Source organism: Myotis nattereri, assembly GCF_964212035.1.
Source record: "Myotis nattereri genome assembly, chromosome: 1".
NCBI lineage: Eukaryota > Metazoa > Chordata > Mammalia > Chiroptera > Vespertilionidae > Myotis > Myotis nattereri.
In genome coordinates, this window is record NC_138075.1 from 149,495,979 (window position 1) to 149,567,827 (window position 71,849).

General features: G+C 39.5%; 2 protein-coding genes across 2 annotated transcripts; both read right to left on the reverse strand.

Annotated features, from left to right (window-relative positions):
• Positions 1 to 38,304: 38,304 nt before the first annotated feature.
• On the reverse strand, positions 38,305 to 40,321 carry LOC308531293 (nuclear respiratory factor 1-like; the record flags this gene model as incomplete). Its single annotated transcript, XM_081108248.1, is given in 4 exon segments — positions 38,305 to 38,356; positions 38,358 to 38,428; positions 38,431 to 39,789; positions 40,310 to 40,321. Coding segments are annotated over 4 exon segments (1,494 nt in total).
• A 27,803-nt stretch (positions 40,322 to 68,124) lies between these two features.
• Positions 68,125 to 69,612, reverse strand: LOC308531391 (F-box only protein 31-like; the record flags this gene model as incomplete). The annotated part of the gene is made up of 1 exon (XM_081108334.1): positions 68,125 to 69,612. One exon carries the CDS (start codon positions 69,610 to 69,612, stop codon positions 68,125 to 68,127), a length of 1,488 nt encoding a protein of 495 aa, XP_080964460.1.
• Positions 69,613 to 71,849: the final 2,237 nt, after the last annotated feature.

Consider the following 71,849-nt stretch of genomic DNA (forward strand, 5'->3'; position numbering starts at 1 on the left):
TGATAAAATTTTTACTTCAAGGGTGAATGACAGTATAATCTATTTTGAGTAATCCTTATTATTATACCAAATAGCCAATAATATTTTGAACAAGAATAAAAAATAAATGGCCTAAACCGGTTTGGCTCAGTGGATAGAGCATCGGCCTGCGGACTGAAAGGTCCCAGGTTCGATTCCGGTCAAGGGCATGTACCTGGGTTGCGGGCACATCCCCGGTGGGGGATGTGCAGGAGGCGGCTGATCGATGTTTCTCTCTCATCGATGTTTCTGACTCTCTCTCTCTCTCCCTTCCTCTCTGTAAAAAATCAATAAAATATATTTAAAAAAATAAATGTTTAAAAAAGTAAATAGCACATCTGAGTTGCAAGGACTCTAGGATTTAGAACACGAACATGATAAGCATACCTGAGATTTCCTATACCATTTCCTTTGGGATAAAAAAAACTTAATTTCTTCAAATCTATGTATATATACTGGCTTTCCAAGAGTTTCTTCTTCTCATCTGTCTTGTGATTTTATATAATAACTATTATTTATTGAGTGCCAACTATGTGTGCTCACCTAAATTTTTTATTTACTTCAACATCCTATGAGATTGCTATTATAATGCCCATACTATAGATGAAGAATATGGGGCTCAGCCCTAACCGGTTTGGCTCAGTGGATAGAGCATCGGCCTGCAGACTGAAAGGTCCCAGGTTCGATTCTGGTCAAGGGCATGTACCTTGGTTGTGGGCACATCCCCAGTAGGGGGTGTGCAGGAGGCAGCTGGTTGATGTTTCTCTCTCATCGATGTTTCTAACTCTCTATCCCTCTCCCTTCCTCTCTGTAAAAAATCAATAAAATATATTTTTGAAAAAAGAAAAAAGAATATGGGGCTCAGAAAAGTTAAATTATATCAAAACACATAGACAGTAAGAACAGAAAAGGGATCCAAATTTTGCTTCTGTTCAACAGGGATTCAAAGGCAGATCTATCTGACTCTAAAATTAGGCTCTAACACTACACAATACAGTTTTCATATATCCAACCCTTCTCTTAACTGTTCCACCTTAAACTAGGATGACTATACATAACTTTTTGTGGCTTCATTATTAATAGTAAGCCCCCCTTCATTCACAAAAGTGTCCCACTTGAATAATAATATGCATGGTCACCTGACCTTTAACTTAGTACTTGTACAACTAAATGCCTCTTTTCTGCGACCTCTCAAAATATGTCCCTATTGTGATACCCCCTTATTAATGTGAATGACACCCTTCCCCTCATTCACCTGCAAATGCCAGAAAACACATAATTCTTAACTTCTCCTTTTTCTTCATTCCCCATATCCAGTAAGTCCCCATGTCTCTTCCTCTCTTCTGCTTATGATCTTTCAAATCCAGCTTTTCCCCAGCTGCATTTCCACTCTCTTAGTTCTGACCCTCGTTATTTATTTCCTGGACCATCATAAAAGTTCTCAACTAATGTATGAACCTACAGTGTAACTTATCTCTAATCCACTCTTTACATTGCAATTAATATGAGCTTTCAAAAGGACCTATCTTATCATGTAGTCATGCCAATTTGAAATCTTTAAATCAGTGGTTCTCAACCTGTGGGTCGCGACCCCTTTGGGGGTCGAATGACCCTTTCACAGGGGTCGCCTAAGACCATCGGAAAACACATATATAATTACATATTGTTTTTGTGATTAATCATTATGCTTTAAGTATGTTCAATTTGTAACAATGAAAATATATCCTGCATATCAGATATCTGTATTACGATTCACAACAATAGCAAAATTGCAGTTATGAAGTAGCAAAGAAAATAATTTTATGGTTGGGGGTCACCACAACATGAGGAACTGTATTAAAGGGTCGGGGCATTAGGAAGGTTGAGAACCACTGCTTTAAATGGTTCCTTAGAATCTTCAGGATAAACTTCAAAGCCTTCTCAAGACTCTTAGGCCCTTTGTTAATTGTCCCTTGCTTACTTCTCTGTCCTAATCTCTCACTACTTTCTCCCTCACAGACCACCTCCCACCCCACTGAATGTTCTATAGTTCCCCAAATGTGCTAGTTGTCTCCGGTTGTCCAGAATGCCCTGAAATAAATTGCTTTCCTACTTCTTGGGCAATCCTTATTTCTCCACCTCCTCCTAATTTACACATTCTTCAGGGTGCATTTCTACCACCCCCTCCTCTGATTATCTCTTGATTGAACTCTTGCTTGGCACAGCAGCTGGGCTATTCTAAATATCCCAAAGCACTCCAGGAATATTGTCATTATTGAGGTTGGCCTTGAGGGGCCCAATTCTGACCATTCCCGGTCTCCTAAAATGTCCTATCCATGGGTGAGGGATGGTGGATTGGAGGTCTGCCTCTCCTCCCTCCAATCTCCTCATGTCTTTTCCTCATTGCCTCTAATTCTCTATAATTGAAATTAAACACTTAAAAAAAACCTTCTGATCATTTCTCAAATCCTACTCAGTTTGGGTTTGATCTTTTCCCTCGGAGCTCTTTACTAGCCGCGTAGAACAAGACAGTGTAAAGTTCTGATTACTTGTCTCTTTCATCAACTAGGCTATATAGTATCTTTGAGGTAGAACTTTCATTGTTTAACCCCAACACTCATAACTGAATCTGACATATGGTAAGTGTACAATAGAATTTTTAAAAGTTATCTTTATTGTTGAAAGTACTATAGATGTTCCCCAAATCTCCCCCCATTGACCCTGTCCACTCCACTTCCACTCCCTCCCCAGAACTTCCCGCACGACTGTCTGTCCATGGGCTATGCATATAACAGATTTTTAATGCTAATAATAGGATATTTTTATTAAATAGGATTAAATGAAAGATAACAGTGCTGAAGAAAGAAAATATGCAAGGCTTAATGTGCTTATGATATTTATAATACACAACTGAAAATCTCTGAGGACTAGAAATACCCTCTATAATGAAACTATAGGTTTTGTTTCTTCTTTAAGCTAATAAAAGCAGCCTTGATTTATAATAATAGATAAATAAAGCAGCCTTTAATTATAATTCTATATTCAAATTATAGAATCATAAAATTGAAGAACAGGCAGAAAACATGAACAGCTACAGTCTAGTGATTTTCAATCCATTGTTTATGTTAGATCAAAACTGTACTCAAATCTCTAGCACATAAACAGTTTGCTCTAGAGATATTCCCTGGATTAGGGGCATGGTAACTGTCAGGGTGTGGAGGCCCTTGATATTCTTCTTCATGCTCCTCTCCTTGGACATCTGGAGATTCAAGGGCTCTGAACAGCATATTATATGAACTCTAACCTACTCCAAAATCTTATCTGACAAACATGGAAACTGAAGCCATGGAAAATGACATAGGACAAGCCAAGTCACCTGGCTTGTAGGTCACAATCTAAACATTGTTTCATACTGGTTCTCACAGGAAAGCAGCTTAACTCGGGGAGCACTAGAAAAAATCATATTACCTAGATAAAGATATTCAAAGAAATAATAGTATCAATAGGAAATGTGAACACCAAACCAGTGTTACAACAAATTAGAGAGAGAGAAAAAAATTGCTTGTGGTACAAAACACGTTGCCTATGGCACTGATGTATTTGATCAGACACTGTACATTATAGGCTGCCAGGTGCACTAAATCTTTTCTTATGTCAAGTATTCAGCATAGCTTTTGATAAGATTTTCCCCCATAAGAGAGTCAATGAAAAATATTAGTGCTAATTTGTTAGAATTCAATGAATACATCTCCTCTTTGAAACAACGGCATTTTGGAGGCAAAATTATAGCACCAGGCTACAACAGGAGGCATCCTCATTAAAACTGGCCATAAATTATATTGGTTTTTGTTATGTGTCAAATTGTATATGCCAAAATTTGAATTTTGTGCCCTAATTGAAGTCCTAATCCCTAGTGCCTGAGAAAATGACCTTGTACTGGCACAGTCAGTGCAGATATAATTAGTTAAGATGAGATATACTGCAGTAGAGTTGACCTAAACTAATACGATTAGTTTCTTTTTTAAAAGGGGAAATTTTGAAATACATAGGGAGAATGCTATGTGAAAATTGGAGTTATCCTTCCATAAGCATAAGCATAAGACAAGAAACATTTTTTCAAAAGCCCTATCTCTTCTCTTTTAAGTTCCTTCTGTTCTATGTTATAAGTAGATCAGGGTCACTGCCTTCATACCAAGAGAAAATGGCCAGCACTGTGGCCTAGGTGATCATCCGCCCAATTCTTCAATACCATTTCTTTCCCATCAGATGCTAGGAGAGATTCCAGCAAAAGATACTACTCAGGAGCATTCAGAAGGTGCATATCTCTACTGACCCCTGCATCTTAGTCATCTTGCCTCCAGAGCTGTGAGACAATAAATTTGTGTGGTTTAAGCTACTCAGTTCATGGCACTTTGTTAAAGCAGCTTTTGCAAACTAGTGCATTTCTTGATCTTCAATTGCTCGCAAGAAGAATGTTTATCAATCATCTAGTTGAGTGAGTCACATGTCAAAAAAATAGACCTCTTTACATAAATGTTCCAGTTGCTAGACTTTGATCCAGGAAAAGTAAAATAGCATTGCAAACAATTAGGTAATGTCTGAACTGAACACAGAATTATAAAAATATAGGTAATTTAATGCACTACCAAAAAAACACAATTACATCTATAGCCCAGTTATTCTATTCTGTTCACCTGTGATAAATAAAAGCTTCATGTAAATAGACACAAAATTTTATGAGTGTCACATATTTCTTTTGTTCCATTTTATTTCATCATTGTCTAATTGCCACATTTAAAATCTTTATTTCCACCAAGAGGAGTAAACTATAATATTTTGAAGAAACATAGAAATGTCCCAACATAAGAATTCCTTTATCTCTACTCCCTAGTTTATACAATCGTTTGGCCCCTCCTCTACCATACAATTTTATGTAAGAAATTTGTCCCCCACAATAAGCTTTGCAAAAAATTAGTGACACTGATATGTTAACTATTTTTAAAGGTTTATGTTAGTATAAGCAATGATTTCACAGGTAAACACTTGTCTAATTTCCACAAACTTAGCTGTCTATTAAAAGACTACTGCCAAACTCAATGTCAAAACATAATCAGACTCACATTTTATGATTTAACATATCATAAAATCATACATCTGGATTTTTTTAATGTGATATTAGTTCTCTGAAAACTGTTAAATATATATTTACCAGTATACGCCATAGAAAAGATTTATATTTTCATCAATGAAATTAACTCCTAGAAATAGCATTTGAGTATTAAGTTTTTGTTCTATAGCTACGTGTGCCAGAAAAGAAGACTACTACCCTTCCAAATATCATGTAGAAGTTGGCTCTTCATATGTTTTCAAAAGACATATCCCTTCTCTTTTAAGTTCTTACTTCTGCTCTATGTTATAAGTAGGTCAGGGTCACTACCTTCATACCAAGAGAAAATGGCCAGCACTGTGGTCTAGGTGACCATCTGTCCAATTCTTCAGTACCTAGGTTTGTCATTGCTATCCCATCAGACTATGCTTTTGCAATGCAGGGATTCCCATTTTCTCAACTATTATATATTCATCTCACAATGGGAACTGGATGAGTGTAGGCAAATCATCTGATGTGATTTATTTCAAATATCCATGTCAATTATTTACTATGAGAGGCCTGGTGCACGAAATTCATGCATGGGTAAAGTTCCTAGGCCTGGCCAACTATTAGGGCCAATCAGGGCCTTCCGACCCCTGGTGGTCAGCACATATCATAGCAAGTGATTGAACTCCTGGTCTCCTGGTCAAACTCCCAAGGGGACACTGCTTATTAGCCTTTTATATATATAGATGTGCCACCATTGTGGTAGGCATGGACTAATAGAAATAGAAAATTTATTTAAAAACTTATAATCTATAGACAAATAAACAGATGTTGACATAATGTGCCAAGAACAGAGGAAGCAATCTGCCAGAGTGCTAGGAAGCCATAGAGAAGGGTTCTATGAAACCACTCGGCCTGCCCATGAGTTGTTCTCAGATTTCCTGAAAAGATGGACCTGAGCTCATTTCAATCATTAGGAAAGATGGGTAAGACTTTGGTCAGCAAGGGGTGGGAAGGTTCTCCCAGGCAATGCAGCCAAATGAAGTGAAATACAGAAGCATGGCCATGATTTGGTTTCTCTGAAGAGGACACTAGTGCAGGAGGTTTATTAAGATCAATACCTGAGGGAAAGTGCAGGAGGAAGCAGGATCAGGCAGAGGAGGAACCTGAATTGCGATGCAGGCAATCCAAGTCTCCTCCAGCACCTCGCAGAGCTCTGGAACCAGACTTTATATCCCTGTCTGGCTCTGTCACAAGACACAAAATACCCAGAAGGATGCCAGGCAGCACTCTGAAGCTGAGGCAATGAGAGAATAGGCAGCTGGGCAGCAAGTCCCTCTTGGAAGGGTGTCCGGGCAGAGCAGCTCCATGTTCACCACAAATGTAAATCTAGTTGATTTCCAATGTTATTAGCCTATACATTTTCATATGGAGAATGCAAGGAGATTTTCAAGAGCATGTTTTCACAGTGATATGCTAATCCCCCTGGAGAGAACCAATTGTGCACATTTCCCACTTACTCTGCATTCGGTGACGTCACTCTGACATCCCGAAATCATTGCTGGTGAAAGTATTTGCACCACAGAAATTACAAATCAAGGTTCTATTTTTTTGAGTGTCAGTGTCCCAGCACAAAACTTCACCATTTTCCTTCCTGTTCATAAACCCAGGTTTGAACTATGACGAATAAAAGCCCCGAGTAAAATAGCACTCTATAACCTACTCAAAATAAGAAGGTTATAGACCAGTAAGCACCATCTCTTTATGCTGAGAGAAGTAGGCTTCCCTTTTCCATTTCCTACTTCTTCCACTAATCTCTCTTTGTCCTTGGTAAATTGCAGTAATCTCAAAGAATTATTTCTTCATTACAAGTAATCTCTTTTCACGTGTATTCAAAAATATGTCCTGAAGGCATACTATGTGCCAAGAACTAATGACAAACTTAATAGACAGAGTTAGTTCTGCTCTTAAAATTTATAGTTGAGATACAACTATTAATTAAGTCATGAAATAAATGTATAATCATACGTGGTGATTAATACTATGAAGAAAAGCTAGGAAGTGAAAGATAAATAATATATTTAAAGGTTTAACCTCTATATCACTTAGGTAGTATAAAATGAAATACCAGTGTTATTAGACACTGAATTAAAGTAATGCTATACAGTTCCATAGAAAGTCAATTATAATCATTTATAAGAAATTCTATCTTAGTTATTATTATTAAAACCCCAGCTGAATATTGATTTTTCTCGCAAAATGTCCACATATTCACCTTTGCAATCAAAAGACTTGCTTTTTTCATTACTACATCAGTACATTTGTCTGCTGTATCATTACAAAGATATAGACAGAGAAAAATTTTAATAGTATCAAAAATCAAAATTTTTCTTCTTAAGCCACTGTTATTGACATTGTAAAGAATATCTCAAAGGAGAATTTTGAAATTACATTAAAGTAGATTATCAGCTGCAGAATTCCATTTTTCTAAATAACTGACTCAAAGATTATTAGTAGAATTCTCTGGTTAGGACAAAATATTTGGCAAAAACAAAAAAACAAAATCGTACCATCTCTCCTTCAAAGTCATATTCCTGGGCTGATTATATGAGAGAAATAATCTGAATTCTATTTACTAATATTATTTTGGGGCAGGAAATAGCATTTTTTCTTTGAAAAGGTTGAGACTTATGTCTGATTTATATCTATAAATATATGAATAAGAAATTTAACATCTACTCATGGTATCACATAAGATGTTTAACAACTATTCATGGCATCGCATTTCCTATTGTATTCCTGCCCATGCTGAATATGCAGTTTAAAGCCCATATCCAATGCTCAGCCTGTCCTGTTTCAGAGGATTGGGACAGTAACAATTTCTATTTATGAGATCACAATTGTGCTTAGAATTCTGATCAGATTTTTAAAAAACCAAGGACAATCTGCCTCTACTTCCTATGGTTCAGATTTAGACTGGACAAGATTTTGCCATTTTTAATATCAAGTATCTTCACCCCAAAGTCATTATAAAATACATCTCTAGAAACAGATTTAAAAAAATGTTAGGTGTTTCCATTGCATATTGCACCAAAAGGTTAAAACACCTCAACACATTATACATATATTCATACGGCCAAAGAGATTCCATTCTCATTTTTCATCATCAAGGCATTTATAATACTTCTATCTTCTTTTGCTTTTGTGACCCCTAACCAGAAAGGCCAAAGTATATAAAGGTCAAGATAGATGTCAAATCAAGCAATTACTAATCAGGGGACTTGACTGTGACCCTCAGATTAGAAATGGTGACCTGTCACAGCAACAAGGGAAAACCTTCCCGCAACTCCGTCTCCTTTCCTATGAAATACAATCTAGATGTGCAGCAGGGACTGAAAGAAATTTATATCCTTCATTTCTGTTTTAATCTTTTTTACCCTTCATATTGGGTTGTCCTCCCATTTTCTCCTTGGCTCTGAATTGTAGACATTTCGGAGGGAAAATTAGTGGGACTTGGGTGGGGAGGGACAACATGCCTATCATGAAAAAAGAGAATAAGCCAATACAACACAAAATGTTGTAAAATCACTTTTATTCATATAACTTTATTTGGAACCATATGAAAATTAGACAATTTGTATAATAGTAGTGATCTCAATCAACAATGCTGATATTTTTTTCTGCAATGGGCCATTTGTAGAAATACATTTTCTAAATGTTCTCTAAGAGGTGACTAAAATTTGCAAATTCATTTATATGCTTGGGCCTTGATTCATACAATCTCTAGAATCTCATTTTTTCCTCCTTCTTCCCAGAAAACTACCGGTCTTCACTCCAGATGATATGTTGAAAAATATAGTTTTTGTTACCATGTTAACACTACAACCCACATTCACTGCTAAATTACTCTACTCTTTATACTTTCCATCCATCTAAATACCTATATTATCTTTCAATTGCCAAAAAAAAAGAGCAAGATTTACTTATGAATTTTGAGTTGATGCAAAAAAAGAAAAAAGAAAAAAGAAGGGAACATGTTTGTATCAATAGTTCAATAATGGCATCTACCTAAAAAGTGCCTTGCTTGTCCTTTTCCTGCTTGACTTGCCACAATTCACAAGGGAGTATTACCAATTAAGTAAAAAATCTCAGCCATGTTTCCTAGTAAATTACTAAATTCAGTTGAATCAATGGATTTGGGCTGTTAAATATAATTACTTCCAGTACAATTCCTTAAGTCAAAGAGCCTCATTTGAACATCTGACTTTGAAATAACCTAATGGAAAAATCAGAGGGCAAAAGACTAATTAGAAAACAAGCCAAAACAGAAAATGACATAATCATCAACCTGTTATTGGAACACAGGTCTGGAACTCCATTGAGAAAGAATAAATCCAGAAAAAATAAAACTTTTGAAAATGAAAGCCTTACTTTTTAAAGATTCTTACATTGGTAAACTTTAAATGTTGATTCTAATGAAAGAATATAAATATATTACTTTAGGTAATTTTCCCTTCAAATTCCACTCAATTCTAAGTCTTTATGGAAAATAGCAATAATTTGAAGACTTTCTTAGCTGTCAAGTTAAGTAAACTAAAACAAAAGAAGTTCCTGTATCAAGATGACAGCCAAAGTGCTAATTCTATGTAAACTACAACTATTAAGTTTAGTTACTTTCTGCTTTCTGCTTGCTGCTTTCACTTCTTTGTCCAAGGATTCTAATCAGAGATGCTATTGGAAAGCTTGGCATATTACTTTTGTTATTGTAAGTGGTTCTTCTAGTCACCAAAGAAGCTGAAATAGTATAGTGCTTTCAGTGCTCAGTTCAGAAAGGTTTATGGTCCCCATGGGTTTCTTTACAGGTTATATTAACTTTGGAATATTTTTTCTTCCCAAAGCATGAACGCATCAGAGTGACAACAGAGACAGGGACAGGATGAACTCCTAGAAATTCCAAATTCTTTCTTTGAAAGAAGTTATCTTCATCTCTACTGCATGCAGCTTTATTTACAAAATTCCCAGAGCTGAGGCTAAACCAGAGCACCCAGCTAACAACCACTTTGAGTTACTACATCTTATTTCTTCATTGTGTCTGCGGTTAACATAACTGAATGAATAAGGCTGAGGATGCAACCTGTGATGGCTTGATGTGTTTTCTGTTTTCCCAAGAGGTGTGTCCAGATTTTTAAAAACTTGTGTACTGAAAAATAATAGTCTAGGAGTGAGAACCTGGCATTTACCTAGGGGTGGATTCCCTCTAAGTTTTACCCCAGTGGCTGCAAGATATGAATCACAGAAAACGGGCAACTCCCTATGGCCAGCATTCCTTCCACCCACCTTTAGTAATGCCAATTAGCCTGGGTGGGACCAACATGGATGTAATCTTACATTCTGCACCATTTTCATAATATTTTTTTCTTTGGAAAGGGATCTGTGGGCTTCAGGCAAACTAAAAATAAATTAAACAGTTTATGATAAGGAAAAGTTAGACTTTAAAGTTAGAAAAAAATTAAACTTTACTAATTAGTGTTCATTCTTAATGTCATCTTTATTCCTGTTGATAACTTTAAAATAACTCAAGAAAGCATACTAATCTTCTCTGGAATTATCTCTAAGCACTAAGAATGCCCAAAGTTTGTCAATATTTCTTTTAAACCCCATGTTTTCTAGAAGTATAGTTCTCAAGGACCTAGACCAAAAAATGATGAATGCAAAACAAATTTAGAAGACTGAATTTTGTCATAATGAGTCATCCTAGTATTGTCTTAAAGAAACATATTTGTTAAATAGCACCTGTAATAACTAATGTTTATATAGACTTATTTCCCCCAAAGCTATAAGCATTACCCAAAATCAATGCCTAACCTTTACCAAAATATTCTAACAATTGGTAATATTATTCAACCATAAGAAAGAAGAAACTTCTGCCATTTTCAACAACATAGATGAAACTTGAGGGTATTATGCTAAGTGAAATAAGGTGGACAAAGAAAGACAAATACTGCAATGGTATCACTTACATGTGGAATCTAAAAAGAAAAGTCAAACTCATAGAAAAGTGGTTGCCAGGAGGAGGGGATGAGAGAAATAAGGAGAGATGGGTACAGGGTACAAACTTTCAGCTATAATATGAGTAAGGCCTGAGGATATAATGTGCAATATGGTGACTATAGTTGATAACATTATATTGTATAATAGAAATTTCCTAAGAATGGATCTTAAGTGTTCTCCCAAAAAAAGAGAGAGAGAGATGTGATGTGGTGGATATGTGAATTAACTAGATGGGGAAAACAATTTCATAATGCTTATATGCATCAAATCATCACAATGTATACTTTAAATGTCTTCGAGTTTTATCTGTCAATTATACCTCAAGAAAACTGAAAAAAAAAATCCTAACAATCAATCAATATGCAGTGAAAACTATACATGTAACATTCAGGAAAATTTCTGAAGTAAGTTTATTTGATACTCTAACAACCTTCTAAATTAGAAAGTTAGTCGTTTTCCCATTTTAATCAAAAAGGATAAAATTAAGATTGAGAATGATTATGACTATGGCCTTGAGCTTATTATTAGAATAGGTTACATTCCAGGGCTTCTGGATTCCAAAATACCACTTCATATTTATCCTCTCAATATGTAATTCAGTTACCAAATTTTCATGTAAATTCTTTAGTAACTCAGAGAGAAAAAAACAAGTGAATTAAGGCTTCAGTGGGACCAAGAGCTTTGAGCAGAGCCTTAAAAGTGGGACCAGTTGGGCCTTGGCTGAGTGGCTGTGGGATAGAGCATCCTCCGGGACACCAAAAGATGGCAGTTTCTATTCCAGCCAGGGCACGTATGGGAGGCAGCCAATCAATGTTCTCTCATATCAAAGTTTCTCTCTCCCCTTCCTCTTTCTCAAAAAAAAAAAAAAAAATCCTTGGGTGAGAATTTTTAAAAGTGGGACCAGTGGGGTTGGTGAAGGGATAGAAAAAACATATATCAGGAGGAGGGGGGGAAATAGTAGCTAATAAAAATAGTTGCAATAACATTTATTAAGCACATGTGATAAAATACTGCACTGGGCTACATTATCTGGTTTAATACACAGTAAGTTCAATGCCTCTGTTTAGGAAACAAAGTAGTTTGCCCTAGACCACAGAGCTGGGGAAGAATAGAAGCAGGAGTTGGCTTCCTGACCGGTTCTGTTTGGCTCCCAAACCCAAGCTCTTAACCTTTATTCCCTACTACATCCAGAGTAAAGACATGAGAGAGAGAAGAACATGTAAAAATAGCCTGACTAGAGGAGAACCATGCTGAGAGTGAAAGAAAAGAAAATTGGATAAACAGACAAGGACCAAGTTATAGAGTGCCTGAAAATTCAACGCTAGTTTTGATGTAGTAAAGTAATGGCACTTCTTCATAGGTGTTTTTTTTTTTAATAGAAAGGAAGATGATAAAAGGAATTATTTGAAGAATGTTTATCTTAGTACAGAAAGACTGAAGGGGGCCAGTTATGAAACTAATCTAATGGTTCAAGTATGAAATCATGAAGGTTTAATCCAGAGTGGTCAACGTGATCATGAATCAGAAGAAAAGGATATACAATCACAATTTGAAAGAAGAATCAACATAATTTCAAGACTAATTAGATGCAAGGACTAAAGCAGAGGAATGATGAGTCAAAGATGACTGAATGGTTTCAAGTCCAGGGGACTGAGAGGCGCCATGAAGGGTGAGGGAGGAAGCTGTGGTGGGACAGCATGGGTTTGTGCTTAGGCATGTTGGATTTTAATGACTGACTAGTAGGGACGTGGCCTTGGGACTTGTTTTCAATATCCAAATCAATGATCATTAGAAACAAGGGTACTATGCAATAGTGAAACCTGCAGTTATATCTGAATTGGAAGAACATGGAAAGAGAGAGTACGGCTGACAATGTAGGCTAAGGAGCTTCCATAGGTAAGGATGCCTGAGAAGAATGAGGAGGCATTCAGAAAATGAAGACCAGACAACTTGGTCTTCGCTTTCTATATTTCAGTAAATTAAAGACCTCGCTTGGAAGGTTCCTTCTCTTAAAATTTCTTCCCCTGGATCTTCCCATTGACATGTCCTACAGTCTATGCTGGGACCTAGAAGGTATCCAAAATATCAAGGCTCAAAAAAAAATAAAAAATAGCAAGGCTCACCACTAGAATTTTGGTATTTAGGGGCAGCCAGATGAACAGAATGTCAAGGATAAACCTTGACAATTTTTTTAAAAAAAGCAAAACTATCTCTAAGCATAATACAAAGGTTCTTAAATAGAAAAGCTTAGAGAAATTGAAAATAAAAATAATTTTTATTATTGCTAATGTAACATTAGTTCCAGGCTTCAACAGAAATGTTTTTCTTACAGTATAGCTTTGTCAAACTTTGAAGAAATAAAAGGAAATGTTAAATGCAATGTCCCCCACAAGACCTAATAGCCCTACATGGTTTTCCATAGCCAGAGTGTTAATCTCACTAAGCCACCTGTCAGAAGTACGTTGCAGAACGGAGGCCTGGCCAACCACCCCCGCAAATGCTCAGTTGCCTGGACATGCTTGCTTTTGTGGTTGAAACTCAAATTCTTCCTCACACAATAGAACAAAAAGTACCTTAATTTCCTTGAAAAGGTTAAGTATCTATAAAATTTCACATTTATTGAATTTTTTTCATTTTTGTAAGACATATTTACCTATTTAATAAACTATTTAATAGATTCCTTTTCTAGTCTAGCAAAACTTGTAGTTTAGCCCTAGCTGGTTTGGCTCAGTGGATAGAGCGTTGGCCTGCGGACTGAAGGGTCTCAAGTTCGATTCCGGTCAAGGGCACGTACCTTGGTTGCGGGCACATCCGCAGGAGAGGGTTTGCAGGAGGTAGCTGATCTATGTGTCTCTCTCATCGATGTTTCTAACTCTCTATCCTTCTCCCTTCCTCTCTGTAAAATCAATAAAATATATTTTTTTAAAAAAACTTGAAGTTTATATTTATTTAAGCAGTTTCTCTAAGTTTGCTGAGTATCATCTACATATCATTCAAAGCTATTCACCAACAGGTTCTCTTGTTTTTGACTAAATTCTCTAAATATTTTATGAAAACAAAAATAAAGTAAAGCTATATTATATGTAGTGATTTATAGACTCCATCTAACATATATTTTGGGAAATCAATTTGGCAAAAATATAAGTTTATGTTCAATGCTACATATAAAGAAAGTCACAACATTTTAACATTTAATTATTTAAGCTACAATATAAAAAGGATTTTAGTAGATTTATAAATACTTGAACTATGTAATAATATAGTGATATATAAACATATTATATAGCAGGTAATAGTGTTCTAAGCATTTGATTGCATTATTTCATTTATTACCCATAACAACCATATACAGTCAATCTAATGTTATCCTCATTTATTACAGATAAGAAACTGAGGCTAAGAGGAGCTAATGAACTTGCCCAAAGCTCCAAAACTGAGGAGCAGTTAGAATTGGGATGTGAACCCAGGTGGTCTGACTCTATATCTATGCCTTTGTCAGTAAGGAAATAAGAAAGAAAATGAAGCCAGAGTTGATGTCAGGACAAAAATGTGCATTGAAAACCTTGTCTAATTTTAAAAGTGAGTTATAAATTTGTTTCTGATTTTCTGGGAACCAAATAAAGAAAAAAAAACATAATAAGAAACAAAATTCACATTGCCCATAAAATAAAAGGCATAGCAGCAAAACATAATGTCTATTCTTCTGGTGGACATTATGAGAAAAAAATAAAAAGTATTCTTTTTTTCAAATGTGGCACCTTCTCACATCAAAGGAGTTATCTTAAATATGAATTACCTAAAAATATAATTCATATTTAGAAGAGTGTGTTTGTGCAGAATATCAGTAATAATAATGGAATCAATAATGTCTCAATTGAATGAGATTTTATCTTGTGTCAGTAGAAATTAATTGATAGGGGATTTCTGAAGGAAAGGGAGGAAACTGATATTTCAAGGAGAAAAAAAAATAGTAGCAAGAAAAGAATTAATGTAGAATTATTCTTGTAAACCATGAGTGTTTTTCCCCACTTCACTTCTAATCTTTGAACTAAGTAGCATAATTCCATGCTCAAGTCTTGTAATGTTTCCCTTCTCTGATGTTCTAAGCACCATGAGAGCAGAGACCATTTATTCACCACTGTATTCTCAGAACATTATACAGAACCTGCTATTTCATAGGTGCTCAATAAACATTTATTTTTTTAATATATTTTATTGATTTTTTACAGAGAGGAAGGGAGAGGGATAGAGAGTTAGAAACATCGATGAGAGGGAAACATGGATCAGCTGCCTCCTGCACACTTCCCACTGGGGATGCGCCTGCAACCAAGGTACATTCCCTTAACCAGAATCGAACCTGGGACCTTTGAGTCCGCAGACTGACGCTCTATCCACTGAGCAAAACCGTTAGGTCTCAATAAACATTTATTGATTGGGGAATATGAGTCCTATTATTTAGGTTCCGCACTTAAGTATTTAAAGCCCAGCATAAGAACAACCAGTAATTTAAAAAAAACAACCCACAATTCTAAGAACTTAAATTAACATGTTCCAGAAGTTTCAAAATGGTTTCAAAGTCTAATACAAACTTTGATTATATTGGTACAGATAAAGACCAAATCAGGAACTAGTAATCCTGCTTTGTTCTGTCTGCACTCATCGATCATATGTTATAAGAAATTTTGACAATGTGGAGTCAATTAGGAGAAGGGGAAAATATAGTTCTGAAATTAATCATTCATACATAGTTAAAGGAATTAAGGAACATCAAGGTGAGATATGATCATTCTTCAAATATGGGACCTAATGTTATAAAAGATGAATTGGATTATTCCATGTAACCAAGGGCATATAAAATACACTAAGATCAATTGTGGCTCAATATTAGAATAATTGTTTTAGTAATTATAGCTCAGGAAGAATGAAATTAGCTAATTTTTCTTTGAGGTGCTATGCCCACTATCTGGGTTGATAATGACTTAGTCTATAAAGTTAGGTTAAACCCATAGAACTTGAAAATTGTTATTTCATCGTATATCTATATATGTGAAATATAAAATTGAATGCTAAATACTAATGCTTTGTGCTAACAGCCTTAGAATATGTAAAATAATATTTGGATGTGTACTGAAAAGTTTTCATTATTTCTATTATTATTTCAGGGATATATACCAACTGAAAAAAAATCTGTGACTCACTTCAAAAAGATACCTCTATCTTTTAGAATGCTTATTGCGTATTAGTTGTTAACTTCTGTAAGAAATTAGTAAATAAATAATCAATTGCAATAAGCTGTCTGAAGCACTTGTCCAAGTTTATATCTATTTAATTGAAGCAGTTGAGAGTTTATATAAGCATACAAAGAGGCACTCCACATCATATGTTAACAGGGAAATGCCAATAAAACAACAATGAGAGGCCACTACACACCTATTAGAATGGCCAATATCCAGAACACTGGCACCAAGTGCTGACAAGAATGTGGAGCAATGGAAATGCTCATTCCTTGTTAATGGTATAAACGATACCAGTACTTTGGAAGCTTTTGGCAGTTTCTTGTGAAACTAAACATATTCTTACTCTATGATATATTAATTACATTCCTTGCTATATACCCAAAGGAATTGAAAACATGTCCACACAAAAACCTGCACGTGGGTGTTTATGGCAGCTTTATTCATAATTGCCATAACTTACAGCAACCAAGACGTCCTTCAGCAGGGAAATGGATAAATAAACTCTAGTACATCCAGACAATGGAATGTTATTCATCACTAAAAATAAATGAACTATCAAGCCATGAGAAGACATGGAGGAAGGTTAGATGCATGTTACGAAGTGAAAGAAGCCAACCTGAAAATGCTACATACAGTATGATTCCAACCATATGACATTCTGGAAAAAGCAGCACCATATTGACTGCCTTTAAGAGCAGTGGTTGCCAGGGGTTAGGGGGGAGGAGCACATAAATAGATGGAGCACAGAAGATTTTCAGGATAATAAAACTACTCTGTATGACATGACAATGGTGGGCACATGTCATTTTACATTTGTCCAAACCCATAGAATGTACAACACCAAGAGTGAAGCCTAATGTACGCATGGACTTTGGGTGATTATGATGTGTGAATGTAGGTTTATCAGTTATAACAAATGTACCACTCTGTGGAGAATGACGATGGGGAAGTTGTACATTATAGGAATGGGGAGTGTGCCTTTCTTGCAATTTTGTTGTAAACATAAAACTGTTCTAAAAAAATGAAGTCTTAAGCAAATCAGCAAAAATTGTGCTGCCTCTACCGTTATGTCATACTTACAGAACTGCCTACCTAAACGAGTAGGGCAGCCCTAACCTGCTAGCCAGCTAGTTAGAGTGTCATCCCAATATGCCAAGGTTGTAGGTTTAAATCCTGGTCGATGAACATACAGAAATCAACCAATAAATGTGTAAATAAGTGGAACAACAAATCAACGTTATCTCTCTCTCTCTCTCTCTCTCTCTCTCTCTCTCTCTCTCTCTCTCTCCTCTCTCTCTCTCTCTCTCTCTTCCTCTTCCTCTTTTTCTAAAACCAATAAATTTTAAAAAGTGTACATATTTTATACACTTAAAGAGCATGGCTAAGTCTGAGTTATACAATAGTTACCAGCAGTTTTGTAGCTAAAAAGAAAAAAAAAAAAAAAAGAGTTGTAGCAAAATTTTGTAGTTACTCTAACCCAGCAGCTCTGATTCTCCTACAGCCTCCACGTCAAGAAACCTGGTACAGTGCGGGTGAGAATATCTTTTTAAAATGTTGCCAGTCCTTAAAGTAGCACTGAAAAACTATAAATAAATATGTATTAATCCACATCACCTGTTAAATAATAAAAATTGCATACTGCCTCCCTTTCACCCATATCAAGAAACAAGATGCTCTTGGCTCATCCATTTTCTCTTCCCTATGGCTTCCTTTCTACCTCTCCAAGATTAGGCACAAACGCTATCATTCATATATATGTATCCGACGGCCCTGTGGACTCCAAACGCAGGCAGGAGCCTAGGTAGAGCAGCAAAGCAATGGAGTGTAGCTGGGAACACATGCTAAGCTAGCCAGATGCTGGGCTAAACTAAGGCATCACATCTCTTGACATTAACTCTGTTTCTGGCCCTGATGTTCCATGGTGGGATGGACAGAGATGAGACATTGGGGAACTCCTTTAATTTTGCTTCCTGAATAAATCATCCTCTCCAGTCGGTCCTTGGAAATGCTTTTCCTCACAGCACTGAAAGAGCCCCACTTCCACTGGCAACAGAAATACTACTGGGTTAGAAAATATGAGTTTTAAGTTGTTGATAGCTAAATTTCCAATGAAAAGTGTATATATTTTTTAAATATTTTTACTTTATATACATTTAGATAAACTATATATAAAATACCTATATATTATATATAATTTAATCTCCACTTTATCTCTCTCTTCTCACTTTTTCATTACCTAAGGAAAATCAATTTCCCAGTTTATTTTAGATTCTCTTTGATTTTTAAATTGTGGGAAGGACTCTAATTCTTGGAGAAAAGTGTTGGTGAACTAGTAATAAGTTGTCACAAGAAGAAAACATCTTAAGTATAGAATTTAGATTTTTTTAAAATACCATCAATATCTTATGAAGGCAGCCTGAGAGACCCCCACCCTCCCCCACCAACCTACATTCCAATGCACATGCTTGCTAGCCCCAACCCTTTCCACTTGTGTCCTAGCTAGCCTTGCAAAAACCTGTTTCCCTGAATACTTCCATTTTACAGAGGCCATAAACCATGAACCATACACAACCCCCAGAGGGGGTTGGTGGCACTGGAGCCAGCCAGGCCAGGCCTTTGGGTGTAGTCTCACTTCCCCCATTCCAACCCACGGGGGCTACAAAGCCTGTGAAAAGTCCAGAAGCCTGGTCCATATTTGGGAGACAAAGAAACTAAGGGGATAAAAAGGAAAGCCCCCACGCATTTGGGGCTCAGATTTGGGATCCAATTCCCCTGGGCCAGTCAGCACCGGTGCTTCCTGAAATGAAGTGTTGTTCCTGATCTTCCCTGTGCCTGTTGTGTGTTTTCCGGTCGCCTGGTAAATTATGCAGCAATCTAAAATGCTCAAATTGCCTCAAGTTGCCATTGACATCATTTCCTCTTATAGGCTGCCTCTCCTCACATCCTGACATGCAAAATAAAGAACCCAAATAGTTGTATGATTTTGTTTCTTTTCTGTTTTGTTTAATTAGTTGTGCTGTTTTTCCTTGGCTGACAACAATCCATTGTGAATTAACTCTGATTTAGATTACTCTAAAATCCCAGTCTTATTTTCATGTAAAAATGTATATAGTTCATTCTAGTAACAAGAGTGTTCACTAAAATTCTAATTATATCCCACTATTCTCTGCAAGTCCATTTTTTCTTCAAAGCAATGCCTAAATTAATCTTTTTAATGTTGTGTCTTTGTAGTTCATGCTTTGCTCTAAATGCTTCCTCCTATGTTACCTAATCACACCAAAATAATAAAACTTTGTGTTTAATGTTTTTTAAAGAGAAAACATTATCATACTTAAAGTCACAGTTATCTGGGTAGTCATTCAAAAATTTAATTTTTATTCAAAATATTTCCCTTAAGTATTACTCTATTCAACCTAATTTTTCAGCACTGGAAATACTCAGAGCAACTCTTAATCTGCTGGGTTAGTGAAAGCTCTATGAATAGTTCTTATTCATCAGTCTCAAACAGGATAATTGACTTAGAACCCAAGACAAAAAAAAAGGTTTGAAAAAGGATGTGGCAAGGTGGTAAAGGAAGTAAATGGTTGTAGGGCTCTTGAATAACAGATTTTGAATGAGGGGGTGGAAACACCTTTGTAGGTTCCTTGGATAATCTCTTAAACATGCAAATAAGTGACTAAGTTAGAGGAAACCAATTTAGCAATGATGGGGCATATTTCCGTGGCTTTTGGGGATTATGTGAAAACTGGTGAGAATTAAACCTAAATCTCAAGGGTCTCATCTACAAAGGAAGGAGTAAATGAAAAAGAGACCACAAAACTGAGAAGACTACTGGCCTGGGATTTTAATCACTGGCACCATGTGAGATTCTCTTGTACTCCACCATGCCATATGGGGATTAAATGATTTCTCTGTCTTTTGAATTTCATGGGTTCCAAGTGGATTTTAATGGATTTCAGATGATTTCACTACAGTGCTGAGAAAACAATCCACATTACTGAGAGCATGGGCAGTTTTGCCATATATTTCTACTCATTCATAAACTATGACAATGCCACTCATTGTCTCTCTTTTAATCTCCTATAAAAATAATTATCAATATTATGTTGACAAATTGATAATACAACAAGCTATTTACCTTTTCAAGATATATAAAAATCAGGTTGTAAGTGGAATATCAAGAAAATGTAAAAATATGCTGTTATAGAAGAAAACAACCATGCATTTTAAATTCTCAAAAGCCAAATTACCAATAAAAAGAGTTTCAAACTGACACTATTGCTAGTTTCAGGAGAAAGAAAGATTCAAGTTTCTAAATCTAAATACATAAATGAAAGTATATAGAGACAATAGTTGTAAAAACTAATCATCTCACTCGTGGCCTTGTTTTGAAACCATGTATATGCAGCCAGATATTATAGAATTCTAATGTATCTTTTAATAATATTGGGTGCCAATGTGCGCTATTCTCTGGGTTCATCTTTGGAATAACATAACATATTCTTGCTCTTCAACTACTGGGGGAAAAGGGAGGAGAGCCATAAACAGGCAATAATAGTACAACAGTGTTATAAGTAGTATGGAAGAGCTAAGTACAGGGTACCATGGGAGCAATTGAGGGATGCCTAGCCAAGAATGGTTAGGGATGGGGAAAGATTAAAAGTTCAACAAAGTTTTCTATGAAGCTTCCTGCTGAAAGGAAGAGAAGGATCACTTACAGAGAGGTCCACATTTCCTGCCTGTCACATTAAAACAAATGGACTTAATCTGGACTTAAAATGTTAATTGCAGGTTGACTCATTATGTGAAAGCACTAGTACAACCAAGGCTATATCAGTGTTTGATATGTCTGCATCTTTCTCAGAAAAGTTGCTGAGTTGATGATCTTTCCTAATGATTCAGCTCTACAGAAAGAAACTATTAATCTAGTAAATTTTCTATATAATAAAATGCCAATAATTATAATATTTCTAAATGGCCATTTAAAACTATTGTTACATAATGCTCCCCAGTTCCATCCATGCTGTTGCAAATGGTAAGAATTCCTTCTTTTTTACAGCAGTGTAGTATTCCATTGTGTAGATGTACATCATGCTAAGTGAAATAAGCCAGTCAGTGAAAGAAAAATACCACATGATCTCACTCATTTAAATTAAAGAACATTATAAACTGATGAACAAAAATAGATACAGAGGCATAGAAGCATCGAACAGACTGTCAAACTACAGCAGGAAGGCTGGGAAGGGTTAGGGGGGAGAGATAAGAGATCAACCGAAGGACTTGTATGCATGCATATAAGTATAACCAATGGAAGCAAGACACTGGGAGGGGGGTGAGGTTATGAAGGGGGGTGGGTAGGGGAGGCTGGGGGAAGGTCAACGGGGGAAAAAGGAGACATATGTACTACTATTTGTAATACTTTAAACAATCAAGTTTTTTAAAAAAATAAAACTATTGTTACAGTAGGCAGTTAGTTAGACATTAACAAAAAGGAAAGGAACAACTGGAACCAGACATCTGATTAATCTGGATTAACTAGGAAAGGACAGTTTCACAGTCCCTCAGGGCATCCAAATAGCAGGAAAGACACTTTTCAGTCACCCCAGGGAGCAGCCTGCACTGTTCTACCAGATTAATGGGGTGGGGAGGGAGGAAATGGCCAAGGGAAATTTCTCTCACTGAGTGCATGCGTGGCAGAAGCCAAGATAGTGCAGAGGGATTCCTTTTACTAAGCACATGTCAGTAGAAGCTGAATGACAAAGCAGAACCATGAGGCATGCACAGAGGAGCCAAAATGCTGACCATAAAAGGAGGAGGGCACTAGCCTGGGAAGGTATCAAATTGGAAAGAGACTGGGTGTGGGGAGGACACAGGCACAGCCCTGGGAGAGCCAGGAAGAGATTGGGTTGTTTGAATGAAAACTTGCTCTTCCCAAATCCTAGGGAGTATATGGAAGCTAGACAAAGAGCACAGCACACGCCCACGTTGAGCATGCCCATGCCCTTCTCTCAGCATGTACTTTTTGCCTTTTTTTCTCCTAAATTCTAAGGTTTTCCACCAAACTTGCAACCAGGGCAACAGCAAGCAGCAGCAGAGGACACTTCTTTGCCTCTGTCCACGCAGCTGCTACTACAGCCTACCCACCCTCTGCCTCTCTGAGGGCATACTATCTCTTTTCACTCTAATAAATATTGTCACTGTTGCTTAAAATCTTCATATATGTGTCTCTGAAATTCTTTTCCTGTGATACTGCAGAAGAATCCCATTTCTAAACTGTGCTGGGCAGACCCACCCTCGTTCAGGTCTTCCTCCAGAAACACCATCAAACTATTTAAAAATATGCATTGTACAATATGCAAACATTTGTTTTTTTGTTTATTAGTCACTGCCAGTAATGGAGTATTTTTAACATTTTTTTCACTAAACTATAATCAGACATTCATTGTTCTTTAATTTTTTAAAGTCATCCCAATAGTCTTAACCAGTGTGTGCACTTGCAGGAAGGGGTCCCTCAGCCCGCCCTGTGCCCTCTTACAGTCTGGGACCCCTCGGGGGATGACCAACTGTTGACTTAGGCCCGCTCCCCGGGAGATTGGGCCTAAGCTGGCAGTCAGACATCCCTCTGGCAGCCTGGGAGCCCTCAGGGGATGCCCACTTGCCAGCAAGGAGCAGACCTAAGCTGCAGTCAGACATCCTTAGTGCTGCTGAGGAGGCGGGAGAGGCTTCCACCACCACCACTGTGCTGGCAGCCATCAGCCTGGCTTGTGGCTGAGCAGAGCTCCCCTGTGGGAGCGCACTGACCACCAGGGGGCAGCTCCTGCATTGAGCCTCTGCCCCTTGGTGGTCAGTGTGTGTCATAGTAACCAGTCATTCCCAGTCGTTCTGCTGTTAGGGTCAATTTGCATATTATCCTTTTATTATATAGGAGTGCCTGGCCAGCCTGGGTGAGGGGCTGATGGCTGTTTGCAGGCTGGCCACAAACCTCAGCCACCCAAGCTCCTAGTGGAGGCTGGCTGGAAGCAGGTATCTGGGATTTATTTGTCTTCTATAATTGAAACTTTGTTGCCATGAGCTGAGGCCACAGCCAGTTCAGAGCCAGCGGGAAGCTCGGCTTTCTCCATCACCCGGGCAACCAAGTCTCCTCTGCTTACTCCAGCTCCATGGCTCCCGGCCGCCTTCTTGGTTGGGTTACTTTGCATATAGCTGCTCTGATTGGCTGGTGAGTGTGGCTTATGGCATAGCAAAGGTATGGTCAATTAGCATATTTGTCTTTTATTAGTATATATATATATATATATATATATATATATATATATATATATATATATATATCCCATGTTCAAAGGCTGTTAAATCATGTTGTTTACCCATATCTTCAGAAAAAAAATCACTTCTACTGTCATGGTAAACAACCTGCTTCCCTATTTATAATGGTCTAGCCCTCTAGCAACTTCAGCGCAAAATTACAGCTAATTTGCCTACAAAGTCAGGTGGTCATAATAATCTAGCCACTCAGTGTATATAGTTAAAAACATATAAGCAAATATAGCAAAGTAATGGTTATCACAATGCCAAAACATGCCTCCTGAGATTTGTATCCATTTTACTTTTTGTTTTCAGACAGCAAAGCTCTAGGATTTCAGTTTAGTAATTAAATGGAGTATGGATGATATTTCCCAGTATTTATACAGTGCTCTTTATAATTTACATTTCTTAAAAGAAATGAGCAAGTAGCTTGCTCAAAACCAGAAAGGTTAGCAAGATATATTCTTACCATATCATCTCTGAGGCTTAATTAAATATCTTAATTAAAATCACATAACAATGAATTAAGAAATAGATATGACAGAATGTTTTACTCACATAAGATATTAACTCACCTGTGGTTTAGTAGAATGATTTTAAAATTGGTAATCTAAAATTTAGAATTAAAAAATATTGCCTTTATTCATCAGATATGATTATAGTTAGTTAAGTTATATCAAGCAATGCTTAGCATGCAGTTTTACTAAAACACAAAGAAAACGAAATATTGAAAACAACTTTTTCTCATAAACAGAGTTCACCTGAACCCTAAATAAGCAAGATTTTTTAAAAAGTGAATGTATTCCCATCCATTCTAAAATCCTACATAAATACCAAGCTCCATTTGTAAAATGGTTCTAGGTTAATAGAACGTACATATGTAAATGTGAAAAAAATAAGAAAATATAGAGTGTTTAAAAGATTTAACAACTGTGGATTAAGAAAAATGAGTAACAATAAATTCTTTTCAAAAAATATGTGATGGGGCCCTACCTGGTTTGGCTCAGTGGATAGAGTGTTGGCCTGCGGACTGAAAGGTCCCAGGTTCGATTCTGGTCAAGGACATGTACCTGGGTTGCGGGCACATCCCCAGTAGGAGGTGTGTAGGAGGCAGCTGATCGGTGTTTCTCTCTCATCGATGTTTCTAACTCCTATCCCTCTCCCTTCCTCTCTGTGAAAAATCAATAAAACATATTTTAAAAATCTTTAAAAAAAATATGTGATGGGGAGAGCATGAGAGGGGATCTGGACATTCATTTGTTTTAAAAAGTAAAACTGGATTAACAGATTGCCACAGAAAATATTTTTTAGATCACAAAACAGCTCTAAAACGTTGCTCAAGTATATCTGAAAGATATGTGTGTGTGTGTTCCTGTATGTGGTGTCTCCTGTCTAAAAGGAAAATAAGTAGGGCAGAGGAACATGATAGCCATGGAAAAGGATGTATCAAGCACAATTGATGGAAGGTGTCCACCATGGATGTTACATAATGAACTATGACCACTGCGACTAAAAATGAGGCCATGGAGTCTTAGAGGAAAACAAAATAAGAACAACTGTTAAGGGTTCCTTTAAGGTAAAATGTAGGCTATCATTTTCAGAAATATGACGCAATGCCCTAAACGGTTTGGTTCAGTGGATAGAGCGTCGGACTGCGGACTAAAGTGTCCCCGGTTTGATTCCAGTCAAGGGCATGTACCTGGGTTGCGGGCACATCTCCAGTAGGGAGTGTGTAGGAGGCAGCTGAATCGATGTTTCTCTCTCATCAATGTTTCTAGCTCTCTATCCCTCTCTCTCCCTTCCTCTCTGTAAAATATCAATAAAATGCATTTTTTTAAAGAAATATGACGCAAAAAAATCATAGCTTTTGTGTATTTTTTCCTTATTTCTTTGGCATTTCAAAACACAGTCCTAAGTTTACATTTTAAGTGATTATAAAACAACATCTAGGGGAAAATGTAAGTTTTAAAAGGCTGTAAACAAGCCCCAATAGCCAGGTGCTGGCTTCATACTCTGCATGAAAACTTTGCAAAGAGCTCCATCTTCAGGCCTTTAACAGAATGCTGAGCTCAGTTATAAAGGTGTCTATTCCTACTTTCCCTAAGGTGTTTCTTCCACTGCTGATTGTTTTCTGATTCATTCTGCATTAGGATGAAAAATGTTAGATTGAGCACATTTATTGAATGTGACACAATATTTCACAATTTTCCTTCATGCACTGTAATATTTCTTTACAAATCAGATTATTGCTCAAACACACCTATGCAATGGGAGAACATTAGCTCCATAGTCATTCCCTGTGGTTAATTCTAAAGAAGGAGAAGGCTAAGGGAGAAAGGACTTTTATAGTTCATTTTCTAATTTTAGAAGCAACTGCTGTATAGTACATTTTCTCATCTTCCAGTTTCTCAAATCTCTTAGAATTAAGTTCTTAAACACAACATTTGCAAGGTTATGCTACAAACTTGATTTACAAAACTGGAGCAAAACAGAGACAACTTAAGCAAGATACACCCTTTTCTCTCTGGTAAATAACGTTCATTTCTTTCTCCATTTCTCCTTTCCACACTCTCACTAAAGTCAGAGAAAGTGAACATACAACAAACCCGAAAGGAGTTAGATGGTACAACTAATCCACTATATCTCTAAATCCTGACTTTTTAATCTTTAAACTCCTATACAAGGCATTGGCTTCTTATCTCAAGGAATGAGACACATCCCCAGATAGACCAGCCTTCAGATCTCACGTTTACTCATTAAGCGCGCTTACTCATTAAAGCCAAGCAAATCCTGGAATGGAGGTATGAAAGAAAAACAGAGAACCCGCCAAAGAACTACTCTTCACACCCAGGACAGCAATATAGAATGATTTAGACAACCAATCATAAATATTTACACAGTTGAGAATACAAATCCACCACTGGCCACAAATTTTTATCATTAAAATCCTATCTAATAAAGACAGAATATGCAAATTGACCATCACTTCATGACAAAGATGGTGGCGCCCACAGCCAATAAGGAGGGAATATGCAAATTGATGTGGCAAAGATGGTGTTGGCAGGCTGGGACACAGGTGTTCCGCCCTGCCCCAGCCACTCCAGGCCTCTGGGCAGTGCGTGAAGGCAGAAAAGCAGTTCCGGCCAGAGCAAAGGCGGTGCCGGAAGCCAGAGGAAGGAAGGCCTATTCTTGCACAAATCTTCTTTCATTGGGCCTCTAGTTTTAAATAAAGTTTTATGAGCACATTCTAATGCAGCGGTTCTCAACCTGTGGGTCACGACTCCTTTGGCGGTCAAACGACTCTTTCACAGGGGTCGCCTAAGACCATGCTGCATATCAGATATTTACATTATGATTCATAACAGTAGCAACATTACAGTTATGAAGTAGCAACGAAAATAGTTTTATGGTTGGGTCACAACATGAGGAACTGTATTTAAAGGGCCAGAAGGTTGAGAACCACTGTTCTAATGGCTTCTATGAAGACATTTCAATATCAAGATTACATAAGTAAAACATTCATTCAACAACAAGAATCATATCTAATATTAAATCTTAAATGTTCTCCTCATGTACACAGTTTGGAATTGGTGTATTCTAAGTGTGTAACTCTTTTTAAAAATGTGAAGACTACAGCTGCTCCCAACCTCAGCTCCTCAAAAACAAATCTGACACAAGGTTGTAAAGAATCATAGAACCTCTTGTTTGGAAAGATCATTAAAGAGAATTAAATCCAACTACCTCTAATGATTGAGCCACCCTTATAACGGGTTGTCCAGGCATTGTGCAAACCCCTCACTATTCCTATCTGACCATAGGAAATTCATCTTTATATTTAGACAAAAATCCTTCCACTATAGTCTCATCTAGGGGATATGTCCATTTTCGGGAAGATGTTGAATACACTTTCTTCCAGGAAAGCCCTGAGATAGTTGAAGATCATTCCCAGCCATTCCCCTGAGCTTTTCTTTCTCTTAAGTCATCACAGGTCTGTCAACTCTTCCTATATGGAATGATTTTAAAGCCCTTGTCCTCCTGGTTCATTCCTCAAGAAGAAGTATAATTTGACATATTCTTTTCTGTAAGATTTTTATTGATTTTTAGAGAGAGGAAAGGAGAAGGAGAGAGAGAGAGAGAGAGAGAGAGAGAGAAACATCAATGTGAGATGGAGACATCTATCAACTACCTCCTACATGCCCCCTACTGGGGATCAAGTCTGCAACCAGGGCATGTGGCCTCACCAGGAATCCAACCGGCAACCTTTGATACACAGGACAACGCCCAGCCAACTGAGCCACACAGGCCAGGGCTGACATATTCTTCAAAGTGTGATACCAGGACTGAATACAGTCCTCTAGAAGTGTCCTTGACAGAGCTGGGTGGAGCCATCTAATACCTCTCATGTAGTAGGTATTAGATTTTGATTAATTTATCTTAGTTTAATTAGATTCATTTTAATCAACACTGGGGAAGTGAAGAGTAGTACACCAGAAGCTCATTGCTTGCTAATGAGATGTGCAAGTTTTCTATTCTTATGTTCTTTTCTCCATCTGTGTTATTCCCACAAAGAAAACTGCTATCAGAAATAGACTCCCTAGAAAACTGAATGTATCAAGAAATAAATATCACTTAGAAATACAAATATATTTTTCTTATGCTGAGCTATTAAGCTTTACAAAGAGTTATTATAGGACTTGATGTATTACATAAGGAAACTATAATAAAACTTTCTCATTTCTTTTGTATAGAAAAAGTCAATGTTTACTAAATATTTACATGTAAAATATAATTCATGAAATGGAAGGAGTTAGGCTGATTCATGACTATATCAATACCATTAAAGTAAGCTGAAAGATAACTTAGAATATCTCTGATTTATGATTTTAAAAGATCAAAACCAACCAACCTGTTCATTTTGTGTCTTATTTATCAGTGACAGCATAAATTTAGCCCAAGAAGAATCTTATTTTAAGCCTATAAAGTCAATAAAATTATATATATGTATATATATGTAATATATACATATGTAATGTATATATATGTATATATATATGTATATATATATATACACACAGATAGATAATATGATTACAAATGTATGGATGATTGAATATACAAGTCAGAATATATGCATATATATATACAAATCATAATATATGCATATATATGTATGTATGTGTGTATATATATATAAAACCTCCCTGTAATATTTTAGAAATAAGCTCTAATGCAAGCAAACAAAACACAAAATCCTATATAATAAAAAGCCTAAAATGCTAAGTGTCTGGGTGTCCGTTCAACTAATCAAAGCGTAATATGGTCCCTCCCTGGCTGGCCAACCTCCTGTGTCCCTCCCTGGCCCCAATTGTGCACTGGTGGGGTCCCTCAGCCTGGCTTACGCCCTCTCGCAATCTGGGACCCCTCAGGGGATATCAGAGAGCCAGTTTGGGCCTGATGGAGGAACGACCAGTCACTATGATGCACACTGACCACCAGGGGACAGACACTCAATGCAGAAGCTACCCTCTGGTGGTCAGTGTGCTTTCATGGAGGGAGCGCCGCTCAGCCAGAAGCCAGGCTCATGGCTGGTGAACACAGCAGCGGTGGCAGGAGCCTCTCCCACCTACACAGCAGCGTTAAGGATGTCCAACTACCGAGGGCTCCCAGACTGCAAGAGGGTGCAGGCCAAGCTAAGGGACTCCCCTGAATGCGCACCAGGTCTCTAGTATAAAATGAAAGACATGGTCCACTTCCATCTTTTCTTCTCCCTAAATACTTCACATTCTAGAATTCCAGAGTATTTTCTCTTACTGCATTTAAATCATAAATTTACTATTATTAAAAACAATCTCTATATTAATATCTACTAGAGGCCTGGTGCACGAAATTTGTGCACTGGCAGGGGTGTCCCTCAACCCAGCCTGCACCGTCTCCAATCTAGGATCCCTCTCACAATCCAGGACTGCTGGCTCCCAACCACTTGCCTGCCTGCCTGCCTTTATGATTGCCCCTAAGCGCTTCTGCCTGCCAGCCTGATCATCCCCTAACCATTCCCCTGCCAGCCTGATCGATGCCTAACTGCTCCCCTGCTGGCCTGGTAGCCACCAACTGCTCTCCCCTGCCAGCCTGGTCACCCCTAACTGCCCTCCCCTGCCGGCCTGGTCACCCCCTAACTGCCCTCCCCTGCAGGCCTGGTCCCCCCCATTGCCCTCCCCTGCCAACCTGGTCTCCCCAACTGCCCTCCCCTGCATGCCTGGTTACCCCTAACTGCCCTCCCCTGCAGGCCTGGTCCCCTCTAACTGCCCTCCCCTGCCAACCTAGCCCCCCCACAACTGTTCTCCTCTACTTGTCTGGTCATCCCTAACTGCCCTCCCCTCCTGGCCAATCTTGTGGCGGTCATCTTTTGACCACATGGTGGTGGCCATCTTGTGCCCACATGGGAGTGGCCATCTTGTGCGAGGGCATGATGGTCAATTTGCATATTACCTCTTTATCATATAGGATAGTTTTTTCAAGGTGTGCTTGAAAATTCAATGTCTGATGATGAGAGCATTGATGAAGCTGGAATTATTTGACCAAGAGTTCAATAGCAGAAAGAACTCCATTGCCTTCTGACATCTGTGAAATAAACAGATTTCTGGGCCTCCACCCCTGGTGATACAGGGACCGCATGGACAGTACTGCAAAGGAGAAAGGTAGGGAATGAAGGGAACAGCACCACAGCACACTCTCTGAGGAACAGAGTTCCCTGAATAACCAACTCTGCCACAGAAATGGGGGCTCTGCTGCCCATGAGATGCGTAAGGACTAAAATAGAGAATGAACAAATATCATGTTTTCTACAGTCTGATGACACCTTGTAAACACATGTTTTTAAACAAGTAGAACAAAGTTGCTGTGAATTCTGCAGTGATTGTGTGAAATTACTTCATCAGTAACCAGAATCCAGCTCAAATTCATGAGACCTGCTCGAGCCAAAGCTGTAAATCTGAGACCTATGTGGAATGTCAATAATTTGAGACATTTTGAAAAACACAAGACTATAACATGAGGGCAAAAATAAGACTTCTCAGTGAAAGTGATGATATAATTTTAATTTCACATATCTAAATGATCTTTTCTCAATGAATAGCTAGAATTGAACATATTTCACTAAGTTTAATTTAAACACTGAATTTTAAACCATGGGAGGGAAATGATTTTTCATAAGTTAATGTTGAAACAATGATTTTTGTATACTACTGAGACTAATAATTTAACCAATTGTGGCATTTTCAGCAACTTAATCTGGCATCCATATTTAATTTAAAATTCCTATACTTGACTACAGTAAAATGATGACATTTAGTCCATGTATGTTATAGATATTTCTTTATTACTCTTGAAAAAAATCACATTTTTATGTGCACGAATCTAATGTCTAGAAGCAAAAGAGGAAAGTATAAAATAAATTTTAAAAGTAGTAGGTTTTTTTGTCTACAAAAATATAAACACATAGATGTGTCCATTTCGTCACATTTTTGTAGACAAAACAGATAAATATTCATTTTAGTACAATTTTAAATCAATTTATTTTAAAATATTAAAATTTTATTGCACTGCCACTTAAAAACAATATGTTCCTCTTCAATGTTAAACTCAGTTATTGGTTATCGGAGAAGAGATATTTAGAGACTACAATACTATTATTATCATCATAACAGAAGCTAGCACCCTTTTTTAGTGCTGATTATGTTCACAGCACTGTACTAGGTGCTTTACAAACAGATAAGTGAATCCTCACAAGTAAGGCTGTGTATATTTTATTAAGTACTTTTTCAGATAAGAAAACTAAGCTAAGATGCTACATTCTCTGCCCAGAGCAGCAAATCTGTCTGACACAAAACTGATGCTCACTCTTGCCTCCCTGTCTTTAAGACACCAGTTTTAAAAAGCCAGACTCTGTGTTCTAACAATCATATTGATAGGTGTTGTCCTAAGAACTTGAATTTAATTTTTACAATTCTATATTCTTTATTCATAGTGCACAACTTAAAGCTAGAAACACATCATACTTATATTTTTATAGAATAACATTTTATTGATATGAACAATACTAAATGAAATTTAATAATATAAAATGTAATCAAACATTAATAGTTTTAGTATATTTTAGTGCTATTCTACATCATTATATTCAAAATGGAGAATTAACTTATATAATAGGAGCCAAACTTTAAGGACAGTTAATGAGCAAAAGAAGAAAGAAAATATTGGGGGTTTTTTAAGTTTAAAAAAATGTTGAAACAATTTCTCAGAAGTAAAAATATCCTGAACTATCATTCATTATTTTCTAAGAATATACTTTATATTTAGGGAACAAACACATGAAAGATAAGAAAGAGTTCCTATTAACCAATATTCTAGTTTTCTCACTTTTCCAAGTGAAGTAATAATAAATACATGAATGCAAGTAGTTTAAAAATGGCATAAATCTAGAGCAAAGCATTATTATGCTCTAATGTTGAATAAAACTAATTGAGAGAGCAGAGATGCATTTAGCCATGTATTTGTTTTTTCACAGTTATTGAAAAACAACGTTTTTTAACTTTTAAGATTAATTTAAGTAAACATTACTCTTTAAAAGTCAAGTTTTTATTTTCCCTGTGTTGAGAACATTTAACTATTATCTCATACTTTTGTGTGTGTGTATATAAACACACATTTTATACAAAATGATACTTGTGAAATTAACATTTTCTCCCTGAAATTGCACTCAGTGAGGTTAAACATTTTTGGTAGCAATCAGAATTGGCCTGGCCCTACAGGAAGCAGTTGGAAAGATCTTGAGGCCCGTATTTGGAAAGGCTTTTAGTCTGAAATGTCCCTCTCCAGGAAAGGGTGGCTGGCCACTTACAATTGCCACTAGGTGGAAGTCAAGGCACTCCCGCAGCCAGGCCCTTGCTGCAGGCCCAAGGCTGGCCTTACCAACATTTCAGCCAAAGCCCTAGGGTGGAAAGGAGGGTCCATGTCAGACTCAGTGCCATGTGCAGGCCCCGTGCCCTCTCAGATGCCCACAAAGATGCTGACAGCTGCATGGAACATTAAGCTACCACCTCTCTGAATACTGAACCTCAGCCAGGAATGTAAAAGAAAAGAGTGAGCATCTTATAACCACAGCCAAGCTCGTGATGGTCTGATCACTCCAAAGCCTGGAGATGGTTCTGAAGACGATCCACACAATCAAGTTTTGCAGATAAGCTTTCCCTTTTTAATCTTTTCTGCCAACGTATCTCAACAGCTCAACAGCTCTTGCTGTTGCTCCTTGTTCTAATTGGCCTTACTCATACTTCAAATATCAGTGGTTTGCTCAAGAGCACCCAAATTTATATGTCTACCCAAACAAAGTTAAGACACCGTATCCAGGAGCTAGGCACTGTGGAGGGCCACTTACTGCATTTATCTGAGGGAAGCCAATCGTTGTGAATTCCTGTGCAGAACACAGACTTCAGATAGCACACCCAGCCATACCATGAGAAGGGGCAAACTTGGCAGATCGACCACAGTTACCATCAGAATCATGACTCACATAGTCAAGGTAGGGGCTGCCTACTCCAGATTGAAAGCTTAAGGCACAATAATCAAAGTACCGTTCATTCAGCTTCATGAAGAAATAAAGGGAATTACTTAATAATCACTAAGATGATAGCACTGAATTAATTCTATCTAAGTAATTGATAACTTGAACATAATTGTATGTACACGCTAAAATGACATTTCAGTTATAGTGAGGCTCCAACATAAATTTCCAATTATCTCCTGAAGAAAGAATTGATGAAAATCTTAACAAAATTGACCAAAAGTTTTCTGGGCATTCTGTCTTTCTTATCTCCTTGCACTGCCCATGTTCCTTGACCTCTTCTCTGTACTTCAATTCTTTTCGTATCATCAGAAAGCACCAAAAAAGTGCTTATCTCTTATATTAGAACCATCAACTAACTCTCTGTTTATGAAGTTCATCAATGGCATTTCTAGTACAATTACTATCAATGGATTCCTACTGCGGCTTGTTCCCTGTATTATGACCAAATTCCAACTTTGTGCATTAGTTCACCAGTTTTGAGACATTATAGAGCTTAATCCACCGAGGTTAAATCACTGTATAATGTCCCCCAAAGGACATCACTAAATTGTGGTGACAGTGTCAAATTGTTTCTTTCTAGCTGCTGAACTAAAGGATGTAGTAATTCCATTGTATTTTTGCCAGAAACCAATTCCAGCATGTCATAATTTCAAGAGTTTCATCAAAAGGTTAATGAGACTTGGGGACTCCACAGGGTTGAGTCACACATGTAATCACCTGTTGGGAATGGCTGAAGGCATTTCCCCAAACCTGAATAGGAAACTGATTGTGGCTGCCAGACAGCTAAAAGGCATCCTAATCTACATGTTATTGCCTCCTACTGGCCAAACACCTGAACAGCCGTAGGCTAATTCCCCCATTCTGACAATGGACTCTGTACGAATCCCTGACCCTTTGTGGTGTATATCTCTGCCTCACCTCAGGACAAGTTGTGTTAATGCTTTTCAAAAGCAAATGCTTTTCAAAATTATATCTTGTTTCCGGTCTCTGGTATTAGTCTCTGGATTCCTATTTAACATCTACGCACAGCCTTCTCCAGATTTCTAAACCCTTCTTGATGCTGGGACAAGAACCCCGGCATATTTTGACTCATCTCTGCTCTAGAGAAGCTGTCAAAGTCTGCTGCAATAGAGTGAATGGTATGCTCCATGGTCCCCATGGACAGCAAAAACCAAGAATCACATCTAGCCATTCATTGTTCTATCATGAAATGCTGCACACAACCCAAGTATGCTACATTACATAAGCATCTACTTCACTAGCCAGTGGCACACTGCTGCCCATCCTGGTCATGTGTACCAAGGAGCTACTGAAAGAGGTCACATTCCAGGCTAATGCATCCATGGAGTTAGTGTTCCATGGAATATACATAGAACCCAAGGTACAATGGCAAAGGGCTGGCTGATAAGAGAGAAGCTGGCAAGCACACCTCCAAGTAGTAGCCCCAATCCCTAACTCTCTTACTTCTCTTTGGTATTACTTACCTTGTAGTGATGTACAAATGGGTTACAGGGTGACCATTCTAACTACTTATTCATTTCTATCAATTACAGCTTTATTATTTTAAATATTTGATATTAAAAAGTCTGGTTAGATTCTATATTTAGAATGTAATATTTACATTATTATAAGATATTTTAACTTTACATCTGTCACTGAAATAAAATTAAAAGATTTTAGACTCTTAGATAATAATTTTAACTGGCATAAATTTTTAAATGGAAAAAAACTTTTTAAAAGCATTGTCTGATATGTATGCAGATAATTTCTCATCAGTGTCATAGTTTAAAAGTCTTACCAAAATTTTTTCAAAAGATTTTATATATCTTAATGAAATTAAGTATTGAATTTTATGCAAATTAAATCGTGATTTTTTTTCCCATACTACTGTATGTTTTATTTTTCTCATCATAAATTTCATAAAGATTATCCCTGTGTGCACTGAAACATTATCAAGATTTGATAGAGGATGAGAAACCCTGGCTTAAATAAAGTTTTTATATATATCAAAAGTATCCTCAGACTGTTGTGCACCATCTATTGCTTTAAGTTTTGTAAAGGCAAGTTATGTGCCTACTTCATCGTTATAGCCTCATTTCTTTGGTGACCAGCCCCATAAATGTGTGCTAAAAGAATGAGTAAATTATAAAGATAAAAAAGGACAGTAACTTTCATTCAAAAATAAAAAATTTAAACTTCAGCAACGTTGTTATTAATAGGAGAAACTTTCAGAATCTGTTAGGGGAATTCTTTTTATCTTCTAAGGAACACTTAGAATAAGAATCCACATTAATTGATGAGGAAGAAGGATTCTGAGCAAAGAGCAATGGTTATGGGTAATGTCAGCTCTGATCTTTCAGATGTCTCCTTACCTTGTCCTCCTATCTAACTCCCAACTTTCTCTCTTTCCTAGCCTGATCCCTAAAAAATGACTCGAAAATTTTCCTCTTTAAAATAAAAATAAATTTAATTAACTCTTTTTAATATGTGAGTCCTTAAAATATTTTTTCCAAAATCAGTGGCCACCTATAAAGAAAGGTTTTCTCCTCTTATTACAATGTTTCTCACAAAGGTTTCTACCCTTCTTCAGTGGCATTGCCCACTTGGTCACCTTCTTTGCTGAATTTTCACAAGTCAAAATATGTTCCTATATTTATAAATCATAGTAGGTAAAATAAAAAGAGACCAAAAAATCAGAAAATATTTACCAAGTGGTTAGGGCAAGAGTCATAGCAAAGCATCCAGTTAATAACGTATCACTAAATATGTTTACCAAACTTCCTGGTATGCCTACCACCTTCACCACAAGCAATCAAAATCAGAAATTGAAGCACCCTTAGGTATTTTCTAAGTAGCATCCACCCAGAAGTAAAAGCTAGATGTCAGGAAAATGTGATTTTGATATCAGGTAAAGTTTTCTACAGGAATAAAAGAAAAGCAATTAACAAATACACAAGGGAGCAGAAGTGGGAAAATGAATTGGCTTTGAATTTAAGGGCAAAGTCATTTACCATCCCACCCACTCACATGCACCATATTTAAATAGTTGGAATGTTTCATTTATTACATGATTAATTAGTACTCTGCCTAAAATCTATGGCCCACTGTATCTCATAGCAGTATGTTGATGTAAGAAATGTCCAAACCTGTAAGAGTTTTTATAAAATTTAGTTGAGCCAAATTGATGACAATACCAAGAAGCAAGATCTCAAATACTCCAGAGAAGGACAGTTTTGTAGTTTCTTTTATACATTTGGAATTAAGGAGCGGGGAGGGAGGAATGTTACCAAGGTTACATGAAGATGGTAGAAAGCAAGGCAGGGTGGGGATTAAATGACAGAATATTTAACAAGATTATGTGCTCTGTTGAGGGTGGTTATACTTCCCAGGGGTCTGAAAAAGGCATTTTAAAGGTGTGTTAACCTAGATGCACAAAAACAATGGACAGGGCTTGTTTAAGGCAAAGATAAACCCTTTAATTTTTTTAACTTTGGATAATCCTATATAATAAAAGCCTAATATGCCAAGTGTGCAACTATTTGTTTGACCAGTCGCTATGATGTGCACAGACCACCCAGGGGACAGATGCTTTGATCACTAGGTTAGCTTGCTGCTGGGGTCCGGCAGATCGGCACTGGGCAAGACGGTCTGGACACATCCTGGAGCCCTCCCACTGTCCCTCCCCGGCCCTGATGGCGCACCGGTGGGGTCCTTTGGCCTGGCCTGCGCCCTCTCACAATCCGGGACCCCTGGAGTGATGTCAGAAAGCCAGTTTTGGCCCGATCCCTGCAAACCAGGCTGGGGGACCCCACTGGTGCATGAATCTGTGCATCAGGCCTCTAGTTTTATATAAAACAAGCAAACACAAGAATCTGAAACTTTTCTCCAAGGCTGAGCAAGACATGAATTATCTTTTAATGTCACGTTAAAAAAGCAAACATTAAATACTTTTTCACACAGAGGGGGCCCAGAAGAGCGGGAAGAGTTGTCCCTGTACTCAAGGAGTGGAGATTTGGCCTGTCAAAAAGTCAGGTGAATTTAGCCACTGGATACTCAGGACTTGCAGCTGAGAAATCCTAGACTTGAAGAGTTACAGAGAAGCCCAGACCCAGGGACACCATGGGAGGCAGCTGTGCGGGGCCTGGGCCCACCTTAATTTCATACAGATAATTCCATGTAGGTTTCATATATATACTAGAGGCCTGGTGGGTGCACAGATTTGTGCGCCAGTAGGGTCTCTCAGCCTGGTCTGGGCCTTCTCATAATCCAAGAGCCCTCAGGGGATGTAGTAGTGAGAGAAGCGGCAGGCAGCCAGGGAGGAGCCTGGGCCAGGCACTGAGCCACTCCTGCTCAGCCCAGCCCCACTGCGCCTGCCGTTCGTAGCACTGCCGTGGAGGCGGGAGAGGCTGGTGCAGCCACAGCTGCGCTTGCCAGCTGTGAGCTCTTGCCAGCCGTGAGCCTGGTGTCTGGCACCCATCTGTCAGCTGAGCTGTGCTTCCACTGTGGGAGTGTACTCCTGCATTGAGCATCTGCCCCCTGGTGGTCAGTGTGCGTCATAGCTACCAGCTGGTTGGCTGGCCATCCAGTTGCTTAGGCTTTTATACATATAGATGAATATATACGTACACATATATACTTTATTTATATGTAAATGTTTATATCCATCTGTACACATGTACATATATTCACATTCGCACATACACACACATAAGTATACACACATGTTTTCGCAGAAAGAAGTCTTGCCACAGTTTGGCTTTTTAGGGACAGTGAAACTAACCATGCAGTATCTTATTCCACCAATCCCAGAAAATCAAGAGTGGTGCTTTAAAAAATGCAATTTCAACATTCACTGCCTTTCTTCCTTTTTTAAAAAAGTATTAACGATACTTTTCTTCCAAAGTTGAGGGACTTAACTCCATTTGATTGCACCTCTGCAAGGTATAAAAATGCCTGAAGTAGACTAGAAAACGATGCCATGATGACATGGCTGCATGTCACTGTCCCAACGTCATCATTTCCACAGACTGGCAGTCTATGGTGACTGCTACCCGCTGTCCTGGTGTCCCCAGGGGCCATGGCCACCTGCACCAGCCTGTTGCCTTGGGTGAGGCTGGTTACCCAAAGGATTGCAGGTCCACAGTTCGGTACACGCTCACAGGGATCTGGACCAGTCCGTTAGCATCTTGGACTCCAGCAAGTGCTGCAATGGCTGCTGCGGTTTCCCCAGACAGGACGATGTGTCCCCCACTTTGCAAGGTGGCTTTGGCCAATGTGGCGACAGCTTCACTGTTGCGCGCCATGGTGACAGTAGCTCCCTGTTGCATCTCTTGAGAAGCTGCCCCTGCCTGTGTGGCCTCTGAAGCTTGCGCCCTCTGGATGGTCATCTCACCTCCTTGTAACGTGGTCCAGTTTTGTCCCACCTCTTCATCTGCCACAGCAGAATAATTCACTTGGTCAACAGTGACTGTGGTTGGCAATTCTGAAGCATCAGCCAATGTTGCTACTGTTGCCCCTGTGCCAACCTGGATAAGTGAGACAGTGCCATCGGGGTTACTGAAGGTCTGGACTACGGTCTCTGATGGAACAAGATGGGCTATACTCTGTGTGGTTGCAGCCTCTGCTTGTGTTTGCTGATCTTCAAAAGCGCATAAAAGGTCCTCCCGCCCGAGCTGTTTATAACAGTTTGTAACTATGGACCGGAGTGCTTGGGTCCATGAAACCCTCTGCTTTTGCTCTTCCGTGCGGACATCCCTCCGGACATTGGCCCACGGGATGTCTTCCGGCCACCAGGTGGGCTTGCAGCTTTCTTTGCCCCAGCCTGGTTTTCCCCGACCAGTGGCGTGCTTGAGCATCTCTGGGATGAATGCCCGCAGCTGGGCCTGGGTCATTTGATTCACAGAGACTGGAATCCCGTCGCTGGTGAGAGGTGGCAGCTCCGAGTTACCCTCCTGCGGCCCCGGGGCGCGTTGGGCCAGGGCGGACTCCAGGTCCCCCAGGATCGCGCTCTGGTGTTTACGCACCACCTGCTCCAACGGTGCTGCCCCAAATACCTTAAAGGCCGGTTTGGGTTGGGAGGGTGAGATGCAGAGCAAAACAGCTTGCTGCCCCACTCGAGTAGTATACTCATCTAATGTGGCTCGAAGTTTGCGAAGCATGCGTGTTTGCTGTCTCTTCCGGATGGATGGATTCCGCTCAAACACGTGAGGCCGTTTCCGTTTCTGCCCTGTGGCCACAGCAGCGGCGGCAGCCATTCCCACAGGCCCTGCAGCAGCCAGATGGGCTGTTACCTCGTCAGCGGCTGCAGAGCTGAGTATGTCAGAGTCACCATAAGAGGGGTCCTCTGGAGACGGAGGCGAGTCTTCATCAGCATTCCACTTACTGTGCTCCGTGTAGGTGTCCACAGGGACCTGCTCTACTTGTTGGACCCCCGCGCGGGCTTGGGTGGTAGCCATGTGTTCGGTTTGGGTCACTCCGTAGATCTACTCCGAGCGGCTGCGCTGCTGTGAGCCTAATGCCGTGGAGGTCCAAAGATAAACCTTTTAATAAACAAGTTATATGCCTGGGGCATGACGAGCCACCCACCCACCATAATCTGCTCAGATAGGGATTTAGGATCAAATTACTCTCTAAGTTACTTTTAGTTAGATTTATTATAGAGCCCCTTTTTTACCCACCAAGTGGATAAAATGGTATGCCTCCTTAGGGAAAATCAAGGTAGATTTAGCAAAGCAAAATCTACCATAATCAAGTATACATATCTATGTGGTTAATCTGTTTTTAATTGAACTCCATTGTTGTCATATATTTAGTTTAAAAATGAGAATAGGTACAAACACCATGATTGTTTACAACACAAATTGTTTACAAAACAGCGTGCAGTTTTATAAGATCCACTGGCAAGACTTAAAGCTAAAGTGTTTAATTTTCAGACTTATTACTTTCTTACACTTTGGTTCATGATTTCTTTGCTTTCTGAATGTCACAAATCCAGCTATTTACCTCATGCAACATGGCAGCTGAATGGACATACCATTAAGTTTTTATTAAAAAGAGATTCTTTCTTGTTTCTATTTATTTCTCCACTAAACAAAAGGCGATTTCACACTTACCTTTTGATTACTGAAGGAATTCTTTAGTATTTTATTGAAAAAAGTAGGCTGCAATTTCTTTTCATGCACAAGTCTATTTTTATCTTTCTCCCACATAAAAGGTATATCACAAGAAAAAAAAAAAACACCCTAATTTATTTTTGAGGGATTACTAATGTTGAAAATGTTAACATAAGAACTTCCAAACCTGTGGAGAATTTTTGTAAGCATTACTTGAGTCTATTTGAGCCAAACAGATGACACGCCTGGAAGCAAGATTTCAAATGCTCCAGAGAAAGACAGTTTTACCGTTTTCTTTTGTGCATTTGGAATTAAGGAGAGAACTAAGGAAGATTACAAAAAAGTGAGAGAAAGCACAGCAGGGAACAGGAAGGGGGAGGGGTTTCTATGATTACATCAAGCATGTCAAACTTGCAGCCCACAGGCCACATGAGGCCCACAACAAATATTTTTGTGGCCCAGCCAATATAATGGTATGTAAAAAATGAAAAAAACGTTTCAATAAAAATTTCATAACTTGAGAGAACCAAGATGGCGGCATAGGTTAACGCCGGAGTTTGCTGCTTTGAACAACTACTTCAAAAGTGAAACTAAAAGACGGAACGGACATCACCCAGAACCACTGGAACGCTGGCTGAGTGGAAGTCCTACAACTAGGAGGAAAGAGAAACGCATACGGACACTCAGAGGAGGCGCAGTGCTGAAGTCAAATTCTGAGGTGCGGAGAGCGCGGAGCGGGCTGGCGCAGCGGAGGGCGTGGTGGGCGTTTTCAATCGGGAGGGAGTCGCAGACTCTGAGCTCCAGATACAGGCGAGTCTTTAGGGACCCAGACTCAAACGGGAGAAGCGGGACTGCCTGGCTTCGGTCAGAGCGAGTGCAGCTTTCTCTCCGAGCTTTGCAGCAGGTGCTGGGACTCAGAGAGGCAGAGCCCCTGGGGACAGGACTGAGAGCCGCCATAACTGCTCTCTCCGGCCCACCCTGTTGATCCTGTGCGACCCGCCCCGCCCAAGCCCTGCACAGAGGCATTTGCCGGATAGCCTCAGGCAAACGCCAGATTAGCACCTCCCTAGAGGACAGAAGTTCTCTCACTGCTGACACAGCTGATTCTCATAGCCACTTGGCCTGGAGGTCAAACCCTCCCTGGAATTAGCTACAACAATCAAGATTTAACTATAAGACCACGAACAAAGACCACTAGGGGGTGCACCAAGGGAGCATAACAAAATGCGGAGACAAAGAAACAGGACAAAATTGTCAATGGAAGATCTAGAGTTCAGAACCACACTTGTAAGGTCTCTCAAGAACTGTTTAGAAGCCGCCGATAAACTTAATGAGATCTACAAGAAAACTAATGAGACCCTCGATGTTATATTGGGGAATCAACTAGAAATTAAGCATACACTGACTGAAATAAAGAATATTATACAGACTCCCGACAGCAGAACAGAGGAGCGCAAGAATCAAGTCAATGATTTGAAATGCGAGGAAGCAAAAAACACCCAACCGGAAAAGCAAAATGAAAAAAGAATCCAAAAATGCGAGGATAGTGTAAGGAGCCTCTGGGACAGCTTCAGGCGTACCAACATCAGAATTATAGGGGTGCCAGAAGATGAGAGAGAGCAAGATATTGAAAACCTATTTGAAGAAATAATGACAGAAAACTTCCCTCACCTGGTGAAAGAAATGGACTTACAGGTCCAAGAAGCGCGGAGAACCCCAAACAAAAGGAATCCAAAGAGGACCACACCAAGACACATCATAATTAAAATGCCAAGAGCAAAAGATAAAGAGAGAATCTTAAAAACAGCAAGAGAAAGAAACTCAGTTACCTACAAGGGAATACCCATACGACTGTCAGCTGATTTCTCAACAGAAACTTTGCAGGCCAGAAGGGAGTGGCAAGAAATATTCAAAGTGATGAATACCAAGAACCTACAACCAAGATTACTTTATCCAGCAAAGCTATCATTCAGAATTGAAGGTCAGATAAAGAGCTTCACAGATAAGGAAAAGCTAAAGGAGTTCATCACCACCAAACCAGGATTATATGAAATGCTGAAAGGTATCCTTTAAGAAGAGGAAGAGGAAGAAAAAGGTAAAGATACAAATTATGAACAACAAATATGCATCTATCAACAAGTGAATCTAAGAATCAAGTGAATAAATAATCTGATGAACAGAATGAACTGGTGATTATAATAGAATCAGGGACATAGAAAGGGAATGGACTGACTATTCTTGGGGGGGGAAGGGGTGTGGGAGATGCGGGAAGAGACTGGACAAAAATCGTGCACCTATGGATGAGGACAGTGGGTGGGGAGTGAGGGCGGATGGTGGGGCGGGAACTGGGAGGAGGGGAGTTATGGGGGGGAAAAAGAGGAACAAATGTAATAATCTGAACAATAAAGATTTAATTAAAAAAAGAAAAAAGAAAAATATAAAAAAAAAATTTCATAACTTAAGTTTTACAATATCCTGTTATACATAATCCTATATAATAAAAGGCTAATATGCAAATCAACCAAACAGCAGAACTACCAGTCACTATAAGGCAGATGCTCAGTGCAGGAGCTGCTCCTGGTGGTCAATGCGCTCCCACAGGGGTAACGTCGCTCAGCCAGAAGCCGAGCTCATGGAAGGCAAGTGAAGCAGCAGTGGCTGGATCCTCTCCTACCCCCACAGCAGCGCTAAGGATGTCTGACTGATGGCTTAGGCGCACTCCCCCGGGACATCCCCTGAGGGCTCCCAGACTGTGAGAGGGTGCAGGCCGGGCTGAGGGACCCCCTACCCCAAGTGCATGAATTTTGTGTACTGGGCCTCTAGTCTATAATAATAAAAGGGCAATATGTTAATTAGACCAGATGTCTTCCAGACATCATTCCGGACGTCCTTCCTGACAAAACAGGGGCCAGAGGGAAGCCAGCCAGGTCCTGGGTGCCTGCGGGCAGCCTGGGGAAGCCAGCCCGGGTCCCAGGTGCCTGCCAGCAGCAAGAGGAGGGAAGCTTGGGTCGCGGGTGCTGGAGGAAAGCAGGTGCTGGCAGCCAGGGGAAGGAAGGCCTACTCTTGCATGAATTTTCATGCATCAGGCCTCTAGTTATTAATAACGAACTACAACATTCACTAATGACTGATTACTATAATCGTGTTGCATTCATTTCCCTTACATGCCTTACGCACAGGTGCACCATTTCTCTCCACTAATACTAACAGCAAATATTTTAGCAGCTGATTGCCATGTCATTAGTCTTGAACTGACTTGTTTGGTGTGTGCAACAGGAAATATTTTGCTTTTGGAGAACAAGAAAGATAGGTTTATTTGCATTGCGCTTATTAATTTGTGTCTGGTAAATTAATGTTCAAGAAAAAATATTGATTTTTATTAAAATGTTCTATTATTTTATGTTAACGATTACTCATTTATTTCAGCCCTTTGTATTCAGCATATCTCTATCTAAATAAACCTACGTTTCTATGAAAATTGAAGCTTTGGGGTTTTTTTGTGGCGTACATAAACTTAAACCTTGTTTATTTGGCCCATGTTAGCCTTTGAGTTTGACATGCTTGGATTATCAGATGATTATGCCTTAAAGGGGTCTGAACAGATAATGACTCTGGAATTTCAAAGGTGTGTTCATCTAGATGCCCAAGAACAACCTAAATGTCCTTATTTAAAAAAAAAAAAAAATAGCTAATTTATCTACCATTTTCTCCAACAGCTTATAAGATTCCCAAAAAAAAGAAAAAAATAATGATATGTGCAGAAAACAGTTACCCTTGGCCATTCTCAAATAGCTTGGAAATATAGCTAAAATCAAGAAAGATCAGCACTATTTACATGATAAGTCTAATAAATGTGATATTAAAGGTAAAAAAAAAAGCCTAAGACTTAAAAGTGTAGGCAAACATATTACTCCTTTTAATTTCTCATCCTAAAATAACATGCAGTTACCTGATGACTCCAGCTCAGTGACTAGTTTATTCATTTTTAAAATTCCCCAAATTCCTATTTATTTTGCTAAATTTCACTGGCTGTGTATTTGTGTAACATTATAATACAACACAGGCTGCTAGAGCAGGAAGGCTTTCAGAACTGACTGTTAAACGTATGTGTCGGGCAAATCGATGTCTCTGATACTGAATATGCTGGAGGTCTTAAGAGATTTGCTCAAGGTCACAGCTAACTTAGTGACCAAAGCAGGACTGGTCCAGCCTCGGAAGTACTGGCTCAGTGGCAAGTGCTCCTTCATTCCTGCTGCTTAGTTAGCTTGGGAGAGTTGGGGAAGAGAGTTGTCAATTGTCGTAGCTCTACTACTGAGGACAAATGTTGCATCACTTAATCAGAATGCAGTCCTTCATTGAGAAAAATCTCAAAGTGACATCTAGCAAAATACCCAGTCTCTATGGAGAAATTTAATTAAACTTTATACCAGCACAAATATTGTGAGGGAAAACAACTCAACTCCTCTGACATTTTTGCAAGTAGATTTAGTGGAATCCATTCTGTTTACTTTTACTGACATTTGTTTTTCAGTCAATTATCCCACATGGTTATTTTTTTTTCCTTTCCTAATTTATTGCTAGCAATTTAGCCATAAGAATAAATACAAGTAATTTCTTTGGTACAAACACCAGAGCTAAGATTAATGAGAGTTGAAGAAAATAAACACTCATTTACCTCCCCATTTCTATTCCTCATAGTTCTGGTTTACTTATAAATCAGACCATTGGCAACACCAGAATCCAACTAGGAAGGATTTAATCTCAAATGCATCAGAGGTTTCTCCACATATAACCCTTGTTAACATAAAAACATTCAAACCTGTAAAGAATTTTTGTGAGTTTATTTGGGCCAAACTGTCTACAATTGCTGGGAAGCAGAACCTCAACGAATTGAGATAATGCTCTGGAAAATGGCAGGTTACATCTATATTTATATAGATGTAACTAGAGGCCCAGTGCACAAAAGTCGTGCATGGGTAGGGTCCGTAGGCCTGGCCAGCGATCAGGGCTGATCTGTGGGACAACTGGCACCCCCATTGGCACCCGCTTGTCTGGCCTGGAGCCTGTGGGCTGGGGGCAGCTCCTACATTGAGTGTCTGCCTCCTGGTGGTCAGTGCACATCACAGCAGCTGGTCATTCTGCCGTTCAATTGATTTGCATATTAGGATTTTATTATAACTAGTAGCCCGGTGTATTAAATTTGTGCACATTAAAAGGGAATTAATTGCCCTAACTGGTTTGGTTCAGTGGATAGAGCATCGGCCTGCGGACTCAAGGGTCCCAGGTTCGATTCCGGTCAAGGGCATGTACCTTGGTTGTGGGCACATCCCCAGTGGGGAGTGTGCAGGAGGCAACTGATCGATGTTTCTCTCTCATCAATGTTTCTAACTCTCTATCCCTCTCCCTTCCTCTCTGTAAAAAATCAATAAAATATATTTTTTTAAAAAGGGAGTTAATTAACAGAGATATTTAAATATTACTATTTGCCCTTCCTCTATAATAGAAGTGTGAGAGATGAAAGGAAATTAGTAAAATATATATGAAAATAATATATAAATTTATTAATAAGTAAACAGTAACAAAAGGATATAACAACAACAGAGGCATGATATAAAAACAACAAAAACATGATATGAAAACAACAAAAACATAATATGAAAACAACAGAAACATGATATAAAAACAACAGTGATACAAACAATGACTGATAAAGTGATTAAACTTATTCTAATATCTCCCTGTACACCACATTAAGAGTGAAAACACTTTCAGAGTGCTTGACTAATTTCCCTTGTGATGAAGTATTTAGAACTTTAACTGTAACGTCACATGCTCTACAAACTCGTGAGAAAGCAACATATAACTGACCATATGCGAAAATGGGTTCAGGTAGGAATATGCCTACTTTGTCTAGAGTTTGTCCTTGTGATTTATTAATAGTCATCACAAATGCTGGCATCACAGGAAACCATTGTCGAATCAATTTAAATGGGGGGCCAGTGTCAGATGGGGACAAATTAATTCTTGGAATCAGAACAGCCTCTCCCTCTGCAGATCCTGTTAATACTTCAGCTTCGATAATGTTAGGTCATAATCTTTTGATAATAAATCTGGTACCATTACAAAGACCCCATTTACTATTGAGATTTCTCAATAGCAGGATGATTGAACCCACTTTCAATTTTAATTTATGACACGTCATTCCCGAAGGAGTAATACTATTAAGAAATTCAATGGGAAAATTTTCCTTTCCAGCATCATGTGTGGAATCAATGGAATCATCACTCAAATAAGTGTGAAAATCTCATCAAGTATATTGAAGTTTTCTTCATTTAATTTTTGAACATGCTCATTTTTTGGACAAAGAATTGCACATTTAGATATATTTTTAATATTATCTATAGCAGTGGTTCTCAACCTTGGCTGCACATTAGAATCACCTGGGAATCTTTTTAAAATCCTGATTCCTGGGCCTCATCCTCCAGAAATTGTTTCTTTGTTATGGGGTGGGGCCACAACATTAATAACAAAAAACAGAATTTCCGGAGGATGAGGCCCAAAAATCAGGATTTTAAAAAGATTCCCAGGTGATTCTAATGTGCAGCCAAGGTTGAAAACCACTGATCTATAGATATAGTATTTTCATCGCTTCTCGGCCTTTTGGCTAAGATCAAGTGTAGTATCTGTTCTTATCAGTTTAATATAGATATAGTATTTTCAAAGGTAGCTTCAATAATAGATCCATTACAAATCATTTCACTTCCACGCTCTGCTCTGAGGGCGGGTTCCTGCCTGAAACCTCACCCTGAGGGCAGGTTCCTGCCTGAAACCTCACTCTCCAGGAAACAGCTGGGGGAGGGCGCAGCCGTTTCCAAGACGACCCCTGCAGGACTGACTTCCTTCCAGTTGGTCGCAGTTCTGGCCATGATGTTACATCCAGGGTTTTTATATAAGTAGACTAGAGGCCCAATGCATGAAATTCTTACAAGAGTAGGCCTTCCTTTCCCGGGCTGCTTGCACCAGCTTCCCTCCAGCTACCGGCAAGCACCTAGGACCTGGGCTTCCCTCGCAGCCCCGGCTTCATCTGGGAGGTAATCCGGAGGGGCATCTGGTCTAATTAGCATATTACACTTTTATTATTATAGAAGACTAGAGGCCCAGTGCACAAAATTCATGCACTAGGGGGAGGTCCCCTCAGCCCAGCCTGCACCCTCTCCAATCCAGGACCCCTCAGGGGATGTCCAACTGCCATTTAGGTCTGACTGGCAGTTGGACATCCCTCTCACTTCCTGGGCTGCTGGCTTCTAATCGCTCACCTGCCTGCCTGCCTGGTTGCCCCTAACTGTCCCCCTGCTGGCCTGGTCACCCCCAACTGCCCCCCGATGTCAGCCAGGTCTCCCCCAACTGTCCCCTCCCTGCCAGCCTGGTTGCTCTTAACTGCCCCCCCTCACCCCCTGCTGCCGGCCTGATCACCCCTTACTGTCCCCCCTGCCAGCCTAGTTGCCCCCAACTGCCCCCTGCCCACCAGCCTGGTTGCCTCTTACTGCCCCCCTGCTGTCTTGGTTGCCCCCAACTGCCCCCCTGCTGGACTGGTCACCCCCAACTGTCCCCCCCAACTGGCCTGGTCACCCCTCATGGACCCCCCACTGGCCTGGTCACCCCAAGCAACCTGCTTGTTCAGTTGTTTGTCGTCCCTCACTAAACCCCCTGCCAGCCTGGTTGCCCCACGCAGCCTGCTTATTCAGTCATTTGATCATCCCTCACTAACCCCCCTGCTGGCCTGGTCATAGGCAGTCATCTTGTGAGGGCATGAGGGTTGATTTGTATATTACCTATTTATATATAGTATTGCAAAGGAAGGGACATAGGTGAGTTACATGAAATCCATTGATGATACACCAGAGAGGCGGAAGAAAGCAAAACAGGGGAAACACCTGGGATTGGATAAAAAGTAAAATGATAGACACATACTTAAGTGGGTGCAGGAACAATTAACGTGATAACAATGAAGGAATTTGTGGTATCTGTCCTGGCACCCAAGTACATTAGATTGTGCCCCAAGGGGTCCAGAAAAAGGGAAGTCACAAGTTACTCAGACATTTCAAGTGTATGTTATCATAGATGCAAAAACTCAGATAGGCTCAGTTAAGGTAAAGGTTGACCTTGTCAGTGAAGATACCAGCCTAGGATGTAACTACCCACCATAATTGCTTTTAGTTAAAGTTTAATTTTAAACCATCCTTTGTGGTTACTTTAGGTCTCTGAGTTTGCAAGACTGTTATGCAGGCCTTCCCTGAGTTTGTCAGGTTAGCATGTGGCCCCTTTCATCCACACCCTAAAACTTTAGAAAGGAACACTTTACTCGACTAGTCATCTGCCAGATAACTAAATATGGCAGGCATTTTTGTATCTTACTCATCTATCTCCAACGTTTGTATACCTTTATTTTGAAATATTCTGTGAAGTCTTGGAAGGCTCCAAAAGCCTTTAATACAAAAAAAAAAAATCTATCCTTTTTTTATTACATGGGATCTCATTAAGTGGACATTAATTTTTAAGAGGTTGAAAAATATGTAGTGCAGAGCAGTGTGGCTCAAATTCTAACAATGACATGAATCACCTGGTGATTATGTTAAAATGTAGGTTCAAATTCAATAGATTCAGAGTGGGCCTGAGAGTCCACATTTCTAACAAGTTCTCAGGCTAGACCTTAGTCAGCACTTTAAATGGGAAAGTTGGAGAGGAAGGAAATTGACTTTGGAGCTGGGGAGACCAGGACTGAAATTGACTTAATTGGTTCCTCACAGTGAGAACCTGAGACAGCCCACCCCTCTGCCAGAGCCCTCTTTCTTTCCCTACAACACTCAGAGCCTCCCCATCAACATCTGCCTTGGACCCACTGAGACTGACCTCACCATGCCCTTGATCCACTCCACATCAGGCTACCCTTAGACCCCCCGGCTGCCTCCCAATTCTCATGGTTGAATCCCTGATAGCCTCTGAAACCTGTTTTGTGTCCTGCTCCTATCCAGCCCAGGTTCTACCATCTTTCCACTCTATCCTCCAACACTCAGTCAGCCATCAGCAAAATCTCCCATGTTCATTTTCCAACTGTTGCCCGAATGCTTTCCCCCTTCTGGCTTCAAGGGAAACTTGGCTCTCCACTGATGAAACTGCTACTCTACATTCCTCTTAATGCAGTTTATTTTGCCTCCCAGGGTACTATAGCACTAGGCCTAGAAGTAGAGCACAGGTCTTCCTTGCTCCTTATTGCTGCTTTGAGACAATTTTCCAATCCTCCCTCATTCCTAAAAATTTTGAATTTCTGTCATCAGATTATATCGCCCATAACTCCTTCTTGATATTGCCAAAAAATCAAGGATTCTCTTCATTTCCTCTACCCAACCTATCCACTCACTCCTGTAATCAATACCCTAGACCTTGTTACTATTAATAACCATCTTCTCCTTAGTGTTAATTCCATGCATCCTACTCTCTCCCATCACCTCCTATCATTCACCTCTGTCTTCTGCAGCCTACAATTCTTTCATACCACTGATATGGCGAAAACATTGATTCTACCATCTATTCACTCTTCCTCGCTTTCTCAATGTCTTCGTTTCTCTTCTTACCCAACTTAAAGTCCATTGTCAGTGATGATTTACTCCCTTACCTCTCTACAGTTTTGTTGCTTTTGCTTTACAAAACTATAATCCTATTTGAATGCAAATTTCTTCCTATTCCAAGCCATCTTCGGCATAGCAAAACATGGTAGAGAAAAATACAAACCAGGTGAGTGGTCTTGCTTTAAATGCTTGACTGTATACCTCAAGTGGTCCGACAATTCAGTTTATGTCTCTGTCCATAAACTCTCTTAATCATGTAGGCTGCCATTTTATACTCTCTCCTCAAGCTCCCAATACCTTTTCTCCCACCATTATTCTCAGCTGATAACCTCACTTCCTATTTTACTAAAAAAAAGTGGGAGCAATAAGAAAACAATTTCCACATATCCTACCAACATACTAGTATCTATCTACATTCTTACATCAGTAAACATCTTTGCGTTCCTGGCTATCATCATTGTTGAATTGCTGAATGCTCCTATCAGAAATCAGTCTTAAAAAAAAAAAAAGAATTCAGTCCTTATACTTATGCACTAGATCTCACCCCTCTCAAGCCAAGGCAAGACTTCAGATAGCTATAGCACTGGCCAACTTCTGACTATATCATCAAGACCCTGATTCAGAACCACCTGACTAAGCAGCTTCCAAACTCCTGACCCGTAGCAACTGTGAGTTAAAAAATATCTATTGTTGTAAGCCACTAGGTTTTGCAGTGATTTGTTATACAGAAATAAACATAATAAAAAATAAATTAATGAAGTGACAGATCACAAGATCAGTCTCATATTCACTAATTAATTAGTAAGGATTTATACACCAGTCTATTGAGGGACTAATATTCAAGTATCAGAAGGGGAGGTACAGGAGGTACTACTTCTGGATTAATGGGTTTTGTAAGGAAACTTGATCAGAAGTGGACAGAACTATAGAGTGTGAATAAAGCATCTTTTATTCTTCTGAACCCCCAGGGGAAAGAAAGAGAAAACTCACTAGCCTAGCCAACAAGAAGATTTGACAATTCTGTATACTCACTCTCCAGGCAGAGTGCATAGCTGCTGTCAGTACATCAGGCTAGGAGAGGAGTCCCAACAGCAGCAGGGCCTCAGGGGAGCCACGTCATTTCTTGCCTCTCCTGAAGATAGACAGCACTTCTATCAGCACAGAATACAATGGCAGTGACTTGGGCAGTGTGTGCCATGTGGCTGAGGCTCTCCCAGAGAGAAGGCTGCAGGAAGCCACTGCTTGCAAATATTGTCAGGAGAGTAACCAAGGAATGCGGAAGACTGATGGGCCTTGGGTGTTAGCAGGGCTGACGCTAAGCACCTCATCTGTTGAGATAGTGGTGGCTATCCTGATTCCCTAACCTGATAATCCTTTTGCTGATTAACAAACTAACTTTGATGTGCCTCATGCATTGCTAAAGGGCAAACGTGTATTCAAGTATAAATAGCAGACCAGGCCAGAAGTCCATGTGTCTCTTCAAGAAAGAGGCCTTCTAAATTCATATTTCTTGTACAGCATTTTCATTTGTACAAGAAATATAAATTTCAGATCCTGAACCCCAGCTGGTCGTGGCAGAAGGCCACTCTTGTCTTCTTCTTGAGACCAGCCAACTTCTACAAATTCTTATTGGAGTAGCCATGAAAACCAGAATAAGGCAGTTTTATCACACTGGGAGTGACCAGGTGTTTAGGGGTCAGGCTGCTCACCCATAACACATGGCCAGACATTCAGGGCCTGGGACTACCACCTTAAAAACAACCCATCATGCCCTTTAAATCACAAATGAAAATGTCAATGATACTTTCACTTTTGAAGATACTATTGAGGTCTAGATTCAAACTCTTGTTTGATGAAGGACTCCTCAGCTAGTTTTATGTCTAAGGCCCATAGGCTTTAACTTCAGGAAATAGCTTGATGATCAGAGGAGGAAACGTCTCACAAAGTGATTTATTCTGTTTGTTTGTCTGTCTGTTTGTTTGTTTTGCTTGAAGGGCTCTAGGCCCAGGAGACGTTGCCCTCAGGAAACCATACCAAGACACTTGAAAGAATCTTCTATCCATTGAATCTTTAGTTAGATACACATAGGTACAACATTTTTTATTTTTTTATTTAGCAAAAGAAGGTATTTTTGCAAAACATAAGTAGAAAAGTACCAACTAATCAAAAAATGTTTCCATTTCTTTTAAACTTGTCCACACACCAGCACTTTCTGTACCAAAAGATACATGTCTTTCTAGGCTTTACAAAGAATCAAACAATGAATATGGTCAAGTCTTATACGTATCATTTAGATGTTCTGATAGAAAAGTCTAAACAGTTTTAAACATGTATGTTTTGTTTACAGAAAAGATGAATCTGAATATTCAGTAGACTAATATTCAGTAGAAAGATCTTTACTACTATAAAGCATTTACTGTTTCATATCATTTTAATATTCCTAATGTTAATTATATTTGTGGCTATGATTAATACAGAAGCTATCAAGCCTTTTCTACTAACTTTATATAAAATATGGTTCTTAGACGTCATCTCTCCTCTAGCTACACTTACTCCCTTGATGATCTCATCTAGTTACTTGGCTTTAAACATCATCTATACACCAAATTCCCAAACTTATATCTAGACTCCAGACAGGTCCTCTGAACTCCAGACTCATATATCCAGCTGCATATTTGAGAGTTCCACTTAGAAGCCTAACACATTTCATCTTTATCTTGTCTGCATTTCATATTTATCTTGTCTACACCAAACTTCTGATATTCTTTCCCAAAACTCCTTCCACAGTTCTCCCTTTCTCTGTAATTAGTAGCCTCATCCTCCCAGTTGCTCAGGTCAAAATCTGGGATTCATCCTTGATCCTCTCTTTCTTTCATGCCTGACATCAAATTCATCAGAATACCTTGTCAATTTTACTTTCCACATCGCCCAGAATCTGACTTCACACTGTCTCCACTGCAGTTGTGTTAATCCCAGGCACCATCATTTCTCACCTGGATTACTCAGTAGCCTCCTAACTGGTCCTCTGCCTCAGGCCCACTGCTTGTAGCCTAGTAGAGACACAGCATTCATGGTAATCAGTTAAAGTCCTCTCTGTGTTTAAAACTCTAAAATTTTACATCACTTCATCAAACTAAAAGGCAATTCTACAAGATCCTACATAATCTTCATGCCATACCCTACCTTCTCTACCTTGTCACCTCTCTAACTCATATTCTACTATTCTCCCCATTGTTCACTCTACTTGAGTCACTCTGGCTTCTTTATTATTCCTCAAACATCAGGGTCCTGGCACTAGCCCATCCATTGCCTGGGATACTCTTCACCTCATTGGATAGGGGGCTCATTGCCTTACTTCCTTTAGGTAACCTTCCCAGGAACTCTCCTGTATTGAAAACACAGTTCCTCCCCTGTCCTGCCATACTATTCTCATTTGCTTCATTTTTCCCAGTTGCCCTTTGCAACTAACAGTGCAAATATTTTATTTATTTGGTTTTTATTTTTTTTATCTTTCCACTAGAATGTAAACTTCCTGAGGGCAAAAGCTTCTGTTCATTTTGTTTACTACTTTATAGCCATTCTTAGCATATGCTTAGCAAGTACATATACACTCAATATGTACTCGCTGAATGTATGAATATTAAAGGATTGGAAAAAACAATCACATAAAAATATTCTATGATCAATATTTCAGTAACTGGTCACTATCCTAGGTGATAGAAAGAAAGCTCAATATAGTATTGCTCATTCCTCCTTGAAACACTCTCTATCATATAGTCAAGTGCTTTAGGTCATTTGCACTCTGGCTTTATGAATCTTTGCAGTAATAAATCTAAGCTGTAATATTATGACTCTTTTTCTGGAAACACTGGTTTGTCAATATCTCAGTATTTTTTCACATCTGAGAACCCCATTAGAGCTAATGATCATATTACTATTTAACTATATAGACAACGCATGTGTCTGTTTAAACACCCTTACCACTCCACCAAGTGCAACCAGATAAATATTTCACAAGGACTAAATTATTATGGAATAGGGGACTGCAAACTATGGTCTGGAGACCAAAGCCAGCTGTGTTGCCAGATCAAATACAGAGTGTCCAGCCCTAACCGGTTTGGCTCAGTGGATAGAGCATCGGCCTGCGAACTGAGGGGTCCCTGGTTCGATTCTGGTCAAGGGCATGTACCTTGGTTGTGGGCACATCCCCAGTAGGGGGTGTGCAAGAGGCAGCTGATCGATGTTTCTAACTCTATCCCTCTCCCTTCCTCTCTGTAAAAAATCAATAAAATAGACTTTTAAAAATACAGAGTGTCCAGTTAAATTTTAATTTCAGATAAACAACAAATAATCTTTAGTATAAATATGTCCTAAATGCTAAATATTGGAAACCTGAAATCTGACCTGTTTTTGTACAGTGCAGAAGCAAAGAATGTTTTTTCCATCATTAAGTGCTTGCAGAAAAAAATGAAAGAAAAATAATATTTGTAACAAGTGAAATTTATATGAAATTAAAATTTCAGTGTCAGTAAATGTTATTGAAACGCATTTGTTTACCTCTGTCTATGGTCACATTCATGCTACAACATCTGAATAATTTCAACAGACACTTAGCTGTAAAGCTTGAATAACTATTGTCTGGCCCTTTATAGAAAAAAAAAATTCCATTATAGAATATTTCCTTTATATTCTTTCCCTTACTGAAGATGAAACAACAGTAACCTTTTTCTCTTTAGAACGCTCTTCCCACTTGAGCACTCCTGATGTTGTTTATCATTATATTTTAAAGAGAAGTAGGAAGCAAGTTGAGAATCGGCAAAATGATGAAGGGTGTGGGCTCTGGACCCCCACAGAACTGAGTATGAATCCTTTCTCCACCCATCACAGCTTGAGTGAGTTACTTAAATGGGGGCCTTGTGAGGGTTAGGAGGTAAGGGGTAAGTGATTGCTTTTAAAGGAAAACAGGTACCAATTTTCTAGACTATAATAGAGGATATGATTTTCAGAAGGCCAGAAAAGAGAGGGAGAAGTGAAAAGATAAAAATGGGGACCAGACACTTTTTCATCACTCAGCAAGAGGTGAGCTTCAGTGGAAAATATAGACTTCATGTGGATTTAAGCAAAGATTTCATCATCAAAACTAGGGAAGGATGAAGAGATATATCCTGACCAAAAAGCCCTTTCCAAGGTAAGTAAATTTTGAATTGTGTCTACTCGGTACCCGTGTGATTGCCTTGGTAGAAATTAAATACTCCACACTGCCAGAAGGATTATGTTCAATAGGAAGGACTTGAGTATGTATTGCTGGTACTATGAGGGGAAATGAGAAAAGAAAGAGCAATGTTTATACTGCTATAGAATCCCCCAAATCCTCAAAGGATCCAGTGGGGAAAGCTGCAACCAAAGCCCTTTAGCCTCGTCCTTTCCAATATTTTCTACTTAGGCCCACAGGTTAAAGTTAGCAGGCCCTTGTATTTAAGGCCTGGAAAAATAGGAAATATATCAATTTAGGGCAAATTTTATAAGATCCATCAAATGGCTATATATGTGACTATATATATATATATATGTTTATGAACATGTGAACTTCATATATAAGACATATTCCCAAACACAACTTCTAACACTAGATGTATTGCACTTCACTCCTAAAAGGCATATCAACACGGGAAAGTGAGTGATGTTATCATAGAGATAACCTGGAGGCTATTCTAAATATATCTTTATTATCTTTAAATATATCTTTATTGATTTCAGAGAGGGAGAGAGAGATAGAAACATCAATGATGAGAAAGAATCATTGATTGGCTGCCTCTTGCAGGCCCCCTACTGGGCATCGAGCTCACAGCCCGGGCATGTGCTCTTGACCTGAATTGAACCCAGGACCCTTTACTCCACAGGCTGACGCTTTATCCACTGAGCCAAACCAGCTAGGGCCTAAATATTTTTAAATGTTAGTTATTTGCAAGCATCAGTACTTTAACTGTGTTTGGTAACAAACACTTACAATGCCTCATTTCCAACCTGAGTCACAGCACTGTGATTGAGTAGTACTGTTTCATGCCACTTTGTAGAAACAAAATTTTCCCAAGTCTATTTAATATTGACCATGGCAACAATATTATTAAAAATGCCTATAACCACCCTCACGGTTACTTTGATAACAGTGGGGTTTTTTGCTTTTAATTATTTTACTTTATTTTTTCCATCACCTTTTATCCCCTCTATGCCCTCCTCTACCTCTACCCATCTGCCTCCACCTCCACAATGACCACGCTGCTGTCCGTGTCCATGAGTTATCTCACTTTTTTTCTTTTTAGCTCAATCCCTACACACACACACACACACACACACAACAATTCCCCTCTCCCCCTGACCTCTCTGCCTGCTCTCTATCTATGAGTCTATCTCTATTTTGCTGGCAGAGAACTACGTTTTTAAGGCTGATTTGTGTTCACGACATATGTTGTTGTACTTCCCAGTCTTATACTCTGAGCTGACCAAGACACTCAGCAGTTTATTCAGCAGTTCATTTCTTCTCAATATGTGAAGCTCACATGACGAGAACCACTGGCCTAGTCTAACAGACCACAATTACAGACAACCAAACAACCAATAAGCATTTCAATCAACCAATAAGTAATAAGATCCCGCTCTTTGCCAGGCGCAGCTCTCAGGGTAAAGATGAACAGGCAACCTGGACCAGTTTGGCTCAGTGGATGGAGCATCGGCCTGCGGACTGAAGGGTCCCGGGTTCGATTCCGGTCAGGGGCGTGTACCTTTGTTGCGGGCACATCCCCAGTGGGGGGTGTGCAGGAGGCAGCTGATCGATGTTTCTCTCTCATCGATGTTTCTAGCTCTCTGTCCCTCTCCCTTCCTCTCTGTAAAAAATCAATAAAATATATTTTTTAAAAAATAATAAATAAATAAATAAATACATAAATGATGAACAGGCAAAGCCCTGGCCCTCTAGGAGCTCATAGTTAGTGGGGACAACAGACAAAACAATTTCAATGTAGCATGATTAAATAAAATAGTACAAGTGCACACAACATGTTATGAGCTCATGGCAAAGGAACTGAATCAATAAGGGAATGATTAGAGAAAGCTTTGTAAGAAAAATAGTACATTGAGTAGCTGCCCAGTGTCAGCAATTGCACTGGGTCCCAATAGCCCTGGATAGCTGTTAAAAAGACAGCACAGTGCCTGACATAAGCTTGCAGCCTAGTGCAGAGGGCAGGTCCATTAGCCTCAAACTCAAAGGCAAATGTAAAGTCAGGGAACTGTGTTGACACTCTTGACCCTTCTAACCAGTCCTCTCACCGTCACCAACCTATACTCTCTAGGTCCTCTGTGGATGGTGCTTCAAGAAATAACACTTAGCTCAACCAGTGTGATTCAGTGGTTGAGCGCTGACCCATGAACCAGGAGGTCACAGTTCGATTCCAGGTCAGGGCACATGCCCAGGTTGTGGTTGTGGTCAATGATTCTCTCTCATCATTGATGTTTCTATCTCTCTCTCCCGCTCCCTTCCTCTCTGAAATCAATAAAATATATATTTTTTTAAAAAAAGAAAAAAGAACTTACCACAACATTCTCTTTAGGAATAGCCACACACATAGGTATAGATGTGAGAAGGATGTCTTTACAGGACCCTCACCCCTGACCCAAATTGGACTGTTCAGTGCTCTCTCATTAGAACTTGAAATGCGCAGGGACTTGGAGGTGAATCACATTAACGGCAATACCCTATGAAGAATGATCACAAACTCTTGTCCCACAGGAGACTCACAGTTACCCCTGCCTCCTACTCTTGTCATGTGTTGCTTATTGGACTCTCTTTATTTCTATAAGAACTCCCTCAGTTTCCTTCCACTTAAGCTGGCCAGAGTCAGATCTTATACTCATAACGCAAGAAACCTTCACATATGTCACCTGTCCATGTAGACACTCAACTCATGTACTTAGCCTAGTTGTATGTCATTCTGAAGAAACTGCTGAGAGATTAATAGCCCATAAAGCTTAGTATGTTATCTACCCTCCAGAGAGGAAGTAGTTTGGGGGGACTTTGGAGATACAATGTTGTAATCAGAGAATTTACTCTACTGCAGGGATGGGAGGTTGAGAACCTACTGAACAATGATAATCCATCAAAGGAGATATTTGGGCATGTGGACAATTATCATTAATACCGCTCAGATTCCACTTCCCAAGAAAAAAAAAATGTGGAACCTAAGATATGGTTCCAAATCTTAGCCCTGTCTTTCTGTAACCAAGCTAGTAAATGACAGAGCTAAAATTTGAAATCTAGCCTGGCTATTTAAAAACCTCACACAATTTTCATACCACAGATGTATTTATTAATGCCTCTTTCTATTTTTCCTTTAAAGCAATTGTTATCAATTTGGAGCAATTCTCCCTACACATACACCCCAGAAGACTTTGGGCAATGTTGGAAGACTTTTTTGTTATTAAGACTGTCATCTAGTATATAGAGGCCAGAGGTGCTATTAAACATTCTATAATTTCAGAACACCCCCACAACATTAATTATATGGCCCAAAATAGTGCTACAGTTGAAAAACTGCTTTGAATCAAGTAAATAAACAAGTGTTATGAATAATGTGTGATTCAGATGTCCAAAAAGAAGGAATTGAGTACAAATCTCATTTTATGAAAGAAAAATGTTGGAATAGTATGCAGTCACTAATAGATCTATTGATGAAAAAAGTAGCTTTAGTGTATCTTTAAATGAGAAAGACATGTTCTCAAACAGTTATATAGTGTATGATCCCATTTTGTAAAAGAAATTCATACATGCATGAACATGGGCTGACACAGATGTAGGAAGAAAACTGAGTCTACACAGTACTAAGTTAGTATCTAAGGGCAAGAGTATTAAGTGATTTTTGTTTTCCTTTTTTTGAGATGCATATCTACAGTTAAGCTATTTGTTTTCATTTTAAAATATGAGTTTAAATGTCAACCTCATGCCTGACCTGAGGTGGTTCAGATCAATTCACACTCTGGATGTCTTGCTTCGCCCACCTTCCTACTTGAGAAAAGAAGCATTATTGCATTGAAACTCTCAGGAAGTGTATTTCTGTTTATAAATTTCTGGTGCCTGCTTGAAAATATTAAGTATATTGACTCAAGGCCCAGCTGGCATGGCTCAGTGGTTGAGAGTCGACCTATGAACCAGGAGGTCACAGTTCGATTCCTGGCCAGGGCACATGCCCGGGTTGTGGGCTTGATCCGCAGTGTGGGGCATGCAGGAGGCAGCCGATCAATGATTCTCTCTCATCACTGATGTTTCTATCTCTCTTTCTCTCTCTCCCTTCCTCTCTGAAATCAATAAAAATATATTTTTTAAAAATACATTGACTCAAGGTCTCATATTTCCCCAAAACCTCCTTGCTTCTAATTTAGGTGAATCCTTAGTCTTAATTCATGTTGATAAACCCCTACAGCACTGCTTTTTAAAAAAATATGTTTTCATTGATTTCAGAAAGAGGAAGGGAGATGAAGAGATAGAAACATCAATGGCGGTTGAGCCCACAACCTGGGCATGTGTCATGCCCTCTCCAGGAATATAACTACGACCTCTTGGTTCAACCACTGAACCACACTGGTCAGGCAACACTTTTTTTCCTGCTACTGAGTCAGTACCACCTGACAAGATCTCCTTACTTCTGAACAAACCTTAAATAAATGAAATATTTTTATAGCTCTAACTACACCACCTCCAGCACTTAACCAAGGGAATGGGAGAATTCTAGACCTTAAGTTACTAATCTAAAACTCAAATCAAAATCATGAATTGTGGCCCCAAATAATTTTAAGTACTCTTAGAATTGTCTCATGTCTTTTTTAGATTCCTTTCTTTTATCAGGCATAGCAGCAGCAGCAGAATTATTATTATTATTATTATTATTATTAATAATATTAATATTCTTTCTTTTCCTAACAAAGCCACAAGAATGAGGAACTCTATCTTCATTTGCAGTGTTAAGTGACAAGGGTGGGTCAGTCCAGAACTGCCCTCCCTCAAGAGCTGGGAAGACAAAGTCCTTTGCTACAGTTACATACATTTTTTAAAACACGGAGAACTGATCAAGTAAAATCCTCTTTCGGGGACAAAGGAGAGAATTTTCAGTAATTGAACAGAAGCATTGACAAATTATCAGAAAAACACTTCCTAGAATCATTTCTCCCTTCTGTTCCCAGTATTTGTTACTACTGGGGAGACATTTCTATAAAACCTAGAATAATAAAATAGAATTGCGTATCAAATTAACTTATACCCAAAACAGTTATTTCTCTTCCCCACAGATTGAGCATTCAACCCACAATACATCTTCAAGACCCTGCTTCTAAACAAGTTCCCTTCTTTTATGGGCACTACACACCTCAATGGGAAATGTGTGTACACATGTGTGTATGAACGTTAGTGTATGAGTGTGAGTATGAGTTTGTGTTTGCTTTATTCCAAAGGAGTGAAGGAAGACATTTACTGAATACCTCCAAACTAGAGCTGACAAATAATGATAGATGCTCCATAAGAATATGTTAAATGGCCAAAACCGGTTTGGCTCAGTGGATAGAGCGTCGGCCTGCGGACTAAAAGGTCCCAGGTTCGATTCCGGTCAAGGGCATGTACCTGGGTTGCGGATACATCCCCAGTAGGAGATGTGCAGGAGGCAGCTGATCGATGTTTCTCTCTCATCAATGTTTCTAACTCTTTATCTCTCTCCCTTCCTCTCTGTAAAAAATCAATAAAATATATTTAAAAAAAAAAGAATATGTTAAATGAATGAACAATTAATGAGCAAGTTCTATAACCTTTTAAATAAAATTAAATAGTAATACACAGTGTTTTTTCCTAAGCTCGTATCCTTATAAAAGAGAAAACTGGCATTACAAACAACTGTTCCTGAAAATTCACAACATATTGACCATTTCAATAAATACATTAATGGCTTGAATTGGTACCATGCTTTTCTATGAAGGTGTCAATGCATTTGTTGTGTTTTAGCTCCTGGAAGAATGAACTATATTTTAAAAAGTCTGCCTCACTGAGAAATTAGTCTTCTAAGTCTTCATCTTTATTATCAGTAACTAAGATTTCTATATAATCTTCACAAAATGTTACTTTTAGCTAAATAAAAATAGGATAATAATGGAACTGAGATCATATATTTCATTTTTAAATGATGAGCATGACTTATTCTTGGGTTAAAGACCCAAGTAACTCTTCATTCCAATATCTTTCATATGTAATAAAATGGCACAAGATGCTTTAGCTCTGGATGTGGCCATTTCTAAGATTAAGACTAATTAATTTCTCTGGCAACTATGATTAACCATTTGCATCCTACTGTTTCAGGAAATTTCATCCACAAAAGGCAATTAACAATTGCTCACTGCAAATAATAAATAATTTCAAAACAATTAACATTTGATGAAAAGTATGAAAGTGTCCAGAAATTGCAGATGCTCACTCAATTTTAAAGACTATCTAACCATCAAAATAAATAATAATACAATAATTAGTTTTAAAATCTAAAACCTATTGGCCAGGAAAATTATAAGAAGGAAATCAGTTGCTGATGTATAAAATTCAATGTAAATATTAGAAAAATAAACTAAAATAAGATCTAATTGCAGGACAAATACAGAAAAAATAAATTGAAAGCATAATAGATTTTTGCATTTGTTATGTTCAGTTTTTGTCCCTAAGCCCAAAGTGAATAGTTTAAATTCAGAATATTTTATAGATATTTATCAGAAGGACTTAATCTGATTAGAAAATCGATTAAATCTGCCCATTCTGCATGCACTAAAATCAGATCTTTAATTTCCTGAAATCATCATTTCCCAAGTGCTGACAATGCTTCCTGATTATTCAAACTAATTGTCACCTCTATTAATAAGGTTTATTTAGTTTTGGTTTACAAACATGAGTTTGTATTATAGCAAAATCTCGGACTGACTAATTTTTTTAAAAAATAGAGTTGATACCTGGAAAAGCAGTGATAGCACTGTGAAGACCTAAATAGAAAATGGTTTCTGTCATTCTCTCTGATTTCTACAGAATCCTGTGTGGACTTCCTGTTCACCAATTCTCACACCAGCTCTGCTAGTCAGTTCTAAAGTTTCCCTTCCAGTTCTAGCCATGAGAAATCCTAAATTCCATTAAAATCAAAATTAGGTAGTGATCGGTATGAGAAAATTGTTCGACATCAGATTTTTGTTCAATGATGAATTACTTTTTTTTCATAAGCAACAGATTGTCTAATATGCTACTCCTCAAGATACATGTTATATCTCTTAACTACTCTTCTATCTCTGAAATTATATACACTGGGGCCTTGACTTACGAGTCTCCCGACCAACGAGTTTTTTGAGATACCAGCTGTCTCACGGCCGATTTTTTGCATTGAGTTGCTAGAGTAATTTGAGTTAACGAGCTCCTTAACGAGCTCGGTCTCAGAACTAATTAAACTCATAAGTCAAGGCCCCACTGTATTGCTCATCTAATCTATCCATTGATGTTCACGGGCTTGAATTTAAAGCTGCTTTTCCCCTACATGGACAAGCATGTCATCTGTAACAAAGACTCATAGGGTGTCTTTGCAGACATTTTGTCTGCCGCATTTCTCATCGTAGATGTCCATTCTGTAATAGGTCCTCCTGACATTCCCTGTTGACAGAGCATGAATCCTTGATGAAATTAAGTTATCACTCCATGCACAAGAATCTCTGGCTGTAGCTCTGGAAACCAAATCATGGAACACTAAAAATGAAAACAAAAATAGTTTCACATGCTGTACATGACATGCACAATCGAGCATTTATTTCTAGTTGAAATAAAAAATTCCCCTTCACTTAGTCAAGGCCAATTAGTTATGGTTTAGCCATAGTCTTTTGTGGCATGGCACATATCCCTCAAGAAAAAGAAAAGCATATCATAAAGCCTACATCTCAACCGTATGCCTCAAGATGGCAAATACGTCTCTCCCTTAACAAAGAGTAATGCCACATGCCACAAAGGTCCTAGACCCTGAGGGCTTTCTTACTCACAGTTTTCTGAAACTAAAAATTACCATTATCAAAGTTATATGTTATAAAAATGTATCTGCATTTAATTTTTAAAAAGGAATTCATAGCAACTTATTCAGCACAGGAAAAATTCAAAGCAACTGATATTCCTTCAACTACTGTGACATTTTTATTTTTAAACCTCAGGTAACATTTCCTTGATGTAAAATGCTACAACTACCCAGATATCTTCAAGCTTTAGACTAAATGTCTACAGAAGTGATCCTCAAACTTGTCCTCACATTAGAATCACCTGGGAGCTTCTAGAACTCCTGATGCCTACTTTCCACCCCAGAAATTGCAAGTTAATTGGTCCTGGTGTGGCCTGAGCTTTGGAATTTATCCAATTTTTAATAAGCAGAAATATTAATTAATATACCAGCATGTGGGCATTAAATAAATATTTACTAGCATGCCATTGTTACCTGACAAGGTCAGAAAGTGATATTCAGACTAAGTAACCTTACTAGTAATTGTGACCAGTGAACTCTGCACCAACATCCTATCTAATAAAACAGTAATATGCAAATTGACCATCACTCCAACACACAAGATGGCCACCCCCATGTAGACACAAGATGGCCTGCAGGGGAGGGCAGTTGTGGGCAATCAGGCCAGGAGGGGAGGGCAGTTGGGAGGGACTATGCCTGAAAGGGAGAGCGGTTAGGGGCAATCGGGCTGGCAGGGGAGGGCAGTTAGGGGTGACCGGGCTGGCAGAGGAGGGAAGTTGGAGGTGACCAGGCCTGCAGGGGAGGGCAGTTGGGGGTGACCAGGTTGGCAAGAGAGGGCAGTTAGGCGTCGATCAGGGTGGCAGGGGAGTGGATAGGGGCAATCAGGCAAGCGGGCAGGTGAGCGGTTGGGAGCCAGCAGTCCTGGATTGTGAGAGGGATGTCCGACTGCTCATTAAATGGGCAGTTGGACATCCCCTAGGGGTCCCAGATTGGAGAGGATGCAGGCTGGGCTGAGGGACATACACACCCGTGCACAAATTTTGTGCACTGGGCCTCTAGTTATATATAATTCTCACAACATTCTTTCAAGATAGGTATCATTATTTGCACTTCATATATAAGGAAATGGAGGTCAGGAGTCTAGATTGTTTACCCAAAGTTGCCAAATAATAAATGGTAAAGCTGATATTCAAACCCAAGTCTGTTTAATGCTAAACGACCTTTTTTATCCAACCTCCCATTCATTTTCTTTTTCTACATTTGCCAATCTATTTTTTTAATTGAATGTATTGGGTGACATTGGTTAATAAAGTCATATAGGTTTTAGGTGTGCAATTCTATAATACATCATATGTACATCGTATTGTGTGTTCATCACCCAAGGTCAAATCTCCTGCCATCTCCATTTATGGTCCCTTTACGCTCTTCTACCTCCACCCAACCCCCTTTTTCTCTGATAATCACCATACTGCTGTCTGTGTCTATGAGAGGTTGTTGGTTGGTTTGGGGGATTTTTTTCTTTTCACCTTATTCACCCATCTCCCTAGCCCCCTTCTCCTCTCACAGTTATCAGTCTGTTCTTTGTATCTATGAGTCTCTTTCAATTTTGTTTGTTAGTTTATTTTGTTCACTAAATTCCACATATAAGTGAAGTCATATGGTAATCTTCCTAAGATTGGCTTATTACACTTAGCATAATATTCTCTGGGTCTATCCATGCTGTCACAAGAACCCCAAAGATTCTACCAAAAAGCTACTTACTAGAACTGATAAACAAATTCAGTAAAATAACAGGATATAAAACGAATATCCAGAAATCAGTTGCATTTTTATATATCAGTAATGAACTATCATAAAGGGAAACTAAGAAAACAATTTCTTTACAATGTCATAAAAAACACCTAGGAATAAATGTAACCTAGGATGTAGAAGACCTATACTTGGAAAATTATAAGACACTGAAGAGGACACAAATAAGTGGAAGCATACACTGTGTTCATGGATAGGAAGAATTAACATCATTAAAATATCTATACTCCCCAAAGCAATCTATAGCTTCACTGCAATTTCTATCAATATACCAATGGTATATTTCACAGAAGTAGGACAAATATTCCACACATTTCTATGGAACCTCAAAAGACCCTGAATAGCTACAGCAACCTTGAGAGAGAAGAACAAAGTTGGAGGAATCATGCCACCTGATATCAAACTATACTACAATGCCTTGTAGACAGCATATATATGGGTCTTATTTTCTTATCCACTCAGCTACCCTGTCTTTTGATTAGAGTATTTAAGCTATTTACATTTAAAGTGATTATTAATATGTATATATTTATTTCCATTTTATTCTTCTAACTATGATCCTCTTTCTTTTTATTCTTTTTAATATCTTTCTTCTTCTCAATAGTGATTGATTTTAGAGAGAGAGAGAAAAGGAGGGAGAGAGAGAAAAAAACATTGGTTTGTTGTTCCAGTTATTGATGCATTCATTGGTTGATTCTTGTATGTGCTTTGACCAGAGATCAAACCCACAACTTTGGCGTATCAAGACAATGCCTTAACCAACTGAGCTACCTGGTCAGGTTTTTATTCCTTCTTTTCTTAAAGAAGGCCCTTTAACATTTTTAGTAATACTGGCCTGGTAGTAATGAATTCCTTTAGCCTTTTCTTATTTGGGGAGCTTTTTATTTCTCTTTCCATTTTTATATTATTTTTTCTAATTCTTTCCATTTTTTAATGGTTTTCATATAAAAATGATACAATTATTTTATTTTGCTTATATTCATCAGAACACAATATGGAAATAGCCAGGAATATACAGGGGGAAAGGATTTACTTAAATTTCACATGAAATCGATTTTCAAATATATCTGCAAACCAAATAATTAAAGCAATGTGGTACTGCCACAATAATTCACAGGCAGACCAGTAGAACAGAATAGTGTATATTTACACATCTATATCTTTCTATGTATCTATGTATGTATATAACCACATATCTTATTTTTTTTGTTAATCCTCTCCTGAGGATATTTTTTCCATTGTTTTTAAGAGAGAGAGAAACCTATGTGAGAGACAAATTAGTTGGTTGCCTCCCAAACACACCCCAACTGGGGGCAGGGATCAAACCTGCTACCCAGGTAGGTGCTCGTGATCAGGAATTGAACTCAAGACCCTTTGGAGTATACACCAATGCTCTAAACATTGAGGACAGCAGCCAAGGCTATCCAGGTATCTTTATATTTCTATATATCTACCTATCTATCTATCTATCTATCTATCTATCCCTTCATTCATATATCCACTCATACATCCATCAACCCTGAAAGCTAAATAGGAGATTCACTTGAACCTGGAGCAAAAGGAAGGAATTTAGGATTTCCCAAGAACCAATGCAGACACTACTTGGAGCAGCGGTGCTCCAAATTATAAAACATTTATTCCATGGAGGCCCTCGTTCAAATGAAATAGCTAAACTTAGAAAATATAATTTTATTTGAAATTAGTAATAAAGCCTCATAGAGATGTCAGAGTTAAATATACATGTATAAACATTGCCTGCTACATGATGCTGCCGACTCTCACATAAAGAATGGCAACTCCTTTCTCACACCAGATGCAGTATAAGAGTCCAGAGGTAGAGTGCTTGCAGAGAATGTAGGAGTCACAGGCTCATGGTGGCCCCCGACCACCTCTGGCAGACAGAAAATAAGGAAAGCAAAACTTATTTCTTCACAAATACTCAGTCCAGTGCAGTGTGCTCCTCACAGCTGCCCAATCATCTCTGTTTGTTTCAAGATCCTTCCTTGCTTGGGGCTCCTAGAGAGAGTGGTACTGATGGTGTAGGGCAGTGATGGCGAACCTATGACATGCATGTCAGAGGTGACACGCGAACTCATTTTTTGGTTGATTTTTCTTTGTTAAATGGCATTTAAATATATAAAATAAATATCAAAATATAAGTCTTTGTTTTACTATGGTTGCAAATATCAAAACATTTCTATATGTGACACGGCACCAGAGTTAAGTTTGGGTTTTTCAAAATGCTGGCACGCCGAGCTCAAAAGGTTCGCCATCACTGCTGTAGTGGGACCCAATACAGGCTCAGATATATTTCTTCTCCCAGCAGGAACCTCTCTTCCCAGGTGTGTGCAGCTAATATTGAGAGTTCTGTCCCAATTCCCAGCTTCCCAACACATCCTACTCTGTATTGAGGAGGAGGAGGAGGGCAAAGGAAGGAAGTAAAGCAATAAACAGGGACAGGGAGAAGAGCCCTGCAATGTACATAGATGCCAAAGACTTCTGTTGGGAAGTTCTCTGTCCCGCCACCTAGGAATGAACAAAAAACTCTGTTGTCAGAGGCGTCCCCCGAGGGAGATGAGCTGGAGCTGCCAGCATCTTCATCGCTACTGCTGGAGTCTGAGGAGCTGCTGCTTTCTGCCTTTCCCCCATGTTCCTTCTTTTCTTCAGATCCCTGTGAGGAATGAGAACAGTCCCCATTTGTCTCTGAAGACTCTATTCCAGGAGCCTGTTGTTTAAAATAGCCCGCAGCCTTAGTGCCAAAGCACTAGCTATGCTTTATGGAGATAATGCATCTGTTAGATAAGCTTTCATAAGGAATGAGCTCTTTGCTATTGGCCATGAATTCAATGTTAATAAATAAATATATATTAACTAAGATGTCTTTATTTTTGTGTGCGATTAATCACTATGCTTTAATTATGTTCAATTTGTAACAAGGAAATTGGGGGTCACCACAACATGAGGAACTGTATTAAAGGGTCGCAGCATTAGGAAGGTTGAGACCACTGGTCTAAGGTTTATTTCTACCTCAATTGCTGGCACCTACCCAGCCCGGACCTGGTCCGGGCTTGGGCAGGAGGCAAACAACTGATGTGTTTCTCTCACATGGATTATTTCTGTCTTTCCCTCTCTCCCCCACTCTCTCTAAACATCAATGGAAAAATATCCTCGGGTGAGGATTAAAAAAACAAACAAAGGTGGGTAACCTGGTCAGAAGGTCAAATTTTCAAAGTGTTTCGAAGCTGCTTCTCCAGGAGGTTCGAATGAACGCCCTTGAGCATCTCCAGGAAGGCCTGCGGGGATGGCGCCTCCACATTCTGGAAGGTGTTCTGGACTCTGCCGAACAGGAAGAACTGCTTCGCCTCCAGCCAGATGAACCCGAAGTGGTTCTCATCGAACAGGATGAAGACTGCAAGGCAGCGCCTGGTGTAGGCGAAGTCATCCACGCCATAGAAACACATCCTGCAGGTTTTAGGGAAATTCTGGTCTGTTGAGCGCACGCCCACAGGCAGAACAAACGGGACAGGCTGCTGCTCCGAAGCTGCAGCCCCGGACTCCCGGAAGCTGGGCTGGGCAGGGCTCTGCCAGGCATGGCCCTCGCTTTCCTCAGTCCCGTCTTCTTGCTGCTGCTGCTGCTGCTCCCGGATCACCTGCTCATCAATCTCGTGGACCACGCGGGAGAGCTCGTTGAAGTTGCGGAAGATCTTGCCATCTGGCGGCTGGATGCGGCGCATGAGGTGGATTTGTAACGTCGCGATGGGGAATCCCGTGACCTTCGTGAACCTGGCATACTTCCCATGGAAGCTGAGCATGGCAATCGTTTGGCCGCCGGCATCGTATTTGCCTTGGAAGAGGCCTGGCCTGATGAGGTCGTCCGGGTGGCTCGGAGGGAGGTAGAGGCGGCGGTAGGTCAGGCAGTGATATGGCAGTCTGTCCTTTCGGTGGTCTCTCTTGAACCACTGGATGCTAAACCTGTCCTTCTGAATCTGCAGGTGGCATTTGTGGGAAAATCTGTAGAAGGTGTCCACATAGTACTCCACCATGGCTAATTTCCACTCCGTCAGGCGAATTCTAAACAAGGGCTCGAATTCCATTGGGCCATCCACATCGGTGTTAAGGGGAGGCCAGCACGTCCAACCAGTAATGCATAAGCCGTCCACCACTACATTCAGCAGTGTTCTATAGTCCTCAGTATCTAACTGCCACAACCCCAAAATGTGTCTGTATGGGTGGAACAGCTTCGCATAGACTTCTCGATAAGACATACCCCTCCTCACCTGGTTCGACAAGCTTTCAGGAACGCCAAACTCCTCCCGGCAGCGCCGTCTCCAGATGCTGTCGATGTGCAGGATGTGGTGGAATTTGGTGCAGGCCTGGGCCAGGCTGGGCAGGTCGGTGCCGGGGAGGGAGGCGAAGATCTCCACTAGCAGCTCCGGAGGCAGGTCCTGCAGTGAGCAGTGCCGGGGCAGCATGGGGCTCGAGATTCCTCCACTCCCAGCGCAGCACCGCGCTGCCGCATCCGCCTCGAGGTGCTTTCCTGCCAGGGCCGGCTTGCTCTCGGCCGCTGCCATCTCAGCTGGGCCCTGGCATTCCTGACGACACAGCTTGCGCTTGGCCTCTGCTGTGTCAGATGGGCGCTTGCGCTTCTGAGGACACCGACATCCCCGCGAAGAGCCCGCGCTGCAGAGGCAAGCGCACTGCTCCATGCCTCCACACTTAACAGCCACCACAGAATGGGCCACCACCCCTCCGCAGGGTTTTAAGCTGGCTGGGTCCGCCCTAGAGTCCAGCCACTCCCCCCAGGGCCTAGCCACGCCCCCTCAGAGAGGAGCCAATTGTAGGACTTCAAACCCATACCCATTAACAGTCGCCTCCCTTTCCCAGTGCCCCCTCCCTGTCCCCCTGCCCTAGCCCCAGGCAGTCACTCATCTGCTTTCTGTAGGGAGATGCCTCCAGGGATATGCCTATGGGGGGTGGGGGTGGGGGAACATTTCACAGAAATGCAGTAAAGAAAACATACAACTATGGTACATTCTACACAATGGAATACTACGCTGCAGTAAAAAAGAAGGAACTCTTGCCATTTGCAACAGCATGGATGGAGCTGGAGAGCATTATGTTAAGTGAAATTAGCCAGTCAGAGAAAGATAAATACCACATGATTTCACCACTTGTGGAATACAGAGAACAACATAGACTGATGAACAGGGACAGATCCCAATTCTTTCCATTTTTAAATGAAATGCTGAATAAAGTGTTCTTGGTTGCAGATTCTGCCTTTACATCACTTTGAATATTTTGTGCCAATCTCTTCTGACCTGGGATGTTTATGTTGAGAAATCAGCCATCGATCTTATGGAAGCTCCATTGTAAATAATTGTCTTCCTCTTGCTGCTTTTAAGACTCTCTCTTGTCTTTAACTTTTGCCATTTTAATTAGAATGTGTCTTGGTATGGGCCTCTTTGGGTTCATCTTGTTTGGGACTTTCTGCACTTCTTGGACTTGTGTGTCAATTTTCTTCACCAGGTTAGGAAAGTTTACAGTCATTATTTTTATTTTTTTTAACCTTTTATAAAAAAAATTTTAATCCTCACTCAAGGATATTTTTCCATTGATTTTTAGAGAAAGTGGAAGAGAGAGAGAAAGATGGAGAGTAATATCGATGTGAGAGAAACACAGTGATTGGTTGCCTCCTGCATGAGCCCCAACCAGGGTCCAGGTGAGGGAGGAGCCCACAATCGAGGTATGTGCCCTTGACCAGAATTGAACCTGGGACTCTAGTCCACAAGCTGATGCTCTATCCACTGAGCCAAACTGGCTAGGGCTTCAGTCATTATTTCTTCAAATTGGTTCTCAATCCCTTGCTCTCTTTCCTCTTTCTGGTACTCCTGTGACTTGTCGGAGACCACCTATCGTCTTCACTAGCAGAGAAGAGTAGAGACCCCCAAAAGCTGGTGACCTTTGAAGCCCTAACAAAGGTTGGAGCTGTGCACCACCCAGTTAATCTAGATAATGGTAGCTGAAGCAACCTCCCCACCTTTAATCATGTAAATCCTTATTGATAAGATAGTCTTCCTATTACTGGAAATTGCCTGTGGGTGGGCTAGTCTGTGTGTTACTGGAACTTGCCTGCCTAAGGGCTATGCTATGGGTGTATCCCAGATCAATAAAAGGTTGGTGCGACCTGAGCACCAGTGGAAGTCCTCCTCCTTGAGTTGGACTTGCCTGCTTGGTCCCCCAATATTTCCAAATTATCTCGTGTCTTTTCTCTTTCATTTGTGTACAGCTCCTCTTCCAGACCCAAACCCTGACCACGCAGGACGTGGAGGGAAACACACTCAACAGTGACTTGTATGTTGTTATACTTCATGTTAACCCTTAAACTATTTTGTTTTGTTTTGTTTTTGCTGTTGTGATTGGGTGTTTCTTACACTTTGCCTTCCAAATCACTGACTGGATCCTCTGCCTCATCCAACCTACTGTTTATTCCTCCCAGCATATTCTTCTTTTCAGTTATTATTGTTATGCCCAGATTTCAGGATCCCCAAAGGACCACCAGGGAGCCAGCCAAATTCAATGCAAAAGCAAAAGAGTCTTTATTCAAGCTAGCTCAAGTTCCCCGTCCACCACACTCACCAACGCAGCGGCAGGAGGCAGAGAGAGAGAGAGAGAGAGCTCTGTGTGGAGAAGGGTTTTATAAGGGGGTTGGAGTAAGGGGAAGAGAGAGGACTGTGGGCCCTGCTGATTGGCCGGGCACAAGTCGGTGTCTTGTTACACAGGATGTGGTCGTATCTATGGTGCACACTTCCCTTGATTATCATTGGTTAGTTTAAAGAAATCCTAGGTGTGGCTAGCAGAGGCTTGGGCTTCCGGGAAGAAGCTCCTTGCTGAGCACATGGCTAATGACTGCTGCCTAAAAATGGAGGATCCGGGGTAAGATGGA